Genomic DNA, 72,089 nt, shown 5'->3' with positions numbered 1-72,089 from the left:
CTTGTCAGTCGTCAGCAACTTTGTTGCTTCGTTCATTAACTGCAGGTTACCGCATCACTGATTTTATCTGAGACGTTAAAGTACATTCTCAACAATTCTAACATGTTGTCAGAATGTTTATGCAGGTGCTCACGGGAGTTGTAGGTGTGCAATATTACATTGCAATGCGTTTATTATATCAGATGCCTTCAGAGAAAACTACAATTAAAATATATTGTCATACCACAGAATAAACCAACCGCCAAAGTGGCTAGTGAGACTAAAGTCATTACCCGCCAAAGCCGAATTCTACCCGCATTTGGGGGGTGGGCGGGTGCTAATGTAAAGCCCTGGTGTGAGTGTGAATGGTTGCCTGTGTCTATATGTCAGCCCTGTGACGACCTGGCGACTTGTCCAGGGTGTACCCCACCTTTCGCCCGTAGTCAGCTGGGATAGGCTCCAGCTTGCCTGCGACCCTGTAGAACAGAATAAAGCGGCTAGAGATAATGAGATGAGATGAGTAAGAACTCAATTAAATAAATACTGCACTGTCTTAGTACTACTAAAATGCATCTCTCTCACAACACTTTCCAACAGAATTTTTAAAAAGCACTAGAAATCCTATCGGAATGCATCAAAGGAATTTGCTCATTTGCAAACTTTGACTGAAAAGTTTTCAAACAAAATTTAAAAATGGCACTATAAATACTACCATACTATCAAAACATACTCCACAAAGAAATTCACTTGAATGCAAAATTTTAGTCCTACCAAAATACACTCACTAGTAATCTTTCACTTAAAACCTCAAAACTCTATCAAAATCCATCACTTTCCAGATAATTCACCTGTAAACTTTCACTTAAAACTTTCAAACATAAATTCAAAATAGCACTAAGACACTACAACACTATTCAAATACACTCATCAAACAAATTCTGTCATGCAAAATTTCACTAAACACTTTAGAAGTTGTACAGTTTGTTTCTGAAATGGTATGGAAGACTAGTTTAATTTCACACTCAAATGTCCATTATATTCTGATTTAAGGCATCTTTACCTTTAAAATGTGTAACTGGCTGGTCGAGCATTTGCTTATCCATGGAAATTCATTCTCCCATGCAACCTGGTATTTGCATTCATATTTTTGCCGTGTGGTATTGGGTTTAGTGGCCATGATGAATGACTGCTTGTAAAAAATATCAGACCGCCTGGGTGAATCCTACATTACGGAAGTGACTGTCGTTCTGTTCGTTGATTGGTTAAAAATCAGTTGATGTCAGCAGTGTTTCTCATACAATTCTGATTGGACATAATCGGGAGTATTTTCAACTTGGCGGTAGGGATTTCCCAAAATTGGGAGATTATCCAGTTTTTAACAAATACGACCGGGAGGCGGGAGACGGAGGCTAACATCGGGAGCCTCCCACCGAAATCGGGAGGGTTGGCAAATATGACTTTTGGTGCTTTAAATTCAACACAGTCAAACAATTTTACATTAAATACTTAACAGATGTTTACTTCACCCCAATTACAAGCAACATAAACAGCATATATGGTTAATATTTGCCCTTTACCTTTGTTAGATTATATTTATTTTAAAAAAGTGCTACTCGTGTTTTTTTTTTTTTTTTTTATAAAATGTAATTTTACAAAAAGAAAATCAATTACAGTCAAGATATGAGTGGAAAAAAGATGTTTATCTTCAAATTTACAAATGAAGCAAGGTTTTTCATAACTGATTTTTTTTTTATTTCTTTGAATTTCATTAGAAATTTAACCCGTTCAGTTTACACAACACAAGCTGAACACATACAGTAACCATGTCAGTCTATACAACACATCATCCCCATGCTTGTCTTCGTTTCGGGACTGGCTGATGCTCCATCTCATCCTCTTCTTCAAAGTCACTTTCAGACTCTGAATTTTCAGAAATGTGATCCTCACGTTCTGAAACGTCTTCCTCTACATCATCAAAAGCTTCTCTCTCTTCCAAAATCATTTGGAAGAAAGAGAAGCTTTCTTTCTTTCACCAGGCAGTCAGGAGGCTCAACTCCCTCCCTGTTCTGCCCCTCCTCTGCCCCCTGCCACAGATTCTGCTCACACACCTCCCTGCCCCCCCCTTCAGCATCTGACATGTCATCCTCACAGTCCCCCCCCCCCCCCCAACACACACACACACACACACACACATCTCCTCGTTCATTAACACACTGAACTCAGGGACCGCACATCTCACTTTACCTCGCTTATTTGCACTATTCCGCACTACCTCACCTTAACAGTTGCTAGTTTGTTTATACTGCTTATTTCATGTTTCATGTTTACCTGCTATACCTCAAGTGCCCTTGAGTGTTTGGTTATTTGAACCAATTTATGTGTGTGTGTGTGTGTGTGTGTGTGTGTGTGTGTGTGTGTGTGTGTGTGTTTAGTCTACGTCTAGTTCTTATCTAGAGTGTTTATACTGTTTATATTGTCTGAGTGTTTAGTCTGTCTTGTTCTTATCTAGTGTTTATACTGTTTATTTATATTGTGGGCGGCACGGTGGTGTAGTGGTTAGCGCTGTCGCCTCACAGCAAGAAGGTCTGGGTTCGAGCCCCGGGGCCGGCGAGGGCCTTTCTGTGTGGAGTTTGCATGTTCTCCCCGTGTCTGTGTGGGTTTCCTCCGGGTGCTCCGGTTTCCCCCACAGTCCAAAGACATGCAGGTTAGGTTAACTGGTGACTCTAAATTGACCGTAGGTGTGAATGTGAGTGTGAATGGTTGTCTGTGTCTATGTGTCAGCCCTGTGATGACCTGGCGACTTGTCCAGGGTGTACCCCGCCTTTCGCCCGTAGTCAGCTAGGATGGGCTCCAGCTTGCCTGTGACCCTGTAGAAGGATAAAGCGGCTAGAGATAATGAGATAAGATATTGTTTGAGTGTTTAGTCTATGTCTAGTTCCTACCTAGAGTGTTTATACTGTTTTATATTGTTTGTTTTTTTCAATTATTCTATTTTTATTTATTGCATTGCCTGTTTGCACCGTGGGTCAGAGAGGACTGATATTTCATCTGTGCTGTATGTTGAGCATATATAGCATATTTGACAATAAAGTTGACTTGACTTGACATTTGCAAGTCCATCTGAGCAGAGAATCTTTTAGCCATCTTGATCAGTTGTGATAAGGAGCCACATTGGAAAAGCTATATTTATTGTGCCCCGCCCCCAATTTATGGGAACTTCTGTCTTGGTTCCTGCAAGACAGAGGGTAAAATGTGTAGGAATGTGAGAGCAGACAGGTGTCGGTGCTTGAACGGCAGGGGCAGAACACAAAACTCACACACACGCACACTAACAGCAGGCCCAGACAGGAGGAGGACAGAGTGAAGGTACACACTTTTATTAGCCCCGGGTCCAGTGGACCCGAACATCCTGTATGTAATATAAATGTGTAGGGGGGGTGTACAGTGTGTGGTCATCGAAAATGTGTTCTGATGTATGTTCTTCACAGAAAATGAGCCAAGGCCAATGAGTCTGAGTTTGAAAAAATAATTAATTGTATCATTGTTCCTTTGATAAAAAATGAAAACGGGTCTCACAGACCCGAACACCATACAAGGGTTAAAGGCCCCGTTACACTTATTCAGAATTAGCAGGAATCAAGCAGAACCAGCTTGGAATGAAAATTTTTTCAAAATTCGTGCCACATTCAGGTGGGAATTTCAAACTGATCAGCATTCTTACAGCTTTGTAAGAATGCCGTTAGAATGCGCTTCGAACCCGCTTCGAATGATTCTTGCACATTCCGGGTGTATTTCAAATGTAGTTGGAACACAGTAGGAATACCTAGAATGCAGTAAGAATATTAAGAATGCACTTTGAATGCCGTACGAGTGCGGTTCGATTGCTGCCCGAATACCACCCGAAGTCTGGTCGGAAGGTGCCTTGAATGCTGTACGAATTCACCTCAAATGCAGTCAGAACGCTCCCGGAATAGCTGCCGAATATGTTTCGAACATCTAAGAATTCAAAGAGATGCAGCTCGAATACTTGGAATGTACTTCGAATATTCTGGAATATATGAAGAATTTTCATTCCGACGGCATTCTGGCTCATTCAAGGCACATTCGGGACATTCTGGCAGGATTTGAAGTGGCTTGCCATTTCGATTTTTCCCTCGAACGTGATCAGAATGTTTCGAATGCTGTTGGAATGCCATAAGATTTAGAATGCAGTTAGAATACACTTCGAAGGCCGTTCGATATTTCTCCTCTTCGAATGCACCTCGAATGTTTTGAGCATGAGCAAAACATTCAGGCTGGCCACAAGAATGGGCCTGAATGTTTGGAATGCACTCAGAATGCAGTCAGAATTTTTAGAATGCACTTCGAATATCCCGGAATATATGAAGAATTTTCATTCCGACAGCATTCCGGCTCATTCCGCCTCTAGTGTGACTACCCTATAAGAAAACCCTCAGCACATAGCACATGTAGCCTACTTTGCAAAATTCGCCAAGTCTGGTTTCTCAGTATTAACCCTTTATTTACATTCCAAACAAATTTTCACTTGTTGTAATGTCAGCAACAGAGGTGGACAGTAACGAAGTACATTTACTTGAGTACTGTACTGAAGTACACTTTTTGAGCATCTGTACTTTACTTTGTTTTTTTTGGAAACTTGACTTTAACTTCACTACATTTGAAAGGCAAATATCATACTTTTCTCTCCACTACATTTCTATCAAGGTCCTCGTTACTTGTTACTATGAAGCAGCTTTGAAAGTGGATGTTTTTTTTTCTTTTATTTTCTAAAACGTGATTGTTTTTTTCACAGGGGACACTGAGACAGCCTATCAGCAATCACTATGGTCACATCACATCCATAGACTGTATAAAATCAAGTTCAATGATTTCTCAGCAGCATTATTTGAACACGATTGTTTAGTTGATGGCAGAATGGAAGGAGGTGGTTCTTCTGGGGAATGCACACACACCCATGGCCATACCTAGAACCCATGTTTCAGTTTTCTGAAAGGAATAAAGATTCGTTTCATTTTAAATGTTTGCTTTGTTTGCTGAAAACGAACCACATCACGACCTACAAAAACTCGCCATCTGACCTGTGGAAGCATAGTGAGGTATATAAATGTTTTATTCCAAGAGAAAGCTTGCAACAAAGTTGTCTGTACTTTTAGAGCTTGCGATAACGCTACAATAGCTATGCAGTCTGATTAGTCATATGACTTTCTATGGATTTTCCTGCCAAGTTGCTATCACCTTGTCCACGGCTAACGTTTACACAGAGCTAGTTAACTTGGACACTGTTAGTTAGCATGTAAAAACGGAGTTATGCTAGCATGAATAATGTTAACTTACCTGAAGTGGTTTCAGAAGTGTTTTAGCATAATCTTGCCAAATAAACAGAATGTAGAAATCTTTCTTTTCTAGTAATGTTAGCTACCCAATATGATTTCGAATTTAAAGAGTTTGCTAGCATGTCAGGTGGAGCTTCACGAACTAGCTAGCTTAATGTTAAACCACCATGATGCACAGCATGTGTTCATTTTGTGAATTCACATTTCTGTCTTTGGTAGCAGCATTAGGTTTTGTAAGCGTTGTGGCAATAATAACAGTGCGTTGACAGAAAATGTACTTTTAATACTTAAGTATTTTTAAAAGCAACTACTTCAGTACTTTAACTTCAGTAAAAATTTGATTGTACAATTTTCACTTGTATCAGAGTAACATTTGACCAGTGGAATCTGTACTTTGACTTCAGTAATTAAGTTCGGTATTTTGTCCAACTCTGGTCAGCAATCACCATTTTCACCAAAAAAAGGAAATGCTAAATATCGCATTGTGGCAGCGGGGGCGTGGTCAAGCGCCGGTCTGTGACAGGAGGGCGGAGTCAGGGAAGGTAAGTGGCAGAATCACTACACCTGACTGCAATTAACCTGTGTTTGTGTGTGTGTCTTCCCAGTGACCACGCCCTATTTAGGGAGGGAGAGCAGAGAGCAGAGGAGCTCATCCCCCGGACGAGACGCTAGTGTGTGTGTCTCTATCTTTTGATAGTAAAATATTGTTAGACTGAAAAGTGTGGCAATAAAGCCTCTGCATAAACCTGATCTCTGTCCTGCCGTCCTCTGTGCTCCACTCACTCCTATCGAACTGCCACATGCATGTAAAAACGTAAAAAAACCCAACATATATATCCGTATCACTTACAGTGGTGCTTGAAAGTTTGTGAACCCTTTAGAATTTTCTACATTTCTGCATAAATATGACCTAAAACATCATCAGATTTTTACACAAGTCCTAAAAGTAGATAAAGAGAACCCAGTTAAACAAATGAGACAAAAATATTATACTTGGTCATTTATTTATTGAGGAAAATGATCTATTACATATCTGTGAGGGGCAAAAGTATGTGAACCTTTGCTTTCAGTATCTGGTGTGACCCACTTGTGCAGCAATAACTGCAACTAAACGTTTCCGGTAAGGCAAGTTTATTTATATAGCACATTTCATACACAATGGCAGTTCAATGTGCTTTACAGAAGTAAAAACAAAAACAGTAAACAATAGAGAAATAAAATTACATAAAATAATTTTATTTTTATTCTAAAACAATTAATTAAAAGAATTAAAAGAAAATAAGAATTAAACAATAGTAGAAATAAAATAAAGTAGAAATAGGAGGAGAAAAAAACCCAGCAGAATAGAATAAAGAATAAAATAGAATAAAGTTAAAATGAAAGTAAATTTAAAACATGCAGAGAAAGTAAAAATTATTAAAAAAAAAAAGACAAGATTAATTATTTAACAGAAAGCATCTGAAAACAGCTTGGCCTTGAACCTAGATTTAAAACTGCCAACAGCAGGAGCATTTTTAATGTCCTCTGGCAGTTGGTTCCATAGCTGTACTGCATAGTAGCTAAAAGCTGCTTCACCATACTTTGTTTTAACAACTGGTTAAACAACTGGTAACTGTTGATCAGTCCTGCACACCGGCTTGGAGGAATTTTAGCCCATTCCTCCATACAGAACAGCTTCAACTCTGGGATGTTGGTGGGTTTCCTCACATGAACTGTTCACTTCAGGTCCTTCCACAATATTTCGATTGGATTAAGGTCAGGACTTTGACTTGGCCATTCCAAAACATTCACTTTATTCTTCTTTAACCATTCTTTGGTAGAACGACTTGTGTGCTTAGGGTCGTTGTCTTGCTGCATGACCTACCTTCTCTTGCGATTCAGTTCATGGACAGATGTCCTGACATTTTCCTTTGGAATTCGCTGGTATAATTCAGAATTCATTGTTCCATCAATGATGGCAAGCTGTCCTGGCCCAGATGCAGCAAAACAGGCCCAAACCATGATCCTACCACCACCATGTTTCACAGATGGGATAAGGTTCTTATGCTGGAATGCAGTGTTTTCCTTTCTCCAAACATAATGCTTCTCATTTAAACCAAACAGTTCTATTTTGGACTCATCCGTCCACAAAACATTTTTCCAATAGCCTTCTGGCTTGTCCACGTGATCTTTAGCAAACTGCAGACGAGCAGCAATGTTCTTTTTGGAGAGCAGTGGCTTTCTCCTTGCAACCCTGCCATGCACACCACTGTTGTTCAGCGTTCTCCTGATGGTGGACTCATGAACATTAACATTAGCCAATGTGAGAGAGGCCTTCACTTCCTCTAGTCACCCTGGGGTCCTTTGTGACCTCGCTGACTATTACACGCCTTGCTCTTGGAGTGATCTTTGTTGGTCGAGCACTCCTGGGGAGGGTAACAATGGTCTTGAATTTCCTCCATTTGTACACAATCTGTCTGACTGTAGATTGGTGGAGTCCAAACTCTTTAGAGATGGTTTTGTAACCTTTTCCAGCCTGATGAGCATCAACAACACTTTCTGAGGTCCTCAGAAATCTCCTTTGTTCGTGCCATGATACACTTCCTCAAACACGTGTTGTGAAGATCAGACTTTGATAGATCCCTGTTCTTTAAATAAAACAGGGTGCCCACTCGCACCTGATTGTCATCCCATTGATCGAAAACACCTGACTCTAATTTCACCTTCAAATTAACTGCTAATCCTAGAGGTTCACATACTTTTGCCACTAACAGATATGGAATATTGGATCATTTTCCTCAATAAATAAATGACCAATAATGTTTTTGTCTCATTTGTTTAACTGGGTTCTCTTTATCTACTTTTAGAACTTGTGTGAAAATCTGATGATGTTTTAGGTCATATTTATGCAGAAATGTAGAAAATTCTAAAGGGTTCACAAACTTTCAAGCACCACTGTAAGTTCATTATAACATCTGTATTTTTTTAAATTACCCGTGAACTAACTTTATGTGAATAGAAATCATATATTTTTACATGATATTATGTTAGCATCTACAGACCTTCATTCTGAAATAAAGCAGAATGAGCATTTTCTAAGAGCATGCATATTAAGCTACCTTCAAATGTGTCCACATGTTTATGATGCAATGAATTCTTCATCATTTGATATTCCATATTAATGAATAAGTAAAAAAATGAATGATACTTCTAATTCGAAATACAGTGGTGCTTGAAAGTTTGTGAACCCTTTAGAATTTTCTATGTTTCCGCATAAATATGATCTAAAACAGGGGTCATCAAACTCCGGCCCGCGAGCTGACTCCGGCCCGCCACCCCCCTTTGACCGGCCCCCCAGCCCCTCTGCCCCCCACCACTTGAACCGGCCCTATGAGGCAATCCCCAAAAGTGGTCATGGCCTATTTTTTTAAATTGCTTTTTGGCAAAAAAATAACATGTCTGCATCTTGTATTTTGTTGAGTTTATCAATTAAAATTGATATTTAGTTATAAAATGAACTATTCATATTTTCCGAATTTTCGTCATATGCTCGCGCTCAAGCAGTGAGAGGCAGTGCACGCGCAGAGAACGGTCAGTGTTCAGGATAGCAAAATGGCGAGCGGTCAGCGAAAAGCTGACAGAGTGCAGAGTTTTTAAAGAACAGTGGACCACCGATTATTTTTTCGTTCGGTGTAAGGACCATGCAGTTTGTCTTGTATGTAAAGAAAGTGTGTCGGTTTTCAAAGAATATAATCTGCGTCGTCACTACGAAACCTGCCACAAAGAGTATGCTAGTTTGCGAGGGCAAACAAGAGAAGACAGGATTTGGAGGATGAAATGCGGACTGGCTGCACAACAGAATGTATTCCTTCACCAAACCCAGATCAACCAGGCTGCTGTCCAAGCTAGCTATAAGGTAGCTCACCTACTAGCTACCCATGGAGAGCCGTTTACTGATGGGGACTTTGTTAAAGTATGCATGCTTGCTGTGGCCGAGGAGGTGTGTCCCGACAAGAAGGATGCGCTCAACGCGGTGAGTCTCTCCGCACCTACTATGACCAGGCGAACCGAAGATTTGGGGGACCCCGTGTATGACCAGCTGAATGAGAAAGCGTCAGAATTCAAGTTTTTTGCTTTGGCCATGGATGAGAGCAATGACGTGCAGGACACAGCACAACTGCTGTGATTTATTGATCTATTGCTCATATATTATTATAATTTCACTGTTTTTTTAATGTATTTATTTTATAGGCCTATTTATTTGACCTTTATTAAGTGCTGCACACAATTATTATTAATATTATTAATAATATCAACAGGCCTACCTACAATTTATAATTTTCCACTCACCTTTGCCAGTGTCAATCACCTCAACTAGGCAGATGTTTCTTACCTTGACAGCTTTGATGTTATTTTTATTAGAAAATAAATAAATGGAATATCTGTGATATTTCAAATTAAAACAAAGTGTGATGACTCGATTACTACTTTTGCAAACCACTAGTAAAGATAAACAAATATGTGCCAGGAATCAAGTGTGGATATAGTGGTGGGGATATAGTAGTGGGGATGGCTGTGCCAGGCTAGTAATCTCTACTACACAATGAGGCCTGCTGGTGGTCATATTTGTCTGGGTCATACAATTCTATGTTATATAGCTGACCTGACCCCGGCCCCCATCACAGTCAGGAATGACAATGTGGCCCCCAGAGAAAAAAGTTTGGTGACCCCTGATCTAAAACATCATCAGATTTTCACACAAGTCCTAAAAATAGATAAAGAGAACCCAGTTAAACAATTGAGACAAAAATATTATACTCGGCCATTTATTTATTGAGGAAAATGATCCAATACTACATATCTGTGAGTGGCAAAAGTATGTGAAACTCTAGGATTAGCAGTTAATTTGAAGGTGAAATTAGAGTCATGGCACAAACAAAGGAGATTTCTGAGGACCTCAGAAAAAGTGTTGTTGATGCTCATGAGGCTGGAAAAGGTTACAAAACCATCTCTAAAGAGTTTGGACTCCACCAATCCACAGTCAGACAGATTGTGTACAAATGGAGGAAATTCAAGACCATTGTTACCCTCCCCAGGAGTGGTCGACCAACAAAGATCACTCCAAGAGCAAGGCTTGTAATAGTCGGAGAGGTCACAAAGGACCCCAGGGTAACTTCTGAGCAACTGAAGGCCTCTCTCACATTGGCTAATGTTAATGTTCATATGTCCACCATCAGGATAACACTGAACAACAATGGTGTGCATGGCAGGGTTGCAAGGAAAAAGCCACTGCTCTCCAAAAAGAACATTGCTGCTCTTCTGCAATTTGCTAAAGATCACATGGACAAGCCAGAAGGCTATTGGAAAAATGTTTTGTGGACGGATGACACCAAAATAGAACTTTTTGTTTTAAATGAGAAGCGTTATGTTTGGAGAAAGGAAAACACTGCATTCCAGCATAAGAACCTTATCCCATCTGTGAAACATGGTGGTGGTAGTATCATGGTTTGGGCCTGTTTTGCTGCATCTGGGCCAGGACAGCTTGCCATCATTGATGGTACAATGAATTCTGAATTATACCAGCGAATTCTAAAGGAAAATGTCAGGACATCTGTCCATGAACTGAATCTCAAGAGAAGGTGGGTCATGCAGCAAGACAATGACCCTAAGCACACAAGTCGTTCTACCAAAGAATGGTTAAAGAAGAATAAAGTTAATGTTTTGGAATGGCCAAGTCAAAGTCCTGACCTTAATCCAATGGAAATGTTGTGGAAGGACCTGAAGCGAGCAGTTCATGTGAGGAAACCCACCAACATCCCAGAGTTGAAGCTGTTCTGTACGGAGGAATGGGCTAAAATTCCTCCAAGCCGGTGTGCAGGACTGATCAACAGTTACCGCAAACGTTTAGTTGCAGTTATTGCTGCACAAGGGGGTCACACCAGATACTGAAAGCAAAGGTTCACATACTTTTGCCACTCACAGATATGTAATATTGGATCATTTTCCTCAATAAATAAATGACCAAATATAATATTTTTGTCTCATTTGTTTAACTGGGTTCTCTTTATCTACTTTTAGGACTTGTGTGAAAATCTGATGATGTTTTAGGTCATATTTATGCAGAAATATAGAAAACTCTAAAGGGTTCACAAACTTTCAAGCACCACTGTAATATATTTGACCTGTACAGGTTTCAAATTTTGTCTGATAAAATATTTTATTCAAATAAGGAATCACTTATCCCAGCTTTTTACTGAAGAGTTGGTATGTGGACGGATTGTTATTAAGCATTAGCATATTAGCACAAAGCATATTTACAGGATAGGTGCAAGGATGAGGAATCTGTTGTGGTATGTGGTTGTGTATGAAGAGTGCATGGACAGATAAGCATCAGACATTTCAGTAACTCTATAACAGGTTCACGAGTTATCTACAATTTGTAAGAAAGAGAGTTAGATTCTTAATTATGGCAGACATCTGAGACAAGCATGCAAACATACAGATAGGCAAAGATAGACACACAAAGGAGCGACTAACTTGCTGAAATATTTTTGCAACAAATCTCAGAGTTATGGGACCCCAACAGAAAATCAGTCACCTTGTTCAACACTTTTTTTTCATCAATCTTGAAACAAACATCTCATCTCATCTCATTATCTCTAGCCACTTTATCCTGTTCTACAGGGTCGCAGGCAAGCTGGAGCCTATCCCAGCTGACTACGGTCGAAATGCAGGGTACACCCTGGACAAGTCGCCAGGTCATCATAGGGCCAACGCATAGACACAGACAACCATTCACACTCACGGTCAATTTAGAGTCACCAGTTAACCTAACCTGCATGTCTTTGGACTGTGGGGGAAACCGGAGCACCCAGAGGAAACCCATGCGGACACGGGGAGAACATGCAAACTCCGCACAGAAAGGCCCTCGCTGGCCACGGGGCTCGAACCCAGACCTTCTTGCTGTGAGGCGACAGCGCTAACCACTACACCACTGTGCCGCCCCATGCGCAAAGTTCCCCTGCATAATTAACTATGAAACAGCAGCCTACAAACATTACAACAAGTCCAGTTTTATGAATTTATATCTGAACTTATATATTATTACCAAAAACAAGACGGAAAAATTTTGCAAAGTAGCCTCCAAACATAAACAACTACCGCCTGATGAACATACACAGTGGGTTATTTTTGTTTTCTTTTCTTTCTTTGTTTCTTTTTGTAGTGGGGTGCATATTCACATTCCCCCTTCCCTCCACTAGGAGGATTCAAGTCTCGGTCTTAACACAGGAACTAATTTCGGGCACTCTGGACTATTTAAGGAAGTGGTGTGTGTTGTGATGGTAGGGGGCCGTTAGTTCCTGGTTGATGCAGTGGGACGTGCGGAGCAGCCTTGTTCAACTTTCAGTTGCTGCCGTGCTTACATTAGTTACTCTACAACAGGAGGGTAGGGTAAGACCTGTAGCCTATGCCAGCAGGGGGCTCCGGCCCACTGAGCGCAATATGGCGAATTACAGTTCTATGAAACTGGAGTTCTTGGCGCTCAAGTGGGCCATGACAGAGAAGTTTAGGGAGTACCTCTTGGGGCAGAGATGTGTGGTCTTCACGGATAACAATCCGCTTAGCTACTTGCAGTCGGCTAAATTAGGGGCGACTGAACATCGGTGGGCAGCTCAGCTTGCGGCCTTCAACTTTGAATTGAAGTATCGATCAGGCCGCAGCAATGGAAATGCAGACGCACTTTCACGGCAGTACATGTCCAGCCAGGATGTAGCTGATGATCAGGCCCTTCCTGGTACTGCCATTCCTGAAGCCCTGCAGGGTGCCCCAAGCCTTCAGCGCCTAGTGTCAGCAACGCAGTCCATGGTTTGTGTCTTGCCATCTTACACCCCCTCTGACCTTCGGGCTCTACGGGAGGCTGATCCCCTTCTGAAAGATGTGCTGGAGTTTTGGAGGAAACGGGTACAGCCAGCACCGGAGAAGAGGTCACAGGTATCTCCAAAGGTACGAATAATTTTGCATCAGTGGGACCACCTAACAGAGCAGGAGGGAGTGTTATACCATCGAGTGTTCTGCCCTGATGGGGTGAGGCGCATCGTCAACTTCTTTTGCCTGAAGTCCTGCAACGGGAGGTGCTTATGCAACTGCACCAAGATCACGGCCACCAGGGTGTGGAGAGGACCACTGACTTGATGAGGGTACGGTGTTATTGGCTGGGAATGTCAGCGGATGTTAAACAGTGGTGCCAACAGTGTGAGCACTGCCAAGTGGCTAAAAATTCTGCATCAGGGTCGCATGGGTTTATGGGCCACTTGTTGGCCTCCAGACCCAATGAGATCCTAGCCATAGATTTCACCCTCCTAGAGCCATCTTGTAATGGTTTAGAGAATGTGCTGGTCCTGACGGACGTATTTAGCAAATTCACCCAGGCTGTTCCCACTCGGGATCAACGGGCTTCTACAGTGGCGCAGGTTTTGCTAAATGAGTGGTTCTACAAATTCGGGGTCCCGAGCGGTATCCATTCGGATCAGGGAAGGAGTTTTGAGAGCTCCTTAATTCACCAGCTTTGTTGTTTATATGGCGTTACTAAGTCCCGCACCACCCCTTACCATCCTGCAGGCAACGGGCAGTGTGAGAGGTTCAATAGGACCCTTCACAATCTTCTCCGTACACTGCCTGCGTCACAGAAAAGAGACTGGGCCTTGTGCCTCCCACAAGTGCTGTTTTTTTACAACTCTACACCGCACCAGAGCACAGGGGAATCCCCATTCTTTTTAATGTTTGGGCAGGAAGCTAGACTTCCTATAGATTTCCTTCTAGGCCGGGTTGAAGACCCGGTACCTGGGAAGGTCCAAGACTGGGTAGTGGAGCACCAGGCGCGATTAATGGTAGCCTATGTATGAAGGTGCTTGGGAGCGCTTACAAACAGCAGCCAGTCGAAGGAAGGAAAGGCATGACCAGCGAGTACGAGACATGCCCTTATGGGTGGGTCAGTTGGTCTACCTCTGAGACCTCGGAGTCCAGGGTCGTCAAAAGATTCAGGACACCTGGAGTTCGGTGCTTTACAGGGTGGTAAAGGCTCCCCTTAGTGACGGAGTGGTTTACACCATTGCACCGGTGGATGACTCGCAGAAGGTCCGGCATGTCCATCGGGACATGCTAAAACCCCTGGTGGGACCAGATCCTGGGCCACCGGTGGTAACTCCCCATCCCCCGTCACCAGTAGGTCCAGTGGACCCCTTTGATGATCAGGAACTCTGCTTGGTAGGTCCGGTAGTCGGTTCTACCTCCAGACTGCCTAACATGGTGTCGACAGAGGTGCCGGTGCCAATAGCAGGGGATTTGGACTCTGCGGAACACATAGGGGAGTTGGCACAGGGCCCAATAGAGTTCTTGGCCCCTCTGGCACCTTTAGATCAGCTCAGTACACAGGCTGTACGCCGGACAGGACGTACAACTGCTGGCCAGCATTCAAACCCCCATCATCTCCCTCGGACAGCAGGGCCTAGTCGTAAGGCCCCTGATCAGGTGGTTGTTTTGTCTAGTGTCCAGTAAGCTTTTTGGTCTGTTGGTTGTCTTCTGTTTTATCGTCGGGATGCCGATACTAGGCACCCCACCTGCTGTTCCTGGAGTGCTGGGAATGAATGTCATTAGTCGGTGCTACCAGGAGCTTTTTGGGGCCTATGGCCCTGCTTTGTTTGATACCCCGCCAGTGGTGCAGGCTCCTGGTCCGGTTCTCGAGGCTTTGGAGAAGTGTCACCAGTCTGCCATTCAGCCGTCGGACTTGCCTATAGGTACCGCTCGGGTTCGGGGTACCTACACGGTGCGTATCCCAGGTGGGGTGATGCAATTCATACCTTGTACTTGTCCTGCCCAGCTGGCTGGTACAGCAGCACTTTTTGAACCTCTTCTATCTGGACTTCCAGCTGGCCTTCTTGCCTCCCCATGTCTTGTTCAGATCATAAGGGGTACAGCTCTAGTCCCAGTGGTCAACATAGGGGTGACCTGAAGCCTTGCTTTACCCCCGTATTAACATGGGGTCCTTAACCCCTGTTCAGATTATTAGCTTTGTCCTAGTCCTATTTATTAAAGTAAGCAGTAGCTACTATGGCTAAATGGCTACTATGGCTAAATGGCTATTATGTATGTGCAGTGTCCCGGGTCATTTGGAGTATGTTTAAGTGAGGTGTGAGTGGTTGTTGTTTTAAAATCTGTATTTGTTTTATCAGTGGTTGTTATCTATGTGTTGTAATAAATATTTTGTGTGGAACATACCTCCCTGGCCTAAGAGTGTTTGAACCTGTGTGTCTATTTGCTTGTTATGGTTAATGTCTTAGTAACTGGTTAATGGTGTCTGGGAACATAATCCCCAGACTGGCGTAGTCGACTATCAAAATTTACATTTATTGCCTGGCCTTCGCTACAATTTGGCATAGTAAGCAGGATAAAAAAACATGTACGTACATACCACGCAAACAATGCTTCCGCTCCACTACGGACCAGGAAGAAAAAAAAACTCCGAAGCCAGTACGTGCTCCGACTAAATCGGACAGACTGACGAAGCAAGAAGAACGGATATTAGATCACTATAAGTCTCGTATAAGATGATAGGAAAATTAGCAGATAGGAAGTGGTGTGTGTTGTGGTCTAGTGGAGCATGGAGCACTGTTCATGTGTGTTGTGATGGTAGGGGACAGCACATGAACAGTGCTCCACGCTCCACTAGACCAGGGAGAGAGAAAACAACCTCCGCTAGAAAGCAACCTCCGGAGCCAGTGCGTACTCCTGAGGGCAAGGAGTTTCCCTCCTGTTGTAGAGTAACTAATGTAAGCACAGCAGCAACTGAAAGCTGAACAAGGCTGCTCCACACGTCCCACCGCATCAACTAGGAACTAATGGTCCCCTACCACCACAACACACACCACTTCCTTAAATAGTCCAGAGTGCCCGAAATTAGTTCCTGTGTTAAGACCGAGACTTGACTCCTCCTAGTGGAGGGAAGGGGGAATGTGAATATGCACCCCACTACAATCTATTATAACTAATTTATCTAGACACAAGTTGCATGACATGTCAAAGTTAAATTAAAAAAAAAATCAAAATGGCATGTGAAAGTCACACTTGGAAGACGGTTTGGACACTTATAGTAATGCTTTTATGGCTGAGGACTACAGTTGACTTGCTGACTTTAGGACTGCAGTTGTCATGAACAGTTTTGCACTCAAGTTTCCATCAATGAAGAGTTTATAACATCAATGAAACTGTCTTCATGTTAAAACTGTTAATGTTATAGTCATGTTGTCTGTTGTTGCCCAAATGAGGATGGGTTCCCTTTTGAGTCTGGTTCCTCTCGAGGTTTCTTCCTCATGTCGTCTGAGGGAGTTTTTCCTTGCTACCGTCGCCACAGGCTCGCTCATTGGGGATAGATTAGGGATCAAATTAGCTCATGTTTAAAGTCATTAAAATTCTGTAAAGCTGCTTTGCGATAATGTTTATTGTTAAAAGCGCTATACAAATAAACTTGACTTGACTTGACATGGGGTTGGGGTTGTCCACAGTGCCCTTGAACTCTAGATTCTGATTGGACAAAAAATGTTGATTGATTTTCTATAACAGTAGCTCTGGCATGTAGTGCAAGGTTTATATTAAAGAGGTACTGGATGCATAAATGCATGTGTTTGTTGTTGTTTTTTTCAGCTGTAAGCTAAATTATATGACTGTACTGTGATGAAATATATCAATGTTGCAACTTGCACAGAATCAGATTGTACGTTTCATTTTGAATACACTGACCAGAACACATATAGGGGCTGCAGAATTTAAGCAGGTAAATAATGTTGCCAGTTGAAGCGCGAAATATCCAGCTGAAGCTGAACCTAACCTTTAAAATTTTCCACGGTAATGCACCAAATTCTTTTTTTTTTTTTTCAGGCCAGTTCAGCTTTGTACAAAATTCCTATTCTTTTAACACAAGGTCAAGTGGCACTTCTCTGCAGATACCTCACATAGGTCCTTATGGTGCTTCCACTTTTATGTACATGGGTATCAAGGCCTGGAATGCTCTTCCAGGCCATATTAAATCCATAAATAGTTCAATCAATTTTAAGTCTGCAGTTAAATTTTATCTTTTTAATCAACTCGTACACCAGGAAAATAACACTCTTTTTTTAAAATATATTTTTAGTTTTTGTTCTTTTTATAACTTTTGGTCTTTTTTTTTTTGTAGTAATGTGTCCATGATAGTTATGTGATTCTGAGGACCACATTGGAAATAAGTGTTTTCACTTTCATACGTTATCCTGGTTCTTAATGTCTTTCATATATATATTTGTATTTGTTATATGTTTTACATTATTTACCGAATAAATCAAATCAAATAAAAAATGTTGGTGTTAACATGGACAAAATTATTATTTTTTATTAAAAAAAGGCATTTCATGGGTTGAAAATGGCTCAAAACTCCATCCAGTAATTAAAATCATCCTGAACCTTGCAAGGCCGAAATTTTTATTTAAAAAGTGAAATTTTTGTTTGAAAAAAAAAATGTTAACACCCTCTCATCAGGAGTGGATACCCTAAAACAATTGTATGTATAACTTTACAACAGAGCCTTTTCCAAATAGAACCCTTAACTGATCAGAGAACCCTTGACAAATGCCTTTTTTTTTTTTGCTATAAGTACATGTTTTAACTCTCTGAATAATGGCATACTGTGCAAAAGACTTAGGCACATGTAAAGAAATGCTATAGACCAAAAAGTAGCTTAAAATTAATGAAATGAAATGTTTCAACATTAAAAAAAATACTATAAACAGTGAACAGTAAGCTATAATAAATTAAACAAAGTCAATGTTTGGTATGAGATGACCCTTTGCTTCAAAATAATAATAATAATAATAATAATAGTAGTAGTAGTCTCAGGTCCAGTGATTGCAGCTTTATAAGGAAATGAGCTGTAGGTTTTACTGAGCATCTTACAGAACCAGCCACAGTTCTTCTGGACACTTTGACTGTCACACTTGCTGTTTAATTTTGCACCAAAACCCAGCAGCCTTCATTATGTTTTTTAATCTGAAAAGTGCTCTCTTGTGTAATACGCTGCTCAGATATAAACTTTTTTTTCTGTAACATTTAATTTTGTGCTGGAAAAACGAACGTTTGGACTCTAAAATGTTTTTTGTACTGACTCAATGATGTAGAAGTCATAAAATAGAAATCTATAACAAAGTTTGTACTGAGAAAAAATAGAGTGCCAAGACTTTTGCACAGGGCGGCACGGTGGTGTAGTGGTTAGCACTGTCGCCTCACAGCAAGAAGGTCCTGGGTTTGAGCCCAGCTTCCAGCGAGGGCCTTTCTATGTGGAGTTTGCATGTTCTCCCCGTGTCTGTGGGTTTCCCCCACAGTCCAAAAACATGCAGTTTAGGCTAATTGGTGGCTCTAAATTGACCGTAGGTGTGAATGCAAGTGTGAATGGTTGTTTGTCTCTATATGTCTCAGCCCTGCGATGATCTGGTGACTTGTCCAGGGTGTACCCCGCCTCTCGCCCATAGTCAGCTGGGATAGACTCCAGCTTGCCCGCGACCCTGTAGAACAGGATAAGCGGCTACAGATAATGGATGGATGGACTTTTGCACAGTACTGTATATTCCTTACTTTTAAAGATAGTTGGCTCACATTAGCTAGCCAAATTTGTAAACAAACAAACAAAAACATGCATATCTTTGAATGTCAATAAAGTCCCCTTTTTTCCAACTTGAAATCTTTTTCAGCTTTTTTCAGCTCCATATATAGACTCCAAGACATGCCTCCATGGCACATGTCCACTTCCTCCTCTCCTGAGAGCAGCCCATTCATTCATTTACCTTCAGTAAGCACTTCATTCTGCTCAGAGTGGTGTTGGATAAGGAGCCTGTTCCAGGAACATTGGGTACGAGGCAGAAATACACTCTGGATGGGACACCAGTCACTCAACGACACACCTGTATTTCATTATATAAACTTCAGTGAACCGTGAACTGCCAGGGACATCCTTAAAGTCTGACACGTTCTTTCTTAAAATCCTCACCTGCTCCCAAAAGCAAAAATCACTGTGCTTTGTCTAGCATTGAAACAAGATTCTTTCTCTCATGGTCCTTAGACTTTATACATACTCCATCAAGCTACTACAAGACTCTTGTCTTCAAGGTATTAGTTTTAGCTTATTAACCCTTTCAGATTTTTCATGTATACATACATATTACTTTACCTTCTGTTTTTTCCTGTTTTCCTATGTCCTTGCCCCGGATTAGACTGTCTGGAAAACATGGATATATTGATCCTCGGGCGCATTAGTTTCAGACTCCGAGGCACCACTGAAGGTCAGACAGGCAGGAAATCGTGTAATGGCAATGTAGTGAGTTTATATGTAACGGACAGTGAAACGTACAGTGGGGCAAAAAAGTATTTAGTCAGCCACCAATTGTGCAAGTTATCCCGCTTAAAAAGATGAGAGAGGCCTGTAATTTTCATCATAGGTACACTTCAACTATGAGAGGCAGAATGGGGGGAAAGAATCCAGGAAATCACATTGTAGGATTTTTAATGAATGAATTGGTAAATTCCTCGGTAAAATAAGTATTTGGTCACCTACAAACAAGCAAGATTTCTGGCTCTCACAGACCTGTAACAACTTCTTTAAGAGGCTCCTCTGTCCTCCACTCGTTACCTGTATTAATGGCACCTGTTTGAACTCGTTATCAGTATAAAAGACACCTGTCCACAACCTCAGTCACACTCCAAACTCCACTATGGCCAAGACCAAAGAGCTGTCAAAGGACACCAGAAACAAAATTGTAGACCTGCACCAGGCTGGGAAGACTGAATCTGCAATAGGTAAGCAGCTTGGTGTGAAGAAATCAACTGTGGGAGCAATTATTAGAAAATGGAAGACATACAAGACCACTGATAATCTCCCTCGATCTGGGGCTCCACGCAAGATCTCACCCTGTGGGGTCAAAATGATCACAAGAACGGTGAGCAAAAATCCCAGAACCACATTGGGGGACCTAGTGAATGACCTGCAGAGAGCTGGGACCAAAGTAACAAAGGCTACCATCAGTAACACTACGCCGCCAGGGACTCAAATCCTGCAGTGCCAGACATGTCCCCCTGCTTAAGCCGGTACATGTCCAGGCCCGTCTGAAGTTTGCTAGAGAGCATTTGGATGATCCAGAAGAGGGTTGGGAGAATGTCATATGGTCAGATGAAACCAAAATAGAACTTTTTGGTAAAAACTCAACTTGTCGTGTTTGGAGGAGAAAGAATGCTGAGTTGCATCCAAAGAACACCATACCTACTGTGAAGCATGGGGGTGGAAACATCATGCTTTGGGGCTGTTTTTCTGCAAAGGGACCAGGATGACTGATCCGTGTAAAGGAAAGAATGAATGGGGCCATGTATCGTGAGATTTTGAGTGAAAACCTCCTTCCATCAGCAAGGGCATTGAAGATGAAACGTGGCTGGGTCTTTCAGCATGACAATGATCCCAAACACACCGCCTGGGCAACGAAGGAGTGGCTTCGTAAGAAGCATTTCAAGGTCCTGGAGTGGCCTAGCCAGTCTCCAGATCTCAACCCCATAGAAAATCTTTGGAGAGAGTTGAAAGTCTGTGTTGCCCAGCGACAGCCCCAAAACATCACTGCTCTAGAGGAGATCTGCATGGAGGAATGGGCCAAAATACCAGCAACAGTGTGTGAAAACCTTGTGAAGACTTACAGAAAACGTTTGACCTCTGTCATTGCCAACAAAGGGTATATAACAAAGTATTGAGATGAACTTTTGTTATTGACCAAATACTTATTTTCCACCATAATTTGCAAATAAATTCTTTAAAAATCAGACAATGTGATTTTCTGAATTTTTTTTTTCTCATTTTGTCTCTCATAGTTGAGGTATACCTATGATGAAAATTACAGGCCTCTCTCATCTTTTTAAGTGGGAGAACTTGCACAATTGGTGGCTGACTAAATACTTTTTTGCCCCACTGTACGTATATAACACACAAGCAGACGTTCAGTCAGTCACCTTAATCGCCATACTACATGAAACACACACACACAGCTGTGGAATTGCACTGACAGTCTATAAAAGTGATGTAATCAATCTGTAGTGTGTGATGTGTGTGTACAGTATGGCCATGTACTTCTGTTTTAGTGTGTTGTTGTGTTTAGCTTTTTTGTAGGAAGTTAAATATAAGTCAATAATACATTTTCTGTAATTATTAATTTGATATTATTGCTAATTATTAGTTGATTTGATATTTATTATCAGTTTAATTTTTTAATCTCATCTCATTATCTCTAGCTGCTTTATCCTGTTCTACAGGGTCGCAGGCAAGCTGGAGTCAATTTAGTCACCAGTTAACCTAACCTGCATGTCTTTGGACTGTGGGGGAAACCGGAGCACCCGGAGGAAACCCACATGGACACGGGGAGAACATGCAAACTCCACACAGAAAGGCCCTCGCCGGCCACGGGGCTCAAACCCGGACCTTCTTGCTGTGAGGCAACAGCGCTAACCACTACACCACAGTGACGCCCAGTTTAAATTTTTTTTCAGTAAAATGTATTTTTATATATTTTATTTAAATACTTACTGGAGAATATTAAGAAAAAATGTTGTTTCTCATTCATTGGTTATTGAGGTTAAAATTTGAGAGAGTATTATTTAGCTATGGCAACACAAGCCACGTTGCTGCCTTACAGCTCCAGCGTCCCCCGTTTGCTCTTGAGCTCAGGTTACTGTCTGTCTGGAGTTTTGTATGTTCTCCCAGTACTGGTTTACTCTGGGTTCTCCAGGTTTCTCCCACTGTCCAAAAAAAGAAAAGAATAAAAGAAAATGCTAGCTACACTAAATTGCAAGTGTACATGTGTGTTTGTATTTATCTCCAGACTAAATAATTGGAATACATGATAGTTTTGACCTTCTAGGGACTTGTGGCTGGTCCTCATTCGGAATTTTTTCCAGCTTTTTTTAAAGTAACCCAAAGAGCAGTTTCCTTTGGGATAACGTGGGGTTTTGATGCCTAGCATTATTTATCTACAGTAATACAAATCAATGGAAATACCCCTGTGTGTGTGTGTGCTCACTTGTTTTTATATGCGACTGAAAATCAAATGTTCCCACAACGAGAGTAAAATCTGACAATTTCGACCTTGTAGGAACATTTGGATGGTCCTCACAACAAAGTTGTTGTTGTTTTTGTTTTTTAACGAAAATAAAAAATAAATAAATAAAAGCTTTAAAATATTTCCTTTTCATAATGGAGGTTAAGGCCAGGTTTAGGTGCAGGCACAGCATTAATTAACTGCGTTAATAATGATGTCAGCGGAAGGTCCTCACAAAGAAAGTGATACGTACGTGTGTGTGTGCGCGCGCGCGTGTGTTTACTTGTTTTTATATGTGACTGAAAATCAAATGTCCCCACAACAAGAGTAAAATCTGACAATTTCAACCTTGTGGGGACATTTGGATGGTCCCCACAAGAAAATAATTGTTGTTGTTATTTAACAAACAAACAGAGTCAAAATTTTCCTTTCCATTACTGAGGTTAAGGCCAGGTTTAGGTGCAGGCACACCATTAATTAACTGCATTAATAATTATGTCAGTGGAAGGTCCTCACAAGGATAGTGGTACAAACGTGTGTGTGTGTGTGTGTGTGTGCGCGTGTGTGTGCAAGCATGTTTTTATATACTACTGAGAACCAAATGTCCCCACAAGGATAGTAAAATCTCACAATTTCAACCTTGTGGGGACATTTGGATGGTCCCCACAAGGAAATTGCTGTTGTTGTTCTCATTCATCTCATCTCATTATCTCTAGCCGCTTTATCCTTCTACAGGGTCGCAGGCAAGCTGGAGCCTATCCCAGCTGACTACGGGCGAAAGGCGGGGTACACCCTGGACAAGTCGCCAGGTCATCACAGGGCTGACACATAGACACAGACAACCATTCACACTCACATTCACACCTACGGTCAATTTAGAGTCACCAGTTAACCTAACCTGCATGTCTTTGGACTGTGGGGGAAACTGGAGCACCCAGAGGAAACCCACGCGGACACGGGGAGAACATGCAAACTCCACACAGAAAGGCCCTCGCCGGACCCGGGGTTCGAACCCAGGACCTTCTTGCTGTGAGGCAACAGCGCTAACCACTACACCACCGTGCCGCCCGCTGTTGTTGTTGTTTAACAAAAAAAAAAAAGTAAATAAATGTTTCCTTTTCATTATTGAGGTTAAGGCCAGGTTTAGGTGCAGGCACAGCATTAACTGCATTAATAATTGTCAGTGGAAGGTCCTCACAAGGATAGTCACACAAACGTGTGTGTGTGTGTGTACGTGCTCACTTGTTTTTATATGCGACTGAAAATCAAATGTCCCCACAAGAAGAGTAAAATCTGACAATTTCGACCTTGTAGGGACATTTGGATGGTCCCCACAAGGAAATTGTCATTGTTGCTGTTGTTTAACAGTAAATAAATTTCGTTGTTCTGCATTTCGTTGCCTTGTACCTGTGACATGTGCAATGACAATAAAGTTGAATCTAATCTAAATAAATAAATGAGTCAGAAAGTTTCCTTTCCATTACTGAAGTTAAGGCCAGGTTTAGGTGCAGGCACAGCATTAATTAACTGCATTAATAATGATGTCAATGGAAGGTCCTCACAAGGATAGTCAGACAAACGTGTGTGTGTGTGTGTGTGTGAGATAATCAAGCAAAGACAAGGTACATTTCAGTCTTTTTATTTCATTTTTATATGAAGCCTCTATATAAAAATACTGTAAATCAATAAATTATTCTCTTGTACAGGCATTTTACATTGTGCATTTTGTATATTTGAGGTCCGAGCATTCAAGTCATCATTCCCATAACCCATAATCAGTAGGAATAATGGAGAGATGCAGGAGGAATGCATTAAGGAAGGGAGAGGAATAATATGAGAGAGAGAAAGGAAGTAAAGGTTACATGCATGTTGTGTGCGCACTGATTCAATGCTCTGTACTCACGAATGAACACTCCTGAGGCATCGTGTCCCTGAATGCTGATTGGTGCTCAATCCACAGAAATGATCTCTTCCTCTTTTTTTTTTTTTTCCTTGCCACAGTAGCATTAAGTATCCTTGGGCCTGCTGTGTGTAGGAAATGTCCTACAGATGGCCATCAGTCCCATAAAGTCATTTCTATTTAGAGTGCAAAGTAATGAAAATGCCTGTCAAGCTTGTCAAGGTGACGCGCTCCGACTGTTGTACGTGATTTGTGTGATGCCATTGCTGGAGTTATCCATTACTTCCTGTTTGGAAAAAGAGAGAGAGAGCAGGATGATCAGGGAGAAGCCTGATTATCTACAATGCATCAAGTAAGGATCTCCACTAGAGGTGAGACAGGAGCTATTTATTTTTACACCCCCACACACAGAGCTGTCAGTCACCAGAACAAATCTCTGAGAAACATGTACAAGCCTACATTGAGACAGTGAGAAACACCCGGACTGTGCTCTCCTCTCCTCCGTTCTTCCTCTACCTTCTCGGCCATCTCGTGCGAGTGATGCAACGAGTGCTCGCGCTCCAGGAACATGCGCTGCTGCTCGCTGCTGGCCAGCCGGCACGTCAGCCACGTGGACAGGGTGCAGCTGCTGATCCCCAGGCAGGCCAGAGACATGGCGGCCATGTGCGATGAACACATAGCGTCGGGATGCTTCACCAGCGCTCGCACAAACTGGAAGTTCAGGATTCCTCCGATCAGGCCGCAAATGCAGCATGCTGAGAACAGGATCATCTGAGAGAGAGAGAGAGAGAGAGAGAGAGAGATTAAAAACTTCACTTTCTTTTTTTCATTTATAGTAATTAGACTGAAGATTTAATCTGAGTATTACACCACAATCAGGATAACACTGGCTACTAGTGGCATCCAGAATTGCTCTTAAAGCCCTTTTATTAGTATTCAAGTATTTATGAGTTGTAAGAGTGCACATACATATTGAGCACAGTACCAGTCAAAAGTCTGTGCACCCCTACTCATTCATAGGTTTTTCTTGTATTTTGTATTTTCTACATTGTAGAACAATACTGAAGACATCAAAATTATGAAGGAACATGTATGTAATTATGTGGTGTTAAACAAAACCAGTGTTAAAAAAACCCAAAAACGTTTCATATTTTAGATCAAGCTTGTAGTATTCGAATCCGACTCATGCCCTAATTTTAAGGACTCGTGACTTGACTTGGACTTGAGCACTGATGACTCGGACTCGTGCATTAACTTCATTCGGACTCATAAATTGGAGACGAGGACTCTGATTTTTTTCTTTATTTTTGTAACATGCCATAATAATTTGGCATATGAGATTTATATCTATATTAATTTTTATACTAATTTTGTGTAAGAGAATGCACATTCACCTGTTCATACGTCACGTTCAGGAACAAACTAATGTTAATGGCGCTAAAATGCCTGGAGAGAACACCCCAGGATTGTCCGCTTTGCTTATACAGGCTTCTCGTGCAGTGGGAAAAAATGCAGTGCTATGTGTTCCATAGAAGAACTATCGAGGAGACGACGGGGACAACCTCGAACTTCAATCGTCATTTGGCAAGACTCGACCCAGAGAAGGAAGTGACACGCTATGTTCATTGCTCTGTTGATAGCGGGGCTTGCTGACTGATGAACTAGCTAGTGTTAACCCTCTCTCATCTTATTTGCCCTGTTGATTGTGGGCGGGGCTTGCTGAATGATGAACAAGGTTTTTATCTGTAGTCTATTAACTAAAATGGGGCAGACAAGCAGTAACGTTCGTCCAACACAGTAGCAGAGACGGTTTCATATAAAGGCAGCAACAGCCACCGTCAAATGGTGCGGTTGGAGTCTTGTTCTCAGACTCGACTCAGATCAATAGTGGACTTCTCATCTCATTATCTCTAGCCGCTTTATCCTGTTCAACAGGGTCGCAGGCAAGCTGGAGCCTATCCCAGCTGACTACGGGCAAAAGGCGGGGTACACCCTGGACGAGTCGCCAGGTCATCACAGGGCTGACACATAGACACAGACAACCATTCACACCTACGGTCAATTTAGAGTCACCAGTTAATCTAACCTGCATGTCTTTGGACTGTGGGGGAAACCGAAGCACCCGGAGGAAACCCACGCGGACATGGGGAGAACATGCAAACTCTGCACAGAAAGGCCCTCGCCGGCCACGGGGCTCGAACCCGGACCTTCTTGCTGTGAGGCGACAGTGCTAACCACTACACCACCGGGCCGCCCCAATAGTGGACTTGATCAAAATTTTCTTTAATGACTTGGACTTGACTTGGACTTGAACACCGGGCACTCGAGACTGGACTCGGACTTGAGATTTAGTGACTCGACTACAACACCGTTTTAGATTCTTCAAAGTAGTCACTGTTTCCCTTGACGACAGATGTACTCCGAGGAAAAAAAGGTGTTTCTTTGGTCAGTTAAGGGTTCTACTTGGAAAAGGCTCTGTTGTCCTGTTTATACATACAATTATTTTAGGATGTCCACCCTGATTAGAGGGCTTTTTTTTTAAATAAAAAATTAAATGATATCGAGAAGTACCAAATGGCAAACTCTACATCGGCATCTACCTTGCAAGGTTCAGGATGATTTTAACCAGTAGATGGTGTTTTGAGCCATTTTCAACCCATAAAATCCCATTTAAAAAATTATAATAATTTTGTCCATATTAACAGCAGCATTGATGCGTTGCATCAAAGGACAGTCATATCATTTAGCTTACAGATCAAAAAACACATTTACGTGTCCAGTAAATGTGTTTACTATCAACCCTTGCTCTATTTGTCAAAGCTGCTGTTATGGAAAATTAATCAACATTTTCTGACCAATCAGAATCTAGAAATAGAGAGCACTGTGTAGATACAAATACAGGATTTTTTTTCCTATTTGTTTCTTAGTGTATATGAAAAAAGTCATAAATCATTAAATAACAGATCGATAAAACCAATATATAACATTTTGCCAAGTGACTTATGTAATTTGGCAAAATTCTCAAGTCAGTTATGTTTAATTAATTGAAGGAGCTAAAATTCCTGTTTTTGATTAAAGTGTGATTAATTTTGCAGCCTTACAGCATTTATTATAAACTGTCTAATAGGCAGCAGACCAGCTCTGAGTTCATTCAGCTGAGAAACACAGAATGACATATACAGTGGTGCTTGAAAGTTTGTGAACCCTTTAGAATTTTCTATATTTCTGCATAAATATGACCTAAAACATCATCAGATTTTCACAAAATATTAAACAAAAGTATTACACTTCGTCATTTATTTATTGAGAAAAATGATCCAATATTACATATCTGTGAGTGGAAAAAGTATGTGAACCTCTAGGATTAGCAGTTAATTTGAAGGTGAAATTAGAGTCAGGTGTTTTCAATCAATGGGATGACAATCAGGTGTGAGTGGGCACCCTGTTTTATTTAAAGAACAGGGATCTATCAAAGTCTGATCTTCACAACATGTTTGTGGAAGTGTATCATAGCATGAACAAAGGAGATTTCTGAGGACCTCAGAAAAAGTGTTGTTGATGCTCATCAGGCTGGAAAAGGTTACAAAACCATCTCTAAAGAGTTTGGACTCCACCAATCCAGTCAGACAGATTGTGTACAAATGGAGGAAATTCAAGACCATTGTTACCCTCCCCAGGAGTGATCAACCAAGATCACTCCGAGAGCAAGGCATGTAATAGTCGGCGAGGTCACAAAGGACCCCAGGGTAACTTCTAAGCAACTGAAGGCCTCTCTCACATTGGCTAATGTTAATGTTCATGAGTCCACCATCAGGAGAATGTTAGGGTTTTGCTGGGATTCGAACCTGGTTCGTTGGTGTGATAATCCAGCAAACCCCCACTAGGCCACCAGGGGGATGACTCAAATGCAGAGGCGTGAGGCGGAAGTAGAAAAAGAATCAAAAGGTTTATTTAAACTATATACACTATATACAGGGCAAAACAAAAGACAAAAAAAAAACCAAAGAGTATAATCCAAAAGAAAAGCAAAGTGCAAAAATTCAAAAGCTAAGAAGATCAAAAAACACAGTACAAAGGAAACTGGAGATAAACATAACAGCACAAAGACTCCGTGACAAGAGGACTGAACTCAGGGGTATAAATAGACAAACTAATTAAGGACACAGGTGAAGATAATTAGGCAATTAACACAAACACAAAACACAGGAACAGTGGCGGCCTCTAGAGGCCAAAATAAACACGACATGAAAAGGAAATAACAGCGGCCTCTAGAGGCCAAAACAGTCCTAGTCCTAACAGGACCCCCCCCCTAGGAGCGTCTCCTGACGTTCCCAGGGCGATCCGGATGGGCCGAATGGAAGTCCCGACATAGTTCTTTATCAAGGACATCCCGAGCAGGAACCCAGCAGCGCTCCTCAGGACCATAGCCCTCCCAGTCCACCAGATATTGCAACCCGCCGCGGACCCGGCGGGAGTCAAGCAGGCGATTCACAGTGAACACAGTCTGCCCCTGGAAGATGCGGGGGGGTGGGGGGTTCCTAGGGGCAGGGGCATACGTAGACGTCAGTACGGGCCGTAACAGGGAAACATGGAAAGTGGGGTTGATCCTCAGAGTCCGGGGCAACTGGAGCCGGTAGGAGACAGGGTTCACCCTGCGCACCACATTGAAGGGGCCAATGTAGCGAGGAGCAAGCTTGCGGTTCTCCACCCGCAGTGGAAGGTCCTTAGTGGACAGCCAAACACGCTGCCCAGGGCGGAAAGCGTGTGCAGGTCTTCTATGGCGGTTGGCCTGAGTCTGGTTGGTTCTGGAGGTCTGTATGAGGGTCTTCCTGACCTTGCTCCAGGTCTTGCGACACCGTCTCACATATTGGTTGACCGAGGGCACCCCCGCGTCCTCCTCCTGGTCCGGGAACAGAGGTGGCTGGAACCCGAATTGGCACTGGAATGGCGACAGCTTGGTGGCCGATGACTGCAGGGTGTTGTGGGCGTACTCCGCCCATGGCAGCCAGGTGCTCCACGATGTCGGGTTATCCATAGCCAGGCCTCGCAGGGTGGTTTCCAGGTCCTGGTTGAGCCTCTCCGTCTGACCATTGGACTGTGGGTGAAACCCAGAGGAGAGGCTGGCAGTGGCTCCGATGACCTTGCAGAACCCGTGCCACACTCGGGAGGAGAACTGGGGCCCTCGGTCTGAGACGATGTCCTGTGGAAGACCAAAGACTCGGAAGACATGATTAAACAAAAGTTTCGCAGTTTCAAGAGCAGAGGGGAGTTTGCACAGTGGTATGAAGCGGCAGGCCTTGGAGAATCTGTCAACTAAGACCAAAATGACCGTGTTACCTTGTGACTCAGGGAGACCCGTGATAAAGTCGACTGCCACGTGGGACCAGGGACGCCGGGGAATGGTCAGAGGATGCAGGAGACCCTGGGGACGCTGTCGTGGGTTCTTGGTTCTGGTGCAAACCTCACAGGACAGGACAAATGACCTTACTTCCTTCTCCATGTTAGGCCACCAGAAGCGTCTTTTCAGGAAGTCCAGGGTCCTCCGAGCTCCCGGGTGGGCGGTGAGAGGGGAAGAGTGACCCCACTGGAGAACCTTGGCCCGGGCTTGATGTGGGACGTACAAGAGGCCTGGTGGCCCCGTCCCAGGACCGGGGTCCTGGCGTTGGGCTCGTCGGACAGCCTCCTCAATACCCCAGCGGACAGGGGCCACAATCCGGGACACAGGGATAATAGGCCCGACTTCATTCTCCCTGTTAGTGGCAGAGAACAGTCTGGACAGTGCGTCAGGTTTGGTGTTCTTGGAGCCGGGGCGGTATGAGAGGGTGAAGTCAAACCGACTGAAAAACAGGGCCCACCTAGCCTGTCGAGGGTTCAGTCTCTTGGCTTGCTGGAGGTACTCCAGGTTCTTGTGGTCAGTCCAAACCAGGAATGGATGTTGTGCTCCCTCCAGCCAGTGCCTCCACTCCTCAAGGGCCAGTTTGACCGCTAGCAGTTCTCGATCCCCCACATCGTACCGGGACTCAGCAGGACTCAGGCGGTGGGAGAAGTAAGCGCAGGGGTGCAGCTTTCCTTCCGAACGTTGAGAGAGCACCGCGCCGACACCACTGTCCGAGGCGTCCACCTCCACGATGAATGGTTGGGAGGTGTCCGGGAGAACCAGAATGGGTGCCGTGCAGAAGCGGTCCTTGAGGTCTTTGAATGCCTTTTCTGCCTGAGGAGACCAGCCATAAGATCCACCTGTCCCTTTGGTGAGGTCTGACATGGGTGCTGCCACAGAACTGAAGTTCCTGATGAACTTGCGGTAGAAGTTAGCGAATCCTAAGAACCGCTGAACCTCCTTAACGGACTTGGGAGTAGGCCAATCCCGGACGGCCAGGGTCTTGGCAGGGTCCATTTGGAGTTGGCCTGTCCGTACAATAAATCCCAGAAAGGAGACCTCGGGAACATGAAATTCGCATTTCTGGGCCTTGGCGAACAGATTGTTCTGTAGCAGCCTCTGGAGAACCTGGCGGACATGGTGGCGGTGCTCCTGCACGGTCTTGGAAAAGATAAGGATGTCGTCGAGGTAGACAAAAACGTATAGGTTAATCATGTCCCTTAAGACGTCGTTGATTAGGGCCTGAAAAACAGCTGGTGCGTTGGTGAGTCCGAAGGGCATCACCTGGTATTCGTAGTGCCCAGACGGGGTGTTAAAGGCAGTCTTCCACTGGTCTCCCTGTCGGATACGGATGAGGTGGTATGCGTTCCGTAGGTCCAACTTGGTGAAGACGGTGGCGCCTTGGAGCAGGTCGAAAGCTGTGGACATCAGCGGAAGGGGATATCGGTTGCGCACAGTGATCTTATTCAGGCCCCTGTAATCAATACATGGTCGGAGCCCCCCATCCTTCTTGCCGACAAAGAAGAAGCCGGCTCCAGCAGGTGAAGTGGAGGGTCGAATAAACCCAGAGACCAGGGCATCTTTGAGGTATTCCTCCATGGCCTTGCGTTCTGGCTGAGAGAGTGAAAACAGTCTGCCACGAGGAGGGGTAGTCCCAGGGAGCAAGTCGATGGCACAGTCGTAGGCCCGGTGCGGAGGAAGAACGGCGGCCCTGCTCTTGCTGAATACCTCCTTGAGATCCCAGTACTCTGTGGGAACTTGAGATAACTCGGTGAGATCAGGGGGCTCGGCAGGAGACACAGGAGAGCTAGAGAGCAGACAAGAGGCATGGCATGCAGGGCCCCATTCCACAACCTGGCTTGTTACCCAGTCTATGCGAGGGTTGTGGCGAGTAAGCCAAGGAAGGCCTAGAATAACTGGGAACTCAGGTGAAGGAATCAGGTGCAGGGATATTTCTTCCTTGTGACCTTGAGACTGGAGGAAAACTGGAGAAGTAACTTGGGTGACTCTTCCATCACCTAACGCTTGGCCATCGAGGGCAGACACAGACAGTGGGACTTCAAGAGGTGCAGTCGGAATATTGAGGCTTTGGGCGAAGTGAATATCCATAAAGTTCCCAGCCGCCCCTGAGTCTATCAAAGCTTGACAAGAGTGGACAGACTCACCCCAGGAGATGGAGACCGGGATGTAGATTCCTTGACCAGGGAGTCCGGGAGAGAGGGTAGGCCCCGTCACAACCCTCCCTCGGCTGGACGGGGCGGTCCTTTTCCCAAGAGTTCGGGACATGATGCTCGGAAGTGACCAGGCTTGCCACAGTAGATGCAGCACTTGTCCCTCCTTCTGCGCTCCCTCTCAGATGCGGAGAGGCGAGTACGACCCACTTGCATGGGTTCTGGACAGTAACTGAAGGAGGTAGACGGTCTCCAGGTAGAGGTAGGGAGGCTGGGGGGGCTCAAGGCTTGGTGGCGTTCTCTCATCCTGTTGTCCAGACGAATAGCATGTGAGATGAGGGTTTCGAGGTCACTTGGGCATCCAATAGAGGCCAGACCATCCTTGATGGGGTCAGACAGACCATGGTGGAAGGCTGACACCAGGGCAGTCTCGTTCCATCCACTTACTGCTGCGAGTGTTCGGAACGAGATGGCGTAATCTGCGACGCTTCCTCCTTGCCGGATGGACATGAGCTTTCGGGCTGCGTCGGTACTGATGTCTGCCTGATCGAAGACCCGAAGCATCTCTTCAGAAAACAGCTGGAAATCAAAGCACTCAGGTCCCTGTCTTTGCCAGATAGCAGTAGCCCAGGCTCGCGCCTTACCAGCTAATAAGGTGATCACAAAGGCAATCTTGCGGCGATCCGTAGTGTAGGTGGTAGGCTGAAGCTCAAAGGTGAGTTGACACTGGGTAAGGAACTCTCGGCACTCACTGTGCTTGCCGTCATACCTCTGTGGTGCAGGAAGGCTGGGTTCGCGAGGTGAAGAAGGCAGCATTGCAGGAGGCACTGGAGCAGGAGTGGGAGCTGGATCAGGAGCAGGAACTGGATCAGGAGATGCAGGCAGAGATGTCAGCTGTGCCAGGGTTTTCCCAATTTGCTGAAGCAGTTCCTCGTGGCGAGCGAGGGCCTCACGTTGGCTGGTGAGCGTACGTCCATGAGCGTCCATGGTCGCTCCGAAGCGTGTCAAAGCTGCCATAATTCCCTGAAGGTTGGCCGGGTAGACAGTTGAAGCAGCCTCTGCTGAGTCGGTCATGACGGAGTCTTTCTGTTAGGGTTTTGCTGGGATTCGAACCTGGTTCGTTGGTGTGATAATCCAGCAAACCCCCACTAGGCCACCAGGGGGATGACTCAAATGCAGAGGCGTGAGGCGGAAGTAGAAAAAGAATCAAAAGGTTTATTTAAACTATATACACTATATACAGGGCAAAACAAAAGACAAAAAAAAAACCAAAGAGTATAATCCAAAAGAAAAGCAAAGTGCAAAAATTCAAAAGCTAAGAAGATCAAAAAACACAGTACAAAGGAAACTGGAGATAAACATAACAGCACAAAGACTCCGTGACAAGAGGACTGAACTCAGGGGTATAAATAGACAAACTAATTAAGGACACAGGTGAAGATAATTAGGCAATTAACACAAACACAAAACACAGGAACAGTGGCGGCCTCTAGAGGCCAAAATAAACACGACATGAAAAGGAAATAACAGCGGCCTCTAGAGGCCAAAACAGTCCTAGTCCTAACAGAGAACACTGAACAACAATGGTGTGCATGGCAGGGTTGCAAGGAAAAAGCCACTGCTCTCCAAAACAACATTGCTGCTTGTTTGCAGTTTGCTAAAGATCACGTGGACAAGCCAGAAGGCTATTGGAAAAATGTTTTGTGGATGGATGAGACAAAAATAGAACTTTTTGGTTTAAACGAGAAGTGTTATGTTTGGAGAAAGGAAAACACTGCATTCCAGCATAAGAACCTTATCCCATCTGTGAAACATGGTGGTGTTAGTATCATGGTTTGGGCCTGTTTTGCTGCATCTGGGCCAAGACAGCTTGCCATCATAGATGAAACAATGAATTCTGAATTATACCAGCAAATGCTAAAGGAAAATGTCAGGACATCTGTCCATGAACTGAATCTCAAGAGAAGGTGGGTCATGCAGCAAGACAACGACCCTAAGCACACATTGTTGTTCTACCAAAGAATGGTTAAAGAAGAATAAAGTTAATGTTTTGGAATGGCCAAGTCAAAGTCCTGAACTTAATCCAATCGAAATGTTGTGGAAGGACCTGAAGCAAGCAGTTCATGTGAGGAAACCCACCAACATCTCAGAGTTGAAGCTGTTCTGTATGGAGGAATGGGCTAAAATTCCTCCAAGCCGGTGTGCAGGACTGATCAACAGTTACCGGAAATGTTTAGTTGCAGTTATTGCTGCACAAGGGGGTCACACCAGATACTGAAAGCAAAGGTTCACATACTTTTGCCACTCACAGATATGTAATATTGGATCATTTTCCTCAATAAATAAATGACCAAGTATAATATTTTTGTCTCATTTGTTTAACTGGGTTCTCTTTATCTACTTTTAGGACTTGTGTGAAAATCTGATGATGTTTTAGGTCATATTTATGCAGAAATATAGAAAATTCTAAAGGGTTCACAAACTTTCAAGCACCACTGTAGAGGATAAAAGTGGAGACGAGATTAATAGCCGTTCTGGATTCTGCTGTTCTGTTGTTTTTAGTACGGAAGAGGTGTTATCTAATGTCACCATAATGCAGCCACATCACTTTTTAAAAGTAACTTTTACCTCCGATTGTTTAGAGAGTGCACTCTCAGCTTGTGTTATTTAGCCACAGTCACGATTCCCATTAGCACTTTACCGTTGATTACAATGACCCACACCAGCTCTAATTACCGTGTTACTATTGCTGTAAGTGCACTGAACATTTGAAATTAGAAAAGACACACCCATTTTGATTAGCCACAGTTCTGCAGTCAAGCCTGGAGCCAGTAGGCATAAAATGAAACCTGATGGATTAGTGGGAAACTCTCAGTTTGGAAGAGGTGTATGGGTCATGGAGGGATCTCTGATCCCTATAGTAGTTCTGGGGGGATCCAGGGAAAGCTTGTGATATTTCGAACAGCAGTTAATGAAGTGGGCCACCACTGAATCATCTCAACTTACCCTCATCTGTGACAACTAGGCCAGATTCCCTTGTGTGTGCTCTAAATGAGAATCTAAAATAACCCAGTTGCAACAGTGCAACACAAAAGCTCAACACATTATGTAGTTTAAGGTCCTCGTAAAAAGAGTTAATATTCATTCATTATACCGCTTATCCATCAGGGTCACATGTGACCTGGAGCCAACCCTAGCTGACACTGGGTACACCCTGGGAAGGTCACCAGTCTATCACAGGGCTAACACAGAGACAAACAACCATTCACACCTATTAGATTTTATTTGTCACATATACATTACAGCACAGTGAAGTTCTTTCCCTATATTAAACCCATCTGAAGCAGTGAAAACCCACGCGCACAAACACATTACATTTAGCAGACACTCTTAACCAGAGAGGCATACAACCTACCCAGAGCAGCCTGGAGAGCATTTGGAGGTTAAATGCCTTGCTCAAGGGCACTTCAGCCATTCCTTTTGGTCCAGTGACTTGAACCAGCAATCTTTTGGTCCCAAAGCTGCTTCTCTAACCATTAGGCCATGGCTTCCCCCACATATACGTGTGTGTGTGTGTGTGTGTGTGTGTGTGTTTTCACTGCTTCAGAGAAAGAACTTCACTGTGCTGTAATGTATATCTGACAAATAAAGGGACCTGGCGACTTGTCCAGGGTGTACCCCGCCTTTCACCCATAGTCAGCTGGGATAGGCTCCAGCTTGCCTGCGACCCTGTAGAAGGATAAAGCGGCTAGAGATAATGAGATGAGAATGACAAAGGTTTCTATTTCTAAAAATCTAATCAGAAATTTTCTGTAACTGTTTTTTTTTAACTGGCAACAAAATCTGCCAATCAACAGACTTCACTTTTATGAAGTTTAAATCTCACTTGGCTTGATAACGCATATGCAGTACTGATACTGATCTAAAGTCCTTCCCATGCCATGCCCTGGTCTTCCCAGGTAGTCTCCCATCCCAGTACTAACCAGGATGCAGTGGGCGGCGCCAATCTCCGTTTCCGTAGCCCTTGTCCTCTCACCTATACAGCTAGGGTTACAGTGGGGGGCTAGTCCTCTGATAACTGCGAGAGTTTGGCTCCCCACTCACATCTGTATTGCAGCGTGCCTTTCCAGATAGCAGTAGGTACCATGTTTTATGATAGTCTTTATGATAGTCTTTGGTATGAACTCGCAATCTCCCAATCGAGAGTCAGACACACTAACCACCAGTCGAGTCACTAAACATTGAGTCCGATTCCAGTCTCGAGTGCCTGGTGTTCAAGTTCGAGTCAAGTCCAAGTCATTAAAAAAAACTTCGAGTCGAGTCCGAGATGAGTCCACTACTGTTCCGAGTCAAGTCTGAGTCAAATCCACTACTGATCCAAGTCAAGTCCAACACAAAACCCGCTATCAACAGAGCAATGAACATAGCGTGTCACTTCCTTCTCTGAGTGGAGTCTTACCAAACAATGATTGAAGTTCGAGATTGTCCCTGTCGTCTTCTCAATAGTTCTTCTACATATGGAACACATAGCAGTACATTTTTTCCCACTGCACAAGAAGCCTTTATAAGCAAAGTGGACAATCCTAGGGGCGTTCTCTCCAGGCATTTTAATGCCATTAACATTAGTTTGTTCCTGAACATGACGTATGAACGGGTAAATGTGCATTCTCTTGCATGAAATTAGTATACAAATTAATGTAGGTATAAATATCTCATCTCATCTCATCTCATTATCTCTAGCCGCTTTATCCTTCTACAGGGTCGCAGGCAAGCTGGAGCCTATCCCAGCTGACTACAGGCGAAAGGCGGGGTACACCCTGGACAAGTCGCCAGGTCATCACAGAGGTATAAATATCTTTTGCCAAATTATTATGGCATGTTACAAAAATAAAGTAAAAATCAGAGTCTTCATCTCCAATTTACGAGTCCGAATCCAAGTCCGAGTCATCAGTGCTCAAGTCCAAGTCAAGTCACAAGTCCATAAAATTAGGACACGAGTCCAAGTCCTGGAATCGAGTACTACAAGCCAGCTCACGGTTACTAACACGGATACTAGTAAACAATCCTGATGCCATAGCAAGGCGATTCTTGTGGTCTAAAAATATCACTTTTCTCAATGAATAAACACAAACAAAAGCATGTCATATAAAATGATCAATAATGGGGCTTATTTTACACCCAAACACTTGACACTCAGCATCTTTAGGATTGTTCGCAGCAATTTAGAAGCGATGTGTCCACAAGATCCAATAGCCTCAGTGAGTCATGTATAGAGTCAGTGACATCATGATTTGCACTCAGAGCGCGATATTTGAACCTCGGAGAGAGTAAGATGGCAGTGCCCAGGGACATTTGTTTTTCTTTTAAAATGAAATCTGTACACAGTATACAGGTGCGAATATGAACAAGTGAACACTCAAACATGTTTTGTATGGATATTATCTGTCAGTATAAAGGAGTTTACTTTTTGGGTTTTGTTCAGCTTTAAAGAGTCAGCAAATTCTCTGTGTTGTTATTATAAATTTATTTATTTTTGGAAAAAGTCCAAAGATTTCGAGCATCTGCTCTCAACCTTTCTCCTCCCACCTGAGACCTGCCACTGTGCTGATTCTGTATCTGACATTTTGCTGTGCCATTATTTTGTTACCTCTGTGTACACTCTTTTTTTCCTGTTGGTCTAAGCAATGCAAACAGTTTTAGATAAGCACTTTCCCCCAAAAAACCTGCAGGCTGTACTGCTTTACTACAGCAAGCAGAAAGTGATGAGCCAGTGGAAAGAGTGCGGGTAATTTACAGCCATTTCTAACACGGCAGAGTATCCTAAATGCCATTACAAAGAGCCATTATGAAACAAGAGAGGCTATCAAATCCATCATTTACTAATGTGTGGAAACATTTCAGTCATTCCCATGTGCGTATAACACATTCAGGCCAAGTTTACATTAGACCGTATCTGTCTCGTTTTCTTCGCGGATGCACTGTCCGTTTACATTAAAACACCTGGAAACGCCGGGAAACGGGAATCCGCCAGGGTCCACGTATTCAATCCAGATCGTGTCTGGTCTGGTGCTGTGTAAACATTGAGAATACGCGGATACGCTGTGCTGAGCTCTAGCTGGCGTCGTCATTGGACAACGTCACTGTGACATCCACCTTCCTGATTCGCTGGCGTTGGTCATGTGACGCGACTGCTGAAAAACGGCGCGGACTTCCGCCTTGTATCACCTTTCATTAAAGAGTATAAAAGTATGAAAATACTGATGCAAATACTGCCCATTGTGTAGTTATGATTGTCTTTAGGCTTGCCATCCTTCCACTTGCAAGTGGTAAGTGACGCGCATGCCCGACATGCACTGAGATCACACACACAGCGGCTCAGTCCCAAATCACTGCTTGTGCACTCCACTCGCGCGCTCTGTGAGCTGCGCAGGGCCGGAGTGCGCACCCTCCAGAGGGCACTCGCTGTTCAGGGTGGAGTGATTTGGAGCGCAGGATGCCTGCGGAGCCGAGCGTATCCATGTATTGGCGTTGCTGTGTGCACGCGAATTGTGTATTGCCGTTGCTGTGTGCACACTAATCATTTTAAAAACGTTAATCTAATGATCCGGTGATACGGTCTAATGTAAACCCCACCTCAGTCACCAAAAGAAAGAGTGAGAATGGAATTCGGAGAAAGAGATGAGGCAATGGATGTAGAAGATGAAGAAATAATGTAAAAGTAACTGATTATGGTGCAATAAAAGGGAGGATGGATGGGGATGGGTGCTTTATAGACACATCAGAGATAAGTCAAGAGAGAATATGAACAAGGGGATGAGAGATATATCGAAGAGAGGGAGAGAGGACGGAAGAAAAACAAGCCATCAGAGAGAGACAGAGTGAGGGGATGATGTCAAGTCCTTTCAGACTAGGTTTCACTTTGCTATAGATTTGTCATTAACACTCTCTCCTACTGTATGACTCCTCCACCTTTCTTTTCAAGGTGTCTAATTGAATCTCCTCCTCCGTGCAGTATCACAGCGTAGAATGTTTCTGTACACATGCAGGAAATGCCCACATCTTTGAGACACGGCCACTGAGGAAATGCAGTGAAGGTCCCATTTAACAGGAAGAAAAATTCCACTGACTCACACAGAAAAGATTTATTTACTTGTATGAAATATTAAGTGGATTGAAATGGCTTTTGTGGCTATTTATTGGAGCTAAAATGTAGTTATCAGTTCTTAAGTATCCACTCAAGTGTTCACTCAGTTATTAAAACTGTCATTATTCCATCCACATTCACTGGATATGAGCAATCGCACGCTCTGATTGGCTACTCTACTACTAGGATATCAGCTCATATACTGTGAGGAGAGAAAAACAAAATGGCGGAGCGTGTTGCTGAACCAACCGAGGATAAAATAAAAACTCGACTTGAAAAGAAAGCCCCAAAAATTCCATTCATTATCTCTAACTGCTTATCCTATGCAGGGTCGCAGGCAAGCTGGAGCCTATCCCAGCTGACTATGGGCGAGAGGCGGGGTACACCCTGGACAAGTCATCAGGTCATCACAGGGCTGACACAAAGAGGCGAACAACCATTCACACTCACATTCACACCTACGGTTAATTTAGAGCCACCAATTAACCTAACCTGCATGTCTTTGGACTGTGGGGGAAACCGGAGCACCCGGACGAAACCCACACAGACACGGGGAGAACATGCAAACTCCATACAGAAAAGCCCTCGTTGGCCACTAGGCTCGAACCCAGGACCTTCTTGCTGTGAGGCAACAGTGCTAACCACAACACCACCATGCCACCCCAACCCAAAAATTGTTATCGAGTATTTAAAAGAAACATAAATAGCTAAAAGAATATAGTTTTCCCCCCCCCAATATCTCCTGTTCCACACGCCAGCCCAGTTGGCGGTGGTAATGTACCTTTAAGTTGGTTTGTCAACCTCCAAAAAGACCCTAAAGAAGAAGAAAAAGCAGAAGAAAGCCCCCAAAATACAAAAAAAACCCAACAAAATATGGAATGAAAGTATATGATGGTAAGAACTTTTTTCGAGAATTATTATTATAGCATTTTTCACAAATTGCTACTGCCATTTCACCGGTTTGTTTACATTCTAAGTGGAAATGATTTGGTCAGATGTTTTGTGTAAAGTTTTTATTTTTCGCATTTGTAAAAAATAAAAATGCTCTGTTTCTCAAAATCCAGTGAATGTGGATAGAATAAAAGTTATTCCACTCAATCTCATCGTACATGGCTTATAGCCTACTCAGCGCTACGCGTCTTGTTGTCTATCAGCTCATGTATGACTCGATTTCGTGGAATAACTGTCATTAGATTACAAGTAACATTATTTATTGATAGACCTGCTTGTTTTGGAGTTACTGAGGGTTCGATTCAACACCATTCAAGTGATCAGATAAAACAAATAATAAATGGAATAACTTTTCCCACCATGCCTCTAACACAATTAAAAAAAAAAAAACTGCAGACCCCCTGGCTATGTTCCACACACTCCCCAGACCTCACTTTGAGTACCACAGGTTGATCTAAATAATATCCGATAGGACAAAGTGTTAAGCAACCTTAACTTATGTGAAACACCTCAGAATTTAAGTAAGAGGTCAGTGTGTTTGAGTTCTATTTGATTTCTTACAAATGGAGTCACAGGAAAAAGTATGGGTATGGAACTATCCGTGCCCCAACCTTAAACTTTCAACTGAGTGTTGTGAATTTTGTTACACATCTGCATTAAATGTTGTTGTTGTTGTTGTTGTCGTCGGTCAGTTTAGAATAATGTCTTTACCAAATCATCGAGCTTTTCAATATATACTGTAATGGGATTTTACTCAGGCCAGAACTATCTACACTTAAAGTCAAACAAAACCCCTCAAATAAACTCCTTTATACTGACAAATAGTATTGATACAAGACACGTTCGAATATTCATTTGTTCATGTTTGTACCTGTATACTGTGTACAGATTTTTTATTTTAAAATAAAACTTCCCTGGACACTACCATCTTACTTTGTCTGAGGTTCACATATTGCGCTCTGAGTCCAAATTACATGAGAGAATCTGAGATTGTGACGCCATTTACACACCACATGACTTACCGAGACTGAGATCTAGTGGATACATCGCTTCTAAATTATTGAAAACCACTCTGAAGATAACTGAGTTCCAAGTGTTTAGATGTAAAAATAAGCCCAAACATTGCAAAGGGAAATTTTTTTTATGCCACTCTACCGAATGGAGAAGGAGCGTTGAATATAGTTTATGATATTGCATGGTTGTCAAGACAACATGACGTCACACGTCGGAGACGTAAAACTTCCGCGCTAGCGAGCGACTGTGACAATTTGTAAACAAACATGGCCGCCAGGTTCGCTTTGTTAAATATGGAAGGTTTTGAGAGAATTTTGAAAGAGAAAGATACGTTGAACACCTGAAAGGAATGTGTACAGTATGTATAATAATAATAATAATAATAATAATAATAATTAAAGCCGCAAGCGGCCTCGACGGGCCCTCGTGCCAGTGGCCAAGGGGGGCGGGGGCAAGCGTCCCCGCGAAATAACTTCCACAGCTTCTTTGGCAAGAGACATTACCACAAGGTAGTGGTGTGAAGGAAAAGCATTATGGAATTATTTATCAAAAACCCGTGTTGGAGCAATTGCGTCGGCCAAAAACAGTGCCCCCCATGGACGAAAATTCCCAAATTGTGGTATACAACGACATGGGAGGTAGTAAGAGGGTGGCCGTGAAGTTTGACCAAATTTGAGGAAAGATTGGATTTTTTGCCCAAAAATAGCGCCCCCAGTGGCGAAATATCACAGAAATTGGGTAACATGTCAGAAGCCCAATGAGTGATTTGCGTGTGAAGTATGAGCAGTTTTGAGCAATTAGAAGATTTGTTATGAATTTTTAAGCATGTAAAATTTTGCAGTGAAAATTGATTGACGTATAACTTCTGAACGGTTTATGCTACGTGAAACGTTTTTAGAAACTTTTGTCAGCCATGTCTGTAGATCATGTCTATCAATTTTGGAGACATTCCTATGAACGGTCTAGGAGGAGTTGCGCCGTGTTCGTGGCCATGCATTTCGCACAAAAGTGAAATTACCTCACTTCCTGTTGGGCGTGGCTAACGCATTGGCATTACATTTTTGTCCGGCTTAGTGTGATACATATGCGTACAAAATGGCATGCCACTACTACAAACTACATGGCAACCAGGCACCTTAATGCGGGAGGCCAAAATCACAACGAGTTAGGGGGCGCTATAGAGGCCCTGAGGGCCGCCTGGATCTGGGCTTCTGGTTCTCAGTAGCGGTGGCAGTCTAAGAAAAAGGAGCCAAATTTCGTGCGTTGTCGACCATGGCAAGCGCCCCAAGAAGGGTCTGGTAAAGAGTTTGCTGGACAAGTTTGACAGATCAGAAGCTGCAATATCATTGTTGCCATAACCAGCACCCCCAGGGGCGAAAGTGCACAAAATTTGGTGTAGATGTCAGGTGAGCTATGAAGAGTTTGCGTATGAAGTTTGATGACAATTGAGTAAATAGAAGATGAGATATAGATGTTTGAAGAATAAATTTTTTGGTTTTTCCCATGTTAGTAGGTGGCGCTATGCTGTACATGAGCGATGATGAGTTGGAAAAATAAGTGTCTACAACAGCAACGTACTATCACAAGGTAGTGGTGTGAAGGAAAAGCGTTATGGAATTATTTATCAAAAACCCGTTTTGGAGCAATTGCGTCGGCCAAAAACAGCGCCCCCCATGGACGAAAATTTCCAAAATGTGGTATACATGACATGGGAGGTAGTAAGAGGGTGGCCGTGAAGTTTGACCAAATTTGAGGAAAGATTGGAATTTTTGCCCAAAAATAGCGCCCCCAGTGGCGAAATAGCACAGAAATTGGGTAACATGTCAGAAGCCCAATGAGTGATCGGCGTGTGAAGTATGAGCAGTTTTGAGCAAGCAGAAGATTTGTTATGAATTTTTAAGCATGTAAAATTTTGCATCGAAAATTGTTTGACGTATAACTTCTGAACGGTTTATCCTACGTGAAACGTATTTAGTAACTTTTGTCAGCCATGTCTGTAGATGACGTGTATCAATTTTGGTGACATTCCTATGAACGGTCTAGGAGGAGTTGCGCCGTCTTCGTGGCCATGCATTTCGCACAAAAGTGAAATTACCTCACTTCCTGTTGGGCGTGGCTAATGCATTGGCATTACATTTTTGTCCGGCTTAGTGAGATACGTACGCGTACCAAATGGCATGCCACTACTACAAACTACATGGCACCCAGGCACCTTAATGCGTGAGGCCAAAATCACAACGACTTAGGGGGCGCTATAGAGGCCCTGAGCCCCGGCCAAGTTTGGGCTTCTGGTTCTGAGTAGCGGTGGCAATTCTCGGAACTGGTGCCAAATTTCGTGCGTTTTCGCCCATGGCAAGCGCCCCGAAAATGGCCCAACAGCGGAGAAAAATAAAGAAGAAGAAGAAGAAGACGGAAGAAGAAGAAGAAGAAGACGGAAGAAGAATAATTAAAGCCGCAAGCGGCCTCGACGGGCCCTCGCGCCAGCGGCCAAGGGGGGCGGGGGCATGCGTCCCCGCGAAATACCTTCCACAGCTTCTTTGGCAAGAGACATTACTCCCACAATGGTGACAAAGCACAGAATTGGACACAGAGTACACGGTGCGCTGAGATGTTGTCATGGACATAACATTGTATGCCATGGCTTCCCAACCAAATTAATGTATTTACCTCATCAGTCACCAAGCTATAGCTACATAGGATTGTCTTCTGTTAGACATCTATTAGTCTGTATGTAACGCTACAACACTTGCTCCCGACTGCCTACCCATTCCCCACAAGTCATGTGTGTTTAAGGCAACCAAAACAACATACTCCTGGTGCCTCATGATTGTAAACACCTCTCCTGCAACTGCTACAGTGCAATGAGCGCCCCCAGTGGTCCACAAGTCATGTGTGTTTAAGGCAACCAAAACAACATAGTCCTGGTGCCTCATGATTGTAAACACCTCTCCTGCAACTGCTACAGCGCAATGAGCGCCCCCAGTGGTGAAAGTTCACCAAATTTGGTATACATGTCAAGGGACCTATGAAGAGTTGTTTTGTAAAGTTTGATCAAGTTTGACCAATCAGAAGCCGAGATATAATTTGTTGCCTGAAAACAGCGCCCCCAGTGGCAAAAGTTCACAAAATTTGGCACATATGTCAGGTGACCTGTTAAGAGTGTGCGTATCAAGTTTGATCAAGATTGAGAAAATAGAAGATGAGATATTGATTTTTGAAGAATAATTTTTTTGTTTCTCCCATGTCAGTAGGTGGCGCTATGCTGCACATGAGCGATTATGAGTTGGAAAAATAAGTGTCTACAACTGCAACATACTGTCACAAGGTAGTGGTGTGAAGGAGAAGAATTATGGAATTATTTACCAAAAACCTGTTTTGGAGCAATTGCGTTGGCCAAAAACAGCGCCCCCCATGGACGAAAATTCCCAAAATGAGGTGTACATGACATGGGAGGTAGTAAGAGGGTGGCCATGAAGTTTGACCAAATTTGAGGAAAGATTGGATTTTTTGCCCAAAAATAGCGCCCCCAGTGGCGAAATATCACAGAAATTGGGTAACATGTCAGACGCCCAATGAGTGATTTGCGTGTGAAGTATGAGCAGTTTTGAGCAATTTGAAGATATGTTATGAATTTTTAAGCATGTAAAATTTTGCATTGAAAATTGATTGACGTATAACTTCTGAACGGTTTATTCTACGTGAAACGTATTTAGGAACTTTTGTCAGCCATGTCTGTAGATGATGTGTATCAATTTTGGTGACATTCCTATGAACGGTCTAGGAGGAGTTGCGCCGTTTTCGTGGCCATGCATTTCGCACAAAAGTGAAATTACCTTACTTCCTGTTGGGCGTGGCTAATGCATTGGCATTACATTTTTGTCCGGCTTAGTGAGATACATATGCGTACCAAATGGCATGCCACTACTACAAACTACATGGCAACCAGGCACCTTAATGCGGGAGGCCAAAATCACAATGATTTAGGGGGCGCTATAGAGGCCCTGAGGCCCACCTGGATCTGGGCTTCTGGTTCTCAGTAGCGGTGGGAGTCTAAGAAAAAGGAGCCAAATTTCGTGCGATGTCGACCATGGCAAGCGCCCCAAAAAGGGTCTTTTAAAGAGTTTGCTTGCCAAGTTTGACAAATCAGAAGCTGCAATATCATTTCTGCTATAACCCGCACCCCCAGGGGCGAAAGTGCACAAAATTTGGCGTACATGTCAGGTGAGCCATGAAGAGTTTGTGTATGAAGTTTGATGAAAATTGAGTAAACAGAAGATGAGATATAGATTTTTGAAGAATAAATTTTTTGGTTTTTCCCATGTCAGTAGGTGGCGCTATGCTGTACATGATTGATTATGAGATGGAAAAATAAGTGTCCACAACAGCAACGCACTATCACAAGGTAGTGGTGTAAAGGAAAAGCATTATGGAATAATTTACCAAAAACCCGTTTTGGAGAAATTGCGTTGGCCAAAAACAGTGCCCCCCATGGACGAAAATTCCCAAAATGTGGTATACATGACATGGGAGGTAGTAAGAGGGTGGCCGTGAAGTTTGACCAAATTTGAGGAAAGATTGGATTTTTTGCCCAAAAATAGCGCCCCCAGTGGCGAAATATCACAGAAATTGGGTAACATGTCAGAAGCCCAATGATTGATTAGCGTGTGAAGTATGAGCAGTGTTGAGCAATTAGAAGATTTGTTATGAATTTTTTAGCATGTAAAATTTTGAAGTGAAAATTGATTGACGTATAACTTCTGAACGGTTTATCCTACGTGAAACGTATTTAGAAACTTTTGTCAGCCATGTCTCTAGATGATGTGTATCAATTTTGGTGACATTCCTATGAACGGTCTAGGAGGAGTTGCGCCGTCTTCGTGGCCATGCATTTCACACAAAAGTGAAATTACCTCACTTCCTGTTGGGCGTGGCTAATGCATTGGCATTACATTTTTGTCCGGCTTAGTGAGATACATATGCATACCAAATGGCATGCCACTACTACAAACTATATGGCAACCAGGCACCTTAATGCGGGAGGCCAAAATCACAACGACTTAGGGGGCGCTATAGAGGCCCTGAGCCCCGGCCAAGTGTGGGCTTTTGGTTCTGAGTAGCGGTGGCAATTCTCGGAAGTGGCGCCAAATTTCGCGCGTTTTCGCCCATGGCAAGCGCCCCGAAAATGGCCCAACAGCGGAGAAAAATAAAGAAGAAGAATAATATAATAGTGAACTCTTACAAGAACAATAGGGCCTTCGCCCTATAGGGCTCGGGCCCTAATAATAGTGAACTCTTACAAGAACAATAGGGCCTTCGCCCATAGGGCTCGGGCCCTAAATAATAATAGTGAACTCTTACAAGAACAATAGGGCCTTCGCCCATAGGGCTCGGGCCCTAATAATATTGGCTGGCTTTTCTTCGTGGTATATCAGATACATTCCATTCAGCTACTCATCTTTGACTTGTTCAAGATCATGCTAGGTGAATAGAATTTGATATACAGTGGTGCTTGAAAGTTTGTGAACCCTTTAGAATTTTCTATATTTCTGCATAAATATGACCTAAAACATCATCAGATTTTCACACAAGTCCTAAAAGTAGATAAAGAGAACCCAGTTAAACAAATGCGACAAAAATATTATACTTGGTCATTTATTTATTGAGAACAATGATCCAATATTACATAAGTGTGAGTGGCAAAAGTATGTGAACCTTTGCTTTCAGTATCTGGTGTGACCCCCTTGTGCAGCAATAACTGCAACTAAACGTTTCCAGTAAGTATTGATCGGTCCTGCACACCGGCTTGGAGGAATTTTAGCCCATTCCTCTGTACAGAACAGCTTCAACTCTGGGATGTTGGTGGGTTTCCTCACATGAACTGCTTGCTTCAGGTCATTCCACAACATTTCAATTGGATTAAGGTCAGGACTTTGAGAACCTGTTCTCAAAAAGATTGCGTTTTGGGCACCCAAAACGCTGGTGCCGTGTGGACGCCAGGCCTAAATGATAAGCAATTGTATCAGAGTCACCTGAATCCGTTGCTGTGTGGACAGGCCCTCAGTTTATGGACAGATGTCCTGACATTTTCCTTTAGCATTTGCTGGTATAATTCAGAATTCATTGTTCCATCAGTGATGGCAAGCCGTCCTGACCCAGATGCAGCAAAACAGGCCCAAACCATGATACTACCACCACCATGTTTCACAGATGAGACAAGGTTCTTATGCTGGAATGCAGTGTTTTCCTTTCTCCAAACATAACACTTCTCGTTTAAACCAAAAAGTTCTATTTTGGTCTCATCTGTTCACAAAACATTCTTCCAATAGCCTTCTGGTTTGTCCACGTGATCTTTAGCAAACTGCAAACGAGCAGCAATGTTCTTTTTGGAGAGCAGTGGCTTTCTCCTTGCAACCCAGCCATGCACACCATTGTTGTTCAATGTTCTCCTGATGGTAGACTCATGAACATTAACATTAGCCAATGTGAGAGAGGCCTTCAGTTGCTTAGAAGTTACCCTGGGGTCCTTTGTGACCTCGCCGACTATTACACGCCTTGCTCTTGGAGTGATCTTTGTTGGTCGACCACTCCTGGGGAGGGTAACAATGGTCTTGAATTTCCTCCATTTGTACACAATCTGTCTGACTGTGGATTGGTGGAGTCCAAACTCTTTAGAGATGGTTTTGTAACCTTTTCCAGCCTGATGAGCATCAACAACGCTTTTTCTGAGGTCCTCAGAAATCTCCTTTGTTCGTGCCATGATACACTTCCACAAACATGTTGTGAAGATCAGACTTTGATAGATCCCTGTTCTTTAAATAAAACAGGGTGCCCACTCACACCTGATTGTCATCCCATTGATTGAAAACACCTGACTCTAATTTCACCTTCAAATTAACTGCTAATCCTAGAGGTTCAGATACTTTTGCCACTCACGGATATGTAATATTGGATCATTTTCCTCAATAAATAAATGACCAAGTATAATATTTTTGTCTCATTTGTTTAACTGGGTTCTCTTTATCTACTTTTAGGACTTGTATGAAAATCTGATGATGTTTTAGGTCATATTTATGCAGAAATATAGAAAATTCTAAAGGGTTCACAAACTTTCAAGCACCACTATACCACTCAATGCCACCCAATATTATTTCATTACTTTGAAGGATCAAGCAGCAAAATGGCTACATTTCGTTGCTTTTGGTACTGATTACCACACCCAGGTAAGCTTACTTTTAGCATTATCACAACTTTTAAAACAGATAAATTGATGCTATGAAGATATATTTTTAATTAAAATCTTTGGGGGGCATATCAGGGCACTTGCCATGATCGGTAAACGGAGTTTATTTTTTGCATTTTGTTTGGCTTTAAGCTTATGAGCTTATGAAGAGCTAGTGCTCAAAAAAGTGTCATGAAAACCGATGGTTCATGGTTCATTTACTGTATTATGTCATGCTAATGAAATGTATAATATTGAGAATAATACCACAACACTGTTGAATTCTCAAATCCCATTGGTCAGAAGGTGTTGATTCATTTTCTATAACAGAAGCTCTGACAATACTACCAGCTGTAGTTCAAACCACAGGTTTACATCAATGTGCACCTTTTAATAACTTATAGTTTCTATAGTAACAGTTTACACATGGACTTGTAAGATGGACACGCCACATAAAACAGACTGACAAATGTATAATCACTGATATGGTAAAGTTTTCTATTTGGTGAAATTTATTTAGCATACAGTACCAGTCAAAACTTTGGACACACCTTCTAATTCAGTGTTTTATCTTTAATTTTATGAATTAAAAGCACTTCATGTCTTAAAGTAATGATGGATGTAATTTCTCTTTACTTAGTTAAGCGATTCTTGACATATGAATTACTACAGTTTTGGTGTTGAATAGGGCTGTTTACTGTATTTTTATTATTTACTATTTACTATTTGATCTCGAACACATTAAGAAGGCAAGAAACTCGTCCACTAATTAACTTTTGACGAGGCACACCTATTAATTGAAAAACATTCCAGGTGACTCCCTCATGAAGCTGGTTAAGATAATGTCAATAGTGTACAAAGTGTCATTAAGGTAAATGCTGGATACTTTGAAGAATCTAAAAATGAAATGTTTTGGTTCTTTAACACGATTTTGTTTAACACATAATTCCATATATGTTCTGTATGTTATTTAGTAGTGTTGATGTCTTCAGTATTGTTTGACAATGTAGAAAATAGTCAAAATACAGAAAAAACTATGAATGAGTGGAGTGGGGTGTACAAACTTTTGACTGATGATGTATTTGGAAGGAGTCTCCAGTGTGAGCTGTAAATTTAAATCCTACAGGAAAGTCGGAGGGCGGTGCAGTTTCTCTGCAACTTCAAGAGAAAGTAATTAACAATTATTTGCCTCAGGCTCAGTGAATACCGGTGATTAATAACCGAGACGAAGTTTTGGTTATGATTCACCAATATTCACTGAGCCTGGGGTGGATAAATGTTTTAGTATAAATACACAGGTGATTATTTAAAAAAAATTCCATTAAAAAATCATTTATTTCAATCTTCAAAAGCAGCATGCAGACTTGTCACTTATCTACGCCGAGTCACCTAAAATACTTTGTTTTGAAATCGATAAAATAAATCACAATCCCACTTTACCTTTGAATAGTTTTAGACCAAACTTCGTCGCATATTTAGTGCTTTTAGGAGCAGCATTTTCTTTCATAATTAATTCTTCCTCACTTACGGTGACAAAGCAATCGGCCGCCATTTCGCCGAGCCACTCGAGGTGATTATCGAAAAATAGTCCGAATTTCTCGAGCAATCAGAGCACGCGGTTTTCTATAATCACCTCCATATTTTTCTCATAAGATATAAAAAATAATGACCCCTCATAGTTGTAATTTGTAATCTAAGTGGTAACTGGAACTAACTTGTTTCATGATAATCATTAGCAAATTGCTGTGGTATAAAAGGAATAAAATCCTTCAGGAAAACAATCAGCTTTAGACTGGGTTACATGACATCATTGTATTGTTGATTATTAGCTCATCCAACTGACGTGATGAGTTTATGCCATCGTGTTGTCCGTTGTCCACATTTCACGAAAATTGCTTCTTCTCTCTCAATTCTTCACTGATTTTTATTCTTTTTGGCAGGAAGGTAGGTCTGCCTGGGGTGCATATGGCTTCTATCCAAATTTGCATAATTGCAATTAATAATGGAGATATGGAGTAATTAAGCCCTAATGAGCAGTTTGCACATAAATCACTTATTCTCTCTCAAGTCTTCACCGATTTTGATTCTTTCTGACACGAAGGTAGGGGTACATAGGGTGCATATAACTTCTACCCAGATTTCCTTAATTATAATTATTAATTATGTTATGGACTAATTAAGCCTTAATGAGCAGTTCAACAAAAAAAATCGCTTCTTCTCAGTCAATTTCTTCGTGTTTTGGATTCTCATCTCATCTCATCTCATCTCATTATCTCTAGCCGCTTTATCCTTCTACAGGGTCACAGGCAAGCTGGAGCCTATCCCAGCTGACTACGGGCGAAAGGCGGGGTACACCCTGGACAAGTCGCCAGGTCATCACAGGGCTGACACATAGACACAGACAACCATTCACACTCACATTCACACCTACGGTCAATTTTAGAGTCACCAGTTAACCTAACCTGCATGTCTTTGAACTGTGGGGGAAACCAGAGCAGCACGAGGAAACCCACGTGGACATGGGGAGAACATGCAAACTCCACACAGAAAGGCCCTCGCCAGCCCCGGGGCTCGAACCCAGGACCTTCTTGCTGTGAGGCAACAGCGCTAACCACTACACCACCATGCTGCCCTGTTTTGGATTCTTTCTGGCAAATAGGTCGGTATCCCTAGGATGTATATGGCATCTATATATAGCTATATATAGTGTATATAGCTTGCAACATTTATTGCGCAAGGTGGCCCACTTTAGATCGTTCCTTCTGGGCTAGATGGGGCCAGAGTGAGCTATGCTGTCATTAACAGTTTCGTTTTCTTATAACAGTGTGTCCTGTTGTGTTTTATTCCTTATATGTGTCCACAATGACAAGATCTTATAAGTACAGGTAAAATAGTTGTCACTACTCACAACCAGACCAGTCCTTTTCCTCGCACACAGCATCCCACAGAGCCCACAGACGAGGAACTAGAGGAGGAGACAAAGCAGAAACACCTTACTGTGCTGTGTTAAAAATGCTCAATAAAAGAATATTGAAACATCACCACCCTGGCTTGAGGTCCGAAACAGACTGCATGCATGCTATAATTACCCATACTATCCTTAAATTTGCTGTATATCTAGCCCAGTCAATAAAGTGCAGTACATGGATGTGAGCTGGACAACTGTATCATAAAAAGACTTGCATTATAGATCATGTCTGACCTGATGCACCCAAGAGGTTTACACTAAATAGCCCAGAAGAGGAGTTGTAATTGGTTTTAGTACAGACTAGGAGAACTCTGACTGACTGAATGTCTGGGATCATGCCATGTGTCTCCAGATCACTTTGATGTGTCAGAGAGTTGAGATATAATCCATCAGTACTAAGATATAATAAAGGAAGGAAATTCAGTTCTGTGAAATAATGATGAAATCTGTTCTCCACTGCAGAAGGGAATGTATTTAAAATAAATAGTCTGACACTATTTAACACATATACTGCAGATGTGTTATGCAGTGTCAAACTATTTAGTCAGATCCACATACTATAAAGGAGATTTGGGACAGGGGAGACTTGGGACAGTTTGTATTCCCATAAATTAATTTCAACCAATCAGGTTTTAGATTACATCAGAAGTTGAAGTTAGATGTTGCCCCTTAGAGTAACCAACTTCCTTTGGAGCCACGAAGCTGGACATTGCACCGAGGTTTGTGCAGTTAAATATTTTTGTCAATCAAAACTTATATTTTCTACTTCACCTCCACCTCCATTCTATGGTGTAATGTATGCTGGTGAATCGGGGATTTGTTAGGAATTAAAGTATGTAGCCAAGAGTCACCAGATATAGTAGTATTTCTTAAACTTAAATTCTGTGGAAAAACATGTACAGATTTTTCCCCCCCAAAATGTTCAGATGGGGAGAGTTGGGACAGTTCATCATGTTAGTTTTTTCTTATTATTTACAAATACAAAATTGTTTAAAAATGTTTGGGCGGGGGGCAGTATGGTGGTGTAGTGGTTCGCGCTGTCGCCTCACGGCAAGAAGGTCCGGGTTCGAGCCCTGCGGCCGACGAGGGCCTTTCTGTGCGGAGTTTGCATGTTCTCCCCGTGTCCGCGTGGGTTTCCTCCAGGTGCTCCGGTTTCCCCCACAGTCCAAAGACATGCAGGTTAGGTTAACTGGTGGCACTAAATTGACCGTAGGTGTGAATGTGAGTGTGAATGGTTGTCTGTGTCTATGTGTCAGCCCTGTGATGACCTGGCGACTTGTCCAGGGTGTACCCCGCCTTTCGCCCATAGTCAGCTGGGATAGGCTCCAGCTTGCCTGCGACCCTGTAGAACAGGATAAAGCGGCTAGAGATAATGAGATGAGATGATGTTTGGGTAGCATGGTGGTGTAAGTGGTTAGCACTGTCACCTCACAGCAAGAAGGTTCTGGGTTCAAGCCCAGTGGCTGATGGGGGCGTTTCTGTGTGGAGTTTGCATGTTCTACCCAGGTTTCCCCCAAAGACATGCAGTTAGGTTAGCATGGGAAGGCCTTGGGTTGAAATGCCCAAGAGTGGTGGTGTGCACATATGCAGCGGCTTTGCTCTCCTATGATGAACTAAATTTCATTGTACATTTGTACAGTGACAATAAAAGCATTCTATTAAAAATGTGGGCGTGTCCCTGCATGGGGATTAATCTTATTGAAAAAAAAGATTGATTTGAAGAACTTTATTCCTCACATGTACACTTGTGAAATTCCTCTGTGCATTTAACCCATCTGAAGCAGTCAACACACACATGTGAACAATGAGTACACACACATACCCAGAGCAGTGAGCAGCCATGCTACAGTGCCAGGGGAGCAGTTGGGGTTTAGATGCCTCACTCAGGGGCACCTCAGCCTAAGGCCACCCCATGTTAACCTAACTGCATGTCTTTGTGGGAAACCAGAGCACCCGGAAGAAACCCACACAGACACGGGAAGAACATGCAAACTCCACACAGAAAGGCCCCCATCAATCACTGGGCTCGAATCCAGAACCTTCTTGCTGTAAGGCGACAGTGCTAACCACTACACCACCCATTTCATTCCTTTATTGACATTTCATTTCATTATTTCATTCCTTCTTGAGAATGGGACTGTTCTGTCGAGTCAGGTTTTGGGTAAACGGACATTTTTCTATCGCCGTACCAGCATTGTGTGTTCATACAGTTCATATATTACAAGTTTTGATAATAAATAAAAATTAAACATCTGGGATTAAGCTTGGTATTTTATTTTTGTCCCATGTCTCCCCTTAATGTCTCATGTCTCCCTGCAAAAAATTATGACAGAAAAAGTGAAGCTTGAAGGCCAGTATATGTGACAAGCTGAGAAACTAATGTTGTGGTAAGAGGGCATAGTAAATACTCTCTAATGCAATACGAATGTGACGCTACCTGCAAAGAATTTCACACAATCTACAAAAGCTGAAAACTTGTTGCAAGTTTCCCCGCTCTCCCCTATATAGTCAGAACCGCACATATATTTAAGTATTATAGAACAGTGGCCAATTTAAGAGTATGGATATACGCTCTTAGAAAGAAAGTGTACCAAAGCGATATACAAATAAATTGAATTGGATTAAAGTGTACCTTTCTTTGTGGTACTTGAAAGGGTGTGTAACTTAGTGTGTATTTTTTCCTTAGACGCACCTTTACAGGTTTACTCCAAAAACTAATTATCATATATTTATGTACCTTAAATTATTCTTAAAGCTACACTATATCCATGTTTTCAGGCAAAACAGAGATAGTAAAGATATACAAAGCTGTATCCTTGAGGGTATCACCACAGCAACAGGGAAAGGTACAGCTTGGTGCTATTTTTTTCATGGTGTACGACATCTAAAAACAAATATAAAGCTATTTTTTTCACATAAAGAAGCAGCATAGTGTACTACTGCTTGTCACTTATAAGTGAAACCTCATCCTGCAGATTTAATCACATCTTTTACCAAGAATTGTGAACATCGTGCACCTTGAAACCTCATCAGGTACAGCCAAGTTATAAAGAAGTACACTACATTCACTATCCTTGAAAAACCTTCTAAATGTATAGAAGATGTCCCCTTGAGGGGTTACTGCTTTATATTTTCATTTCAGCTTTTAATTTGCTCTTTATAATATTCCTAACAATGCGAGACTCTAGAGCTGGATTAAAATCAGTTCTCATCTCATCTCATCTCATCATCTCTAGCCGCTTTATCCTTCTACAGGGTCACAGGCAAGCTGGAGCCTATCCCAGCTGACTACGGGCGAAAGGCGGGGTACACCCTGGACAAGTCGCCAGGTCATCACAGGGCTGACACATAGACACAGACAACCATTCACACTCACATTCACACCTACGGTCAATTTAGAGTCACCAGTTAACCTAACCTGCGTGTCTTTGGACTGTGGGGGAAACCGGAGCACCCGGAGGAAACCCACGCGGACACGGGGAGAACATGCAAACTCCGCACAGGAAGGCCCTCGCCGGCCCCGGGGCTCGAACCCAGGACCTTCTTGCTGTGAGGCGACAGCGCTAACCACTACACCACCGTGCCGCCCCTAAAATCAGTTGTCATAGAAATAAATATATGTACAAGTGTGTGGATATATGGATATAGACCAGATTTTTTTTTTTTTAAGAAATAACTAGACTGCATTCAGTGGCCTCACAGCAAAAAGGTTTTGGGTTCGAGCCCAGTGGCTGATGGGGGGGTCTCTCTGTGTGGAGTTTGCATGTTGTCTGCGTGGGTTTCCTCCCACAGTCCAGTGACATGTAGTTAGGCTAATTGGCTACTCTAAATTGCCCATAGGTGCCAATGGTTGGTTCCCAAGCCCAGAAATGAGAGGAGGAGGATGTTGTGGCAGGAAGGGCATAAAACTATGCTCCAATTAATATGGCTCAATAAGGTCCACATGGGCCCTGACTTGGCAACAGTGCTGGACAAGGAAGAAGAAGAAGAAGAAGAAGAATAACTAGACTACATGCAATGCACAAGCTGAGAGAATTGCATATATCTGCGAAGTTTTAGGGTATTAGACAGAAGTTTGCACCTTTATAAATATCCTTATAATAATAGAAAAAAATGCCTTAAATATGCTGTAGTGTTTGGAAATTTGCCTAAAGGGCAAAATGGCAGAATTGCGCATAGTTAGAAGGTTTTAATGGTTAATAAACTGAAGTTTGCTTATTATTTACTCCATGAAATATAGGTTACTGTGTGTAATAGGTCTATGTGGAGGTGTAAGACGGACAGACAGACAGACACACAGATTTGCACGGAAAAAGCGCACAAGTTACGCATAGCGCATAGGAGTCACCGGAATGGTTACCAGATTGGCGTTTTTGCGCAAACGCAACAAAGACAACACAATGTAAAGTGAAACGTACACACACCCCGCTCCACACCGGGGACGCGTGACCCTGCTGCGTCTTGTGCTCGTTTCGCGCTCTGCTGATGGCCACGGCTCCGAGCGCGATGCTGGCCGCACCGAGCCCCACCTGCAGCACGGACAGCACCAGCAGACTGCACACGATCTTCCGGCTGCTGCACATCCTCTCTCGGGCATCGTTCCCACAGCTCCCGAGCAGTGCGGTCCACCACGGGCTTGGCCCACCTTAATCCATATAGTTCTCTTCACTCCTACTCACACTGCGCTTCTGTCCAAGTCCAAATCCAAGTCCTGTCGTGTGAGAGTGTAAGACTGTAGATCACTCCTGCAGAGTGTAGATCACTCCTGTAGAGATCCTGGACAGTGAACCTCTGAGCTTCAAATCAAGCCCCTTTCTCCATGCACGCACTGCTCCACTAAGGAGAGATGAGTACTGGAGCAAAGTGTTTACAGTGCATTATAAAGGCAGTCTCTCTCTCTCTCTCTCTCTCTCTTTCTCTCTGTCTCGGTGTACCCACACACACACACACACACCTCAGCCCCTCCTCCAGACCATGCCCACTCACAGGTCAGTATCAGAGAAGCAGGGAGCGGATGCATGCGGCAGTTTGAATAGTTTTAGTGCTAATGCAGATGCACTTACAGTAAGCTATTAGAGGGCACACTGGAATATGTGTGTCTTTGGAGTACACATTACACCCTCACTCATAGCTAAAGGTACAAAACTGGAAATTTCCTTGCAGCGGCAGTTCTGGCACCCTGGGTGAAATTATTTGACAGAACACTGAACAATATTATGCAAAATAAACAAACAAACAGTGGTGCTTGAAAGTTTGTGAACCCTTTAGAGTTTTCTGTATTTCTGCATAAATATGACCTAAAACATCATCAGATTTTCACACAAGTCCTAAAAGTAGATAAAGAGAACCCAGTTAAACTAATGAGACAAAAATATTATACTCGGTCATTTATTTATTGAGGAAAATGATCCAATATTCCATTGGAAAAAGTATGTGAACCTCTAGGATTAGCAGTTAATTTGAAGGTGAAATTCGAGTCAGGTGTTTTCAATCAATGGGATGACAATCAGGTGTGAATGGGCACCCTGTTTTATTTAAAGAAAGTCTGATCAAAGTCTGATCTTCACAACACGTTTGTGGAAGTGTATCATGGCATGAACAAAGGAGATTTTGGAGGACCTCAGAAAAAGCATTGTTGATGCTCATCAGGCTGGAAAAGGTTACAAAACCATCTCTAAAGAGTTTGGACTCCACCAATCCACAGTCAGAGAGATTGTATACAAATGGATGAAATTCAAGGCCATTGTTACCCTCTCCAGGAGTGGTCAACCAACAAAGATCACTCCAAGAGCAAGGCGTGTAATAGTCGGCGAGGTCACAAAGGACCCCCGGGTAACTTCTAAGCAACTGAAGGCCTCTCTCACATTGGCTAATGTTAATGTTCATGAGTCGACCATCAGGAGAACATTGAACATCAATGGTGTGCATGGCAGGGTTGCAAGGAGAAAGCCACTGCTCTCCAAAAAGAACATTGCTGCTCGTCTGCAGTTTGCTAAAGATCACGTGGACAAACCAGAAGGCTATTGAAGGAATGTTTTGTGAACGGATGAGACCAAACTAGAACTTTTTGGTTTAAATGAGAAGCTTTATGTTTGGAGAAAGGAAAACACTGCATTCCAGCATAAGAACCTTGTCCCATCTGTGAAACATGGTGGTGGTAGTATCATGGTTTGGGCCTGTTTTGCTGCATCTGGGCCAGGACGGCTTGCCATCATTGATGGAACAATGAATTCTGAATTATACCAGAGAATTCTAAAGGAAAATGTCAGGACATCTGTCCATAAACTGAATCTTAAGAGAAGGTGGGTCATGCAGCAAGACAACGACCCTAAGCACACAAGTCGTTCTACCAAAGAATGGTTAAAGAAGAATAAAGTTAATGGCCAAGTCAAAGTCTTGACCTTAATCCAATCGAAATGTTGTGGAAGGACCTGATGCGAGCAGTTCATGTGAGGAAACCCACCAACATCCCAGAGTTGAAGCTGTTCTGTACATCAGAATGGGCTAAAATTCCTCCAAGCCGGTGTGCAGGACTGATCAACAGTTACCAGAATTGTTTAGTTGCAGTTATTGCTGCACAAGGGGGTCACACCAGATACTGAAAGCAAAGGTTCACATACTTTTGCCACTCACAGATATGTAATATTGGATCATTTTCCTCAATAAATAAACGACCAAGCATAATATTTTTGTCTAATTTGTTTAATTGAGTTCTCTTTAGGCCCCCGTCACACTTATTCAGAATTAGCAGAAATCAAGCAGAACCAGCCGGAATGAAAATTTTTTCAAAATTCGTGCCACATTCGGGAGGGAATTTCAAACTGACCAACATTCTTACAGCTTTGTAAGAATGCCGTTCAAATACTTAGAATGCGCTTCGAACCCGCCTCGAATGATTCTTGCACATTCCGAGTGTATTAGCTTTCGAATGCAGTTCAAATGTAGTTGGAACACAGTAGGAATACCTAGAATGCTGTTAGAATGCAGTAAGAATATTAAGAATGCACTTCGAATGCCGTATGAGTGCGGTTCGATTGCTGCCCGAATACCACCCAAAGTCTGGTCAGAAGGTGCCTCGAATGCTGTACGAACTCACTTCAAATGCAGTCAGAACATTCCCGGAATAGCCGCTGAATATGTTTCGAACGTCTAAGAATTCAAAGAGAATGCAGCTCGAATACTTAGAATGTACTTTGAATATCCTGGAATATACGAAGAATTTTCATTCCGACGGCATTCCGGCTCATTCGAGGCACATTTGGGACATTCTGGCAGGATTTGAAGTGGCTTGCCATTTCAATTTTTCCCTCGAATGCGATCAGAATATTTCAAATGCTGTTGGAATGCCGTTAGAATATTTAGAATGCAGTCAGAATGCAGTTAGAATACACTTCGAATGCCGTTCGATATTTCTCCTCTTCGAATGCACCTCAAATGTTTTGAGCATGAGCAAAACATTCGGGCCGGCCACAAGAATGGGCCTGAATGTTTGGACTGCACTCAGAATGCAGTCAGAATTTTTAGAATGCACTTCGAATATCCCGGAATATACGAAGAATTTTCATTCCAACGGTATTCCAGCTCATTCCACCTCTAGTGTGACTACCCTATAAGGACTTGTGTGAAAATCTGATGATGTTTTAGGTCATATTTATGCAGAAATATAGAAAATTCTAAAGGGATCACAAACTTTTAAGCACGACTGTGTGTATATACACACACACAATCGATCTGAATAACACTGATTATTACATATACAAGACACTTTCTCTATGGAATAAAAATGTGTTCTATTCCCTTCTAGCGGGTTTCATTCATTTGGTTTGATCACATGCAATATTGTTTGCATATTGCTTTTCCTATGTGTATTACGTCACTCTACTCAGTGGAGAATGAGCATTGAATATGGTTTACGGTATTGCATGGTTGTCAAGACAACACGACGTCACATGTCGGAGCTGATGCGAATATTCAATGAGAATGTTTTCTGCTGCGCATGCGCAGAAGCATTTCTTTGTTTGCTGGGAAAGAGAAAGATGCGTTGAACACCCGAAAGGCTACCAAAACTTCATTAGATAAAACATACCAATGGACATCGAAAAACTGGAACAGCAGGTCTTGTGTGGTGTTTTCCCCAGTATGCAGTGGCTGGTACCTAACAAAATTAGTCCAAGTGGACCAAAAGTGAACTGGTTACAGGGTCAGATATACACAGACCAGTCAGAGTATTCATGCTGACCCCAGTCCACCACTGAAAGCACCAACAATGGGCATGTGGGCATCAGAACTGGACCATGGAGCAATGGAGGAAGGTGGCCTGGTCTAGTTAATCATGTTTTCTTTTGCATCATGTACACAGCTGGGTGTCACTTATCTGAAGAGACGGCACCAGGATGCACTATGAGAAGAAGGCAAGCTGGCTGAGGCAATGTTCTGTTGGGAAACCTTGGGTCCTGGCATTCATGTGGATGTTACTTAATCACGTACCACCTACCTAAACATTGTTGCAGACCAAGTACACCCTCATGGCAGTAGCCTCTTTCAGTAGAATAATGCACCCTGCCACACTGCAAAAATTGTTCAGGAATAGTTTGAGGGACATGACTTGTAAAGAGTTCAAAGTGTTGACTTGGCTTCCAAATCCCCCAGATCTCAATCCAACTGAGTATCTGTGGGGCATACTCTACAAACAAGTCTCATCCATGAAGGCCCCACATTGCAGCATACAGGACTTAAAGGATCTGCTGCTAACATCTTGGTGCCAGATACCACAGCACACCTTCAGGGTCTTGTGAAGTCCATGGCTGTGTCCAAAATCACTCACTCATTCACTACTCCCTACTCACTATCTAGGAAATTCTATATAGAGGACTATATAGTGAGCTCACTGGTAAAATGAAAAAACACTTTCGGACACTACTCCGCCGTGCTGGTATTTACGTCATTACTATCACACAATTAAAGCGTGCCAGATCAGTCAGCTGGTGGGTTTTCAAAATAATAAATGCATGCATGTATTTTTGTAATAAATACATATTACCCTGAGCGTATTTCCCACAATAATCAATACAAAGTACTTTGTGTCTGCTGCATCTTTCAGTTCTTTTAAATCAAGGCTGAATCCTTTTTTTTCTTTGCCGCTGCCTTTTATTAAATCAAATTTGAGGCTTTTGATTAATTCCTCGCTCTGCACTGTAACTTTTATTCTTGTATTTTACCGGTCTTATTTTATTTTAGCGTTTTTCTATTCTCTTACTAATTTTAATTGTACTTTAATGTCCATTTAAAATGCGTTTCTTCCTCCATCCATTCACCCTAAAACACTTTTTTTCTTTCAGTGCGACTCCAATGCATGATGGTATATATTGCTTGGTTAGTGACCATCAGTTGTACACTACTTTTCACGATGCATTGTGGGATACTATGAGTCCATTATATAGGGTGTAATAATTCTCGCTATACATTCAGACAGCACTACAAAATGGCGAACTCACTATATAGTCAACTATATAGTGAGCAGTGAGTGATTTCGGACACAAGGAATGTCTCGACGGGTCAGAGCTGTTTTAGCAGTACATGGGAGACCTGCGGGCGGCACGGTGGTGTAGTGGTTAGCGCTGTTGCCTCACAGCAAGAAGGTCCGGGTTTGAGCCCCGTGGCCGGCGAGGGCCCTTCTGTGAGGAGTTTGCATGTTCTCCCCGTGTCCGCGTGGGTTTCCTCCGGGTGCTCCGGTTTTCCCCACAGTCCAAAGACATGCAGGTTAGGTTAACTGGTGACTAAATTGACCGTAGGTGTGAATGTGAGTGTGAATGGTTGTCTATGTGTCAGCCCTGTGATGACCTGGCGACTTGTCCAGGGTGTACCCCGCCTTTTGCCCGTAGTCAGCTGGGATAGGCTCCAGCTTGCCTGCGACCCTGTAGAACAGGATAAAGTGGCTAGAGATAATGAGATGAGATGAGATGAGATGAGATGAGATGAGATGGGAGACCTGCACAATATTAGGTAGGTAATTTTAATGTTTGGTGTATTACAATTATATAATCATATACGCATATTATAAAAAGGAAGCACACAAATAAATCTAAGCCCATTTCTACACCCTAAATCAGACTGTTCTTTTCTTTCTTGGTTCAAAGTCATCAATGATGTTATCTTAAGAAATCTTTCCAGTATCACCCCCAGAATGATACCGGGGAATGAGCTGCCTATCTCACCGATGCCTTTATCCACCACTGTTTCCTTATCTGTGGGGACCATAAAGGGTGCAGGTTTTGTTCCTTTAGTATGTCACTTTTATCACATTATACAGTACCAGTCAAAAGTTTGAACACACTCACTCATTCATAGTGTCATACTTTTAATTAACTTTTAGTGTTATGGTGCTTAAGGTACAGTTATGCATTTTAAATTACTTTTCATAAGGTTCCCAGGTAAAATTGACACATTCAAGGCACCAAACATGTCCTCTTGATGGTACAACAAGGACAAGTACAGTATAGGACCTATTATTTGTGCATGCATGGAGCCAAGTAACATGCAGTTCATGTAGACATCTTGATTAATAATTAAAAATAATTTCAGTGTTTATAATTTAGCTTGCCATATATTTGATAAATAATGAAATGAAGCAGTCCTTCTGACTGGAAGGTTGTGAGTTAGAGTCCCCAGAATGTAAGTACGTCAAGTTTCTGGCTTGAACAAAGGGATAAATGAGGTAAAATGTAAGTTGCTCTGGATAAGGGTGTCTGCCAAATGATATTAATGTAAGTGCACTGAAATAACAGCTATCTGGTGAACATTCAGGGGTATGCTATAGTGTATCCTGGGAAACATTAGGAGAAAATTGAGAATATTCCCTGGTTTTCATAAGGCACCTGTCAATCACACACTGCAAAAAATTGAAAACTAAATTTGAGGAGAAAATTACTTCATACTAGTGAAATTATCTTGCTGCATAGACAGATATTTTTATTTGATAAGACATCTTAGAATAAGTTAGTTGCAATCTAGAACTAGGTTTAATAATCTCAGAATTGGTGTCTTGTATTCTTCTAATAGAAAATGCTAGATCGTTTCAAGTCAAGTCAAGTTTATTTGTATAGCGCTTTTAACAATAAACATTGTCGCAAAGCAGCTTTACAGAATTTGAACGACTTAAAACATGAGCTAATTTGATCCCTAATCTATCCCCAATGAGCAAGCCTGTGGTGATGGTGGCAAGGAAAAACTCCCTCAGATGGCATGAGGGAGAAACCTCGAGAGGAACCAGACTCAAAAGGGAACCCATCCTCATTTGGGCAACAACAGACAACATGACTATAACATTAACAGTTTTAACATGAAGTCAGTTTCGTTGATGTTATAACTCTTCATTGATGGAAACTTGAGTGCAAAACTGTTCATGACAACTGCAGTGATAAAGTTAGCAAGTCAACTGTAGTCCTCAGCCATAAAAGCATTACTGTTAGTGTCCAGAGTGTCCTCCAGGTGTGACTTTCAACTGTCCACATGGGGCCGTCTTCCACAGGAGCGATGCAATGAGACTCCAACCAGACACAGGGCACCAGGATGGACCAGGCAGGTCCGAGGACCAGAAGAGGTCAGCATCTCCATCTCAGGACCGACATGTAACTCAGAGGGACAGATTTGGGGGGGGGGGGGGGAGAGAAAGGGAGAAAACACAGGTTGTTACCTGAATAAGTAGGAACAGTATACATATTGCACGGAGTACAAACAGGGACTCCGACAACTAACTATGACAGCATCACTAAAAGGGGAGAGCCAGAAGATAACACAGGCATGAGGGAGCCCCGGGACATAAAGCAGCCAGCCACTACACCGTCAACAAACTCGAGTGAACAAGCAGGTGGGGGACTGACAGCATCCATACATCCCAGTTTGCCAAAACACTCTGTCTGAGGACCCTCCAGATCTACTCCTTTACCTCATAAACACCATTAACACAAGGCTTGACTAAACAGATATGTTTCAGCCTAGACTTAAATGCTGAGACTGTGTCTGATTCCCAAACATTACTTGGAAGGCTGTTCCATAACTGTGGGGCTTTGCAAGAAAAGGCTCTGCCCCCTGATGTAGCCTTCACTATACGAGGTACCAGCAGATAGCCTGCACCTTTTGATCCAAGTATGCGTGGCGGGTAATAGAGGACCAGAAGTTCACTCAGGTACTGTGGCACGAGACCATTCAGTGCTTTAAAGGTCAATAGTAGTATTTTATAATCAATACGAAATTTGATTGGGAGCCAATGCAGTGTGGATAAGACAGGGGTGATGTGGTCATATTTTCTAGTTTTAGTAAGGACTCTTGCTACTGCATTTTGAACTAACTGGAGCTTGTTTATGCACTTATTGGAACATCCAGACAGTAAGGCATTACAATAATCCAACCTGGAGGTAACAAAAGCATGAACTAGTTTTTCCGCATCATGTAGTGACATTAAATTTTTTATCTTAGCAATATTTCTGAGATGAAAGAAAGCTATCTGGGTTACGTTATCAATCTGAGTTTCAAATGAAAGACTGGGGTCAATAATTACTCCAAGGTCCTTTACTGCTGCATGTGAAGAAACAGAAAGGCCATCCAGAGTTACTGTGTAATCAGAAAACTTACTTCTAGCTGCATGTGGTCCTAGTACAAGTACTTCAGTCTTGTCAGAGTTAAGCAGAAGGAAGTTAATGAGCATCCAGTGTCTAATGTCCTTCACACATTCCTCAATTCTATAAGCTGGTGTCTCTCATCAGGTTTTGCAGAAACATACAACTGTGTGTCATCAGCATAACAGTGGAAACTAATACAATGTTTACGAATAATATCACCCAGAGGTAACATATATAAAGAAAAAAACAGTGGACCCAAGACAGAACCTTGTGGAACACCAAACTTTACCTCAGTACGTCTAGAAATATCACCATTTATATCAACATATTGATAGCGATCAGTTAAATAAGAGCTGAGCCAGGAGAGGACCGTTCCCTTAACTCCCATAACATTTGCTTGTTTATCTCGAAGAATGGAATGATCAGTGGTATCAAATGCTGCAATAAGGTCAAGCAACACAAGCAGCGAGACACAGCCCTGATCAGATGCCAACAGTAGGTCATTTACTACTTTAACCAGAGCTGTCTCTGTGCTATGATCAGGTCTAAATCCTGACTCATACATTTCATGGATGTTATTCCTATGTACAGTAAATATAAGCATAACTGCTATGCCACAGCTTTTTCAAGCACCTTGGAGATAAAGGGGAGGTTTGATATTGGCCGATAATTGGACAGCTGACAGGGATCAAGGTCAGGTTTTTTAATCAGGGGTTTGATAACTGCTAGTTTAAAGGATTTGGGTACATAGCCAATCCTAAGAGAATAATTTATTATTTTTAGAAGCGATTCAATTACTTCAGGTATTATCTGTTTGAATAGACATGTAGGTAAGGGATCTAGTACACAAGTTGAGGCTTTTGATGCCGAGATTAATGAAAGTAATTTAATTTTTCTAAGGAGAGTAAAACATTCTAATTGCTGATTTGATAGTTATATTGTTAACTACAGGGTCACTTACATTGTCTGACCTTAAATTAGTAGGTTGAATTTTTTGTCTGATATGTGTCTATAGTGGACTTATTCCTGGTTAATTTTTCTACAGTATTAAATAGGAATCTAGGATTATTTTTGTTATCTTCTATTAGGGAGGACAGATATGTTGCCCTAGCAGCACTAAGAGCTTTTCTATACTTCAGGAAGCTCTCCTTCCACGCTAATTTGAACGCTAACAATTTTGTTTGACACCATTTACATTCCAATTTTCAAGTGGTCTGTTTTAAAGTGCAAGTGTCATCATTATACCAGGGTGCTATTTTTTGTCTCTGACCATTTTCCTTTTAAGAGGAGCTACATTATCTAAAGTATGGCGGAATGTTGACTCTAAGCATTCAGTTGCCTGATCAAGTTCTGCAGGGGCTGACAGTGACCCAATCAAAGTTGATAACTCTGGGAGGTCATTTATAAAGCTCTGTGCAGTAGTTGACGTGAATGTACATTTAATACAGTAGCGTGGTGAGGTGCATATATTATTATTCAGACATATTTTGAATGAGATGAGATAATGATCGGAGATAACTTCAGACTGTGGAAGCATGACTATATTTTCTAAGTTTAACTCGAATGTTAGTATTAGATTGAGGGTGTGACCACCATTATGGGTCGGTCCTATGACATTCTGATTAATCCCTACTGAATCTAAAATGGACACAAACGCTGTTTTCAAAGAATTTTCTGGGTTATCAAAGTGAATATTAAAATCTCCAACAACTAAAGCTTTGTCTAAGGAAATAACCAGATCTGAGATAAAATCTGCAAATTCAGAAAGAAACTCAGAATATGGCCCCGGGGGCCTGTAAATAAATAACAGAATTAACTGGGCTAGAGATAATGAGATGAGATGAGATGAGATGAGATGAGAATTGACTGGGTAGACCTATTCTTTGAGGCTACATACATTATATGAGTATGAAGAACTTCAAATGTATTAAATTTATAACTAGGTTTGTGTGTTACGCCTATATAATCATTATAAATAACTGCGACGCCTCCTCCTCTGCCAGTTAGACGAGGCTGGTGTATATAACTGTATCCAGGAGGACTCACTTCATTTAATGCTATATATTCATTTGGCTTAATCCATGTTTCAGTTAAACAAAGTACATTAAACTCCTGATCAGTAATAAGTTCATTAACCATTAGCGCTTTAGATGTAAGAGATCTAATATTTAATAGCCCCACCTTTAGATCAAAGGTGCTGGCAGCAGCTGTACAGTCAGTATGATCTAATTTTATATTGATTAGGTTACTGGAACAAACTCTCTGAATATTTCTACTTTTTTGTTGAGCTCGGGGAACAGACACGGTCTCGATGTAGCAGACCGAGTGACAACTCTGTGCAGATAGCAAACAGTCGGTTTAGCCTGTTCGTCTGCTCCCTGGCCTTGGCTCTGGATTGTCAGAAATTAACTAGGCCTGTTCTGAGACTATGACCTATGCTGCAGGAAATGACAGCAGCACCTTCCCGAGTGGGATGGATACCGTCCCGCCCTAACAGGCCAGCAGTGCCCTCAAAATTAGCCCAATTATCTATAAAGCCCACACTGTTTTCAGAGCACCACCTGGACAACCAGCAGTTCAGCGACCATAACCTGCTGTAAGCTACATCGCCACACCGCATTGGGATGGGGCCAGAGCATACTACAGCATCGGACATCGCCTTTGCTAATTTAAACACCTCTACAAAGTTACTCTTAGTAACCTCAGACTGACGAAGGTGTATATCATTAGCTCCTGCATGGATAACCATCTTTGAGAACCTGTGCTTGCCTAGGACCCTAAGATTACCTGCTATGTCCAGCACCCTGGCTCCCGGTATACACCTGACTAAAGCTGCTGGTGCCCCTAAAGGCTGCGCTAATTTCACATGTTGTATGATAGAGTCCCCTATAACCAGAGCTTTTTCAGGTTTCTCAGTGGGTGCATCACTAAGGAGAGCAAACCTGTTCGACACATGACGCGGAGAGGAGTGGTGCTCCTGTGGGCAAGCCTCAGCTGTAGCTTTAGCTCTACGCTTATGCCGCCGAGTCGTCACTCATTTGCCCCGCTGCAAGGGCTCTAATGCCGGAGTTGGGGGATTACTAACTCCACCTAGGGCATCCAGACTTTCCTATCCAGAAACTACACTGTTCTCATTCTCACTGACCTTCTCTAAAGCCTGGATATGCGCTTCTAACACTATAATCTTCTCCATCAGAGAGCTAACTAATCTGCACTTATCACAAATAAAGCTATCGCTAGTGATGGAGGAAGAATGACTAAACATCCTGCACTCAGCACACTGAACAGGCTAAAAGTGTGCCATGATGAAAGGATTCACATACCTTAATCGAAGATCTGTTGATATTAAAGCAGATCCGATGTGGATAGCCTCTGCTTGTGGTCTTTACACAGGATGAGAGAAAAAAAAGAAAGCTTCCAGTCTCGGCGTTCTTCCGAAAAAAGAGAGAGAAAAAAACGGAAAAAGGAAAGGGAAAGTACAATAAAAAATGAAGATGATACTGGAAAATTATTTGTAGAAAACATAAAGATTAATAATTAACGCCAACACTCGTGGAAAAAAGACTCGTTGCAAACAACTCGGGAACCAGGAAGTGCATAGCACAGAATGCACATGCGCAACCCAATCACCAATCAATAGTTTCGACTATTTTCAAGATATTTTCACTTGCTAAGATATCATTTTTTGCAGTGCAGGGCTGAAGATAAACATGTATCCTGAGCTTGATACAGATTTGCATGGTGTATATTTACTGTCTTGCTTGTTTTGCACTGTAACTTTTTCTAATCTGCACTCCATATAGTCTTGTGATTATCTTATACCGCACTGCTATCACTTTTCCATAATCTATTGCTCCAAGGCCTTGGCAAATGGTATCTCGTTTTACTGTAGAGTTGTATAAGCTAGATTTATAATAAATCTATCTACTACTCTACTGCCAGGCTAGAAACATCCATATACAATATTAAACACACTAATTGAACATTTACCAGAGGCATAACTGCAGGGGTAGCAGTAAAAATGACTGTCAAGTGATTTTTATATAGAGACAGTCCTCAAGGGGACAAGAAGAAAAACTGGTCTTTTTCAGTTACTGCATTTGCACAGGGTGAAATTTCAATTCAATTTAATTCAATTAAAAAAAAACTTTATTTATCCCAAAGAGGATATTCCTGAGACAGGAATAGTAAAAGGACACACAAACAGGACATAATACAACAAAACATGATAGACAAGCGTTGCCAGGCAAAACAAACCTCACCCGGCAGCACTTATTTTATACCTATATGTTGATAATGGTAATATTTCTCAGTCATCAGCTGTCAGGTTATAGTCCGATGAAAATCCATGACCTTGTGTTTGACATTTCAAAGTCATTCAAGGTCAGAAGATCATGGTGCCAAATGAAAGCCCATATGGCACTTCCTATAAGTTGATAATGGTAAATGTCTGTCTACCATCAACTGTTTTCAAGTTCCAGCCCTCTGAAAATTCATGACCTTTTGTCTAACCTTTCAAGGTCCCACAAGGTCAAAGATCATGGTGCCAAATGAAAGGCCATATGGGAGTTTCTATATGCTCATAATAGTAAACATTTGTCTTTCGGCAACCGTTTTAGAGTTATAACGGAAAATGTTATTTTAACCAAAAGGTTGACCTTTCCGGTGACCTTGACCTAATTACCCCCAAAATTTAATCACGTAATCTACGGACCATTGCCCACCTACCCTGAAAATTTGAACTGAATTGGTGCAACCGTCTAGACGCTAGATTGTTAACAGACAGACACAAGCACAAACAAACAAACCGCAATGATTACAATACCTCGCCCTCCTTAGTCCGTTGCGGGTGAGGTAATAACAGCGATCACATGGCAGAGACAGTACAGAACACAGTGGTGACAATACATGACAATAATAGTGACCATGTAGCAGAGATCAAGTGTCCAGCAGTAATAATAAATATTATTCTATCCACATTCACTGGATATGAACAATCATGTGCTCTGATTGGCTACTCTACTACTAGGCTATCAGCTCCTATACCACGAGTAGAGAAAAACAAAATGGCAGATAATTTTGCTGAATGAATCAAGGACGAAATAAAACTCTACTCGAAAACAAAACCCCCAAAAATACAAAAAAAATGCAACAAAATATGGAATGAAAGTATTTGATGGGAAGAACGTATCTTTTTTTATTTCTCAAGAATTATTATTATAGCATTTTTCACAAATTGCTACTGTCATTTCGCCAGTTTCTTAAGTGGAAATGATTTTGTCGGACGTTTTGTATAAAATTTTTATTTTTTCGAATTTGCAAAAAATAAAAACAAAAATGCTCTGTTTCTCAAAATCTAGTGGCTATGTGTCTCATCGACTATCAGCTCATGTATGACTCGATTTCATGGAATAATTGTTAAATATAAGAGTCTTAAAGTGTGAGAGAGTGAATGCCAGCACACTGAGCATGGGAAGCAAGAGGTGAGAGGGCACAGACACCTGCCAGAGGGCAGCATTTCGAAAGCCTTGTACAGGACATGGGTGGAGTCCGATAAGACGACATGTTCTTCATATTATTCTGGAGGTGCTTTTTGTTTTGGATTGTGAGAGAGTGGAACCAGCAAATGACTGAGAAGGTTGTTATGCTTTCAATGAAGGAGTTGTAAAATGTGTAGAGGATATTTCTACTAACCCCAAAGGAGTTTAACTTCCTCAGGAAATACTGATACTACTTTTTTTTTTAATGATCCTTCAGTATTGGTTTCAAAACACATTACAGGCATTAAGCAGATGCTTTTATCCAGAGCAACGTATGACATACCCAGAGCAACCTGGGGAGCAGTTGGGGGTTAGGTGTTTTGCTCAAGGGCACTTCAGCCATTTCTGCTGGTCCAGGGAATCAAACCAGTGATGTTTTGGTCCCAAAGCTGCTTCTCTATCCATTAGGCCATGGCTTCCTAGTCTGGCTAACGCGACTTCAAAGCTCTGCAAGCATTTGGTCTGGCAAAGATATTAAGCCCAACCGTTTCCCAAAGCGCGTGGTTGACCCGCCTCCCTGAAATGCCTCAGTTTGCTACTGGTCGAAGCCAGAAAAGGCTGTGATGAAGCTTAAACCAATCACATCACTCTTTCCTCTGACGTATGTGATGCGACGGAAACTGCTTGAGTAACAGGAAGAAGATAAATACCTCCAGGGCTGCTCTTTGCTCCGTTTTCAATGAGAACTTCCCGTTGAATGCTTTCAATACAGCATCTACCGCTGTGTCAAAGGCTTGCCGCTGCACCATGTTCGTAATGTTTCTAGTGAATGAAGCGCTTCCGGCATAGATTCTGTAAACAATCTATGGCTTCCGGTCGCAGTTCTACTATGTCACTGCCTTGAACACGCCTCTACCCAGGGCCGTTGGAGATGCTCAAAGTTGATTGGCTCCCGATTTTTCGGGAGCTTGGAAGAGCTGGAGATAGCTTGCCTTGCCAGACTAAGCTCGCAACAGGCCCTCGTGTTGCGTCACACTTAGGATGGGCGGGCCCAGGCTAATGGCTTCCCCCAGTTTGTCATCAACGAAAGTGCCCAGGTATTTGTATTGGTGTACAACATCCACTGATTCCCCATGAATTATGGTTACTGTCCTTTCCAATTCATGCTTGGTGAAATCCATGAACATCTCCTTGGTCTTGGTGACATTTCACAAACTCGTTGAGGATGGGTTCGTGATTTTGAGCAGGGAATGGGGCACAGTAAACTTCACCTAAGTCTGATATTCTGATTTGCTTCTCCTCTCACAAACACATATCAGACATATTTAACATAAAACTTCAGCAGTTGGCACTTTCCTCTGTAATTCAACAGATAGATATTTATAATCTATCATGTAGCCTAACTACAGAATCTGTACAAAAGGTAATGTGATGAATATTACATCATGCTCTCACATGGGGCATTCAGCGTGTCATGTGTCCTGTGTAAATGTGATCCTGAATGTAAATATGATTTGTTTTGATTGCTCCTGGACTAACAGATAGGCTTTATCATTGCACATTACAATTCTAAAACAGCCCTATATCTGATTAGTAGGCTTACATCATGATAAACTGCACTGTGATCTGGTTCCTTCACTAAAGAAAATAGAAGACAGGAAACTCTCTCTTTCCCTCCCCATCATCACCATTTCCATCTCTCTCTCTCCATCATCACCATTTCCATCTCTCTCCATCATCACCTTTTCCATCTCTCTGTCTCTCTCTCACCATTTCCATCTCTCTGTTTCTCTCTCTCCATCATCACCATTTCCATCTCTCTCTCTCCATCACCATTTCCATCTCTCTCTCTCCATCACCATTTCCATCTCTCTCTCATCACAATTTCCATCTCTCTCTCTCCCTCCATCATCACCATTTCAATCTCTCTGTCTCTCTTCATCATCACATTTCCATCTCACTCTCTCTCGCCATCATCACCATTTCTCTCTCTCTCTCTCTCTCTCTCTCTCTCTCTCTCTCTCTCTCTCTCGTGCCTTTCCCTTAGAGAAAAGACCCCGAACTTTACCTTATTTCACAAATTTTTCACATACAGTCTATTTATATGCATTACATTTTTTTTCTACATGTAATTTTCTCGTTATGCTGTATTATTTTTCATAAGTGTTACAATCTGGAATGGAAATGGACTTAGAAGATCTCATCTCATTATCTCTAGCTGCTTTATCCTGTTCTACAAGGTCACAGGCAAGCTGGAGCCTATCCCAGCTGACTATGGGTGAGAGGCAGGGTACACCCTGGACAAGTCGCCAGGTCATCACAGGGCTGACACATAGACACAGACAACCATTCACACTCACATTCACACCTACGGTCAATTTAGAGTCACCAGTTAACCTAACCTGCATGTCCTTGGACTGTGGGGGAAACCGAAACACCTGGAGGAAACCCACGCGGACATGGGGAGAACATGCAAACTCCGCACAGAAAGGCCCTTGCTGGCCACGGGGCTCAAACCTGGACCTTCTTGCTGTGAGGCGACAGCGCTAACAACTACACGACTGTGCTGCCCCGACTTAGAAGATATGATATGATATGATATGATATGATGATATGTCATGAATCTAACATTGACTTGGGTTGGGGGTCAATATATATTTTTTCATTTTGTCAGGAATTTGTGAGTTTAAATCCTGACTATGCCACAGCCATCTCTGGTTGGGAGTCTACAGAGCAAAACTAGCCATGCTCAGGGCTGTTTCTGAACAACAACTTACTCATTGTCTTCCCTC

The 72,089-nt window shown here is 42.5% G+C and overlaps 1 protein-coding gene across 3 annotated transcripts; it reads right to left on the bottom strand.

Annotated features, from left to right (window-relative positions):
* Positions 1–24,573: 24,573 nt before the first annotated feature.
* On the bottom strand, positions 24,574–55,783 carry LOC132899972 (transmembrane protein 196). Of its 3 annotated transcripts, none has more exons than XM_060942009.1 (4): positions 55,619–55,783; positions 51,141–51,197; positions 24,816–25,127; positions 24,574–24,642 (listed from the first exon to the last, which is right to left on the bottom strand). In XM_060942009.1, exons 1-4 carry the CDS (start codon positions 55,781–55,783, stop codon positions 24,574–24,576), a joined length of 603 nt encoding a protein of 200 aa, XP_060797992.1. The 3 variants fall into 3 exon arrangements, with proteins under 3 accessions (XP_060797992.1, XP_060797993.1, XP_060797994.1); XM_060942010.1 differs by having other exon boundaries at positions 24,834–25,127; XM_060942011.1 differs by having other exon boundaries at positions 24,873–25,127.
* Between the last annotated feature and the right edge of the window lie 16,306 nt (positions 55,784–72,089).

This window comes from Neoarius graeffei, chromosome 16 (assembly GCF_027579695.1).
Source record: "Neoarius graeffei isolate fNeoGra1 chromosome 16, fNeoGra1.pri, whole genome shotgun sequence".
NCBI lineage: Eukaryota > Metazoa > Chordata > Actinopteri > Siluriformes > Ariidae > Neoarius > Neoarius graeffei.
This window is presented reverse-complemented; position numbering and strand designations above follow the sequence as displayed.

Coding starts and splice junctions, on each gene's coding strand:
- LOC132899972 (XM_060942009.1), bottom strand. CDS start 55,783: ATGTGCAGCAGCCGGAAGATCGTGTGCAGTCTGCTGGTGCTGTCCGTG. Junction 51,198..55,618: donor CGGTGTGGAGCGGGGTGTGT/GTACGTTTCACT, acceptor CTCCTCCTCTAG/TTCCTCGTCTGTGGGCTCTG. Junction 25,128..51,140: donor GGAAAAGGACTGGTCTGGTT/GTGAGTAGTGAC, acceptor TCTCTCTCTCAG/ATGATCCTGTTCTCAGCATG.